Raw genomic sequence first — 72,089 nt, forward strand, 5'->3', positions numbered from 1 at the left:
CACCCATACATCCCTACATCCCTACACCCTACATCCCCCTACATCCCTACACCCCTACATCCCTACACCCCTACACCCCTACATCCCTACACCCCTACACCCCTACATCCCTACATCTCTACATCCCTACATCCCTACACCCCTACATCCCTACATCCCTACACCCCTACATCCCTACATCCCTACATCCCTACACCCCTACATCCCTCTACACCCCAGTCCCTATATCCCTACATCCCTACACCCCTACATCCCTACATCCCTACATCCCTACACCCCTACATCTCTACACCCCATCCCTACACCCCTACACCCCTACATCCCTACACCCCTACATCCCTACATCCCTACACCCTACATCTCTACACCCCAGTCCCTACATCCCTACATCCCTACATCCCTACACCCCTGCCCCCCTACTACATCCCTACACCCCTACACCCCCCTACATCCCTACACCCCTACACCCCTACATCCCTACACCCCTACATCCCTACATCCCTACATCCCTACACCCCCATCCCTACATCCCTACATCCCCTACACCCCTACATCCCTACATCCCTACACCCCTACATCCCTACATCTCTACACCCCAGTCCCTACATCCCTACATCCCTACACCCCTACACCCCTACATCCCTACACCCCTACACCCCTACATCCCTACACCCCTACATCCCTACATCCCTACACCCCTACATCCCTGCATCCCTACATCCCTACACCCCTACACCCCTACACCCCTACATCCCTACATCCCTACACCCCTACACCCCTACATCCCTACATCCCTACACCCCTACACCCCTACATCCCTACATCTCTACACCCCTACATCCCTACATCCCAGTCCCTACACCCCTACATCCCAGTCCCTACATCCCTAAATCCCTACACCCCTACATCCCTACATCTCTACATCCCAGTCCCTACATCCCTACATCTCTACATCCCAGTCCCTACATCCCTACATCCCTACACCCCTACATCCCTACATCTCTACATCCCTACACCCCTACATCCCTACATCCCTACACCCCTACATCCCTACATCCCAGTCCCTACACCCCTACATCCCAGTCCCTACATCCCTACATCCCTACACCCCTACATCCCTACATCCCAGTCCCTACACCCCTACATCCCTACATCCCAGTCCCTACACCCCTACACCCCTACATCCCAGTCCCTACATCCCTACACCCCTACACCCCTACATCCCAGTCCCTACACCCCTACATCCCTACATCCCTACACCCCTACATCCCTACATCCCTACACCCCTACACCCCTACATCCCAGTCCCTATACCCCTACATCCCCCCCTACACCCCTACATCCCCTACACCCCTACATCCCTACATCCCTACATCCCCCTACATCCCTACATCCCTACATCCCTACATCCCCTCCATCCCTACATCCCTACATCCCTACACCCTACATCCCTACACCCCTACATCCCTACATCCCTACACCCCTACATCCCACCCCTACATCCCTACATCCCTACACCCCTACATCCCTCCATCCCCTACATCCCTACACCCCTACATCCCTACACCCCTACACCCCTACATCCCTCCTGCCCCTACACCCTACATCCCAGTCCCTACACCCCTACATCCCTAGTCCCTACACCCCTACATCCCTACACCCCTACATCCCTACATCCCTACACCCCTACCCCTACACCCCTACATCCCTACATCCCTACACCCCTACATCCCTACCCTGCACCCCTACATCCCTAGTCCCTACATCCCTACACCCCTACATCCCACATCCCTACACCCCTACACCCCTACATCCCTACATCCCTACACCCTACACCCCTACATCCCCCTAGTCCCTACACCCCTACACCCCTACATCCCAGTCCCTACATCCCCTACATCCCTACACCCCTACATCCCTACATCCCTACACCCTACACCCCTACATCCCAGTCCCTACCCCCCCTACATCCCTACATCCCAGTCCCTACACCCCTACACCCACATCCCTACACCCCTACATCCCAGTCCCTACACCCCTACATCCCAGTCCCTACACCCCTACACCCCTACATCCCTACATCCCAGTCCCTACATCCCTACACCCTACAGTCCCTACATCCCACATCCCTACATCCCTACATCCCTACATCCCAGTCCCTACACCCCTACACCCCTACATCCCTACATCCCTACATCCCTACACCCCTACACCCTACACCCCTACATCCCAGTCCCTACATCCCTACACCCCTACACCCCAGTCACCCCCCCTACACCCCTACATCCCAGTCCCTACATCCCTACATCCCTCCACCATACACCCTACATCCCAGTCCCTACATCCCTCCCCTACCCCAGTCCCTACATCCCTACACCCTACATCCCTACATCCCTACATCCCTACATCCCCTACACCCCTACACCCCAGTCCCTACATCCCTACACCCCTACATCCCATCCTACACCCCTACATCCCCAGTCCCTACATCCCCCTACACCCCTACACCCCTACATCCCTACACTACATCCCTACACCCCTACACCCCAGTCCCTACATCCCTACACCCCTACACCCCAGTCCCTACATCCCTACACCCCTACACCCAGTCCCTACACCCCCCCTACATCCCTACATCCCAGTCCACCCCCTACATCCCTACACCCTACATCCCAGTCCCCTACATCCCTACATCCCTACATCCCTACATCCCTACATCCCTACATCCCTACATCCCTACATCCCTTCCTGCATCCCTACACCCCTACATCCCTACATCCCTACACCCTACATCCCTACATCCCCTCCATCCCCATCCCTACACCCCTACACCCCTACACCCCCTACATCCCAGTCCCCCCTACACCCCATCCATCCCTACACCCTACATCCCTACACCCCTACACCCCTACATCCCTACACCCTACATCCCTACATCCCTACACCCCTACATCCCCAGTCCCTACACCCCTACACCCCTACACCCCAGTCCCTACACCCTACATCCCCCTACACCCCTACATCCCTCCCTACATCCCCTACACCCCAGTCCCTACACCCCTACATCCCCATCCCTACACCCCTACACCCCAGTCCCTACATCCCTACACCCCTCCCTACACCCCTACATCCCTACATCCCACCCCTACACCCAGTCCCTACACCCCTACACCCCTACATCCCTACACCCCTACCCCCATCCCTACATCCCCCTACACCCCAGTCCCTACATCCCTACACCCCAGTCCCTACATCCCTACACCCTACACCCCAGTCCCTACATCCCTACACCCCTACACCCCAGTCCCTACATCCCTACATCCCTACCCTACCCCTACACCCCTACACCCCAGTCCCTACATCCCTACATCCCTACATCCCTACATCCCTACATCCCTACACCCCATCCCTACATCCCTACATCCCTACATCCCTACATCCCTACACCCCTACACCCCAGTCCCTACATCCCTACACCCCTACACCCCTACATCCCTACATCCCTACACCCCTACAGCCCAGTCCCTACATCCCTACACCCCTACACCCCTCCCTACATCCCTACATCCCTACATCCCCATCCCTACATCCCTACATCCCTACACCCCTACATCCCTACCCCCCTACATCCCTACATCTCTACATCCCTACATCCCTACACCCCATCCTACATCCCTACATCCCTACACCCTACATCCCCTACACCCCTACATCCCTACATCCCTACACCCCTACATCCCTACATCCCTACATCCCTACATCCCTACATCTCTACATCCCTACATCTCTACATCCCTACATCCCTACATCCCTACCCTACATCCCTACATCTCTACATCTCTACATCCCTACATCTCTACATCCCTAGTCCCTACATCCCTACATCTCTACATCCCTACATCCCTACATCTCTACACCCCTACATCCCTACATCCCCTACATCCCTACATCTCTACTCCCTATCTCTACATCCCTACATCTCTACACCCCTACACCCCTACACCCCTACATCCCTACACCCCTTGAAGCCTTTTCCCCAGAACTGAAGATTCAAATCACGTTCTGCACATGTGTTTCTTTATCTCTACTTTACCCACACATTTTTGTGGTCACCTTCCCTTCAAAATCAAAACAAGCAATTTTTTTCTCACATGCTTCGTAAAAAAAAAACAGGTGAAGACTAAACAGTGAAATTCTTACTTATGGGCCCTTCCCAACAATGCAGAGAGACAGAAAATATAGAAATAATAGAAAAATAAACACATAATAATAAAAGTAATAATAAATACACAGAGTAATGATAACTTGGCTTTTACATGGGGTACCAGTACCAGTTATTGTGCTGAGGTACGAGGTAATTGAGGTAGATATGTACAACTAGGAATAAAGTGACACATAATAAACAGTAGTAGCAGCGTATGTGAGGAGTCAAAAAAGTTAGTGCAGAAAAGGGCAATAGTTTAGGTAGGTTATTGGTTAACTATTTAACTAATTATAGTATTTAGCAGTATTATGGCTTGGGGGTAGAAGCTTTTCAGGGTCATGTTGGTTCTAGACTTGGTGTAAAGGGTACCGCTTGCCGTGCGTTAGCAGAGAGAACCGTCTGTCTTGGGTGGCTTGAGTCGTTCACAATTTTTTATAGTATATGGTATAGAGGTCCTGGATGGCATGGAGCTCGGCCCCAGTTATGTACTTGGCCGTATGCACTACCCTCTGTAGCACCTTGCGATCAGATGCCAAGCAGTTTCCATATCAAGCAGTGATGCAGCCAGTCAAGATGCTCTCAATGGTGCAGCTGTAGAACTTTTTGAGGATCTGAGGGCCCATGACAAATCTTTTTAGCCTCCCGAGGGGGAAGAGGAGTTGTTGTGCCCTCTTCAAGACTGTGTTGGTGTGTGTGGAATGAGTTAAATCCTTAGTCATGTGGACACAGAGGAACATGAGGAACCCACTCTACTTCAGCCCTGTCGATGTGAATGGGGGCGTGCTCAGCCCTCCATTTCCTGTTGTCCACGATCTGCTCCTTTATCTTACTGACGTCGAGGGAGAGGTTGGTGTACTGGTACAACACCAGCAGGGTCCTTAGCTTAGTGATGAGCTTGGAGGGGAAAATGGTGTTAAATGCTAAGTTGTAGTCATTGAACTGCATTCTCACATAGGTGTTCCTCTTGTCCAGATGGGAAAGGGCAGGTGTGGAGTGCAATAGTGATTGTGTCTTCTGTGGATCTGTTGGGGCGGTATGCGAATTGGAGTGGGCCCAGGGTGTCTGGGATGATGGTGTGAGCCATGACTTTCAAAGCATTTCATGGCTACAGATGTGAGTGCTACAGGCAGATAGTCATTTAGACAGGTTACCTTGCCAATTATTGGGCACAGGGACCGTGGTGGTCTGCTTGCAACAAGTAGGTATTACAGACTGAGTCAGGAAGAGGTTGAAAATGTCAGTGTAGACACTTGACAGCCGGCCAGCACATGCTCTGAGTACGTGCCATGGTAATCTGTCTGGCCCTGCGGCCTTGTGAATGTTAACCTGTGAAAATTTCTTAGTCACATAGACTACGGAGAGCGGGATCACACAGTCATCTGTGGTCTTAAATTGCAAGACAAACAACAACTAAAAATGACATTGAGCATCACCGACCATCCAGTCCATCACACAACACTGCATGACAACACTGCATGACGTACCACACCAAACAAGATATCCTCCGCCTTCTGAAGACTGCATCAATAATAATACTACTTATAATAATTACAATTATAATAATACTATTTATAATAATACAAATAATAATTAAAATTATTATACTACTATTTATAATAATGCCAATAATAATACTACTACTACTAATAATAATAATACCAATAGTAATACCACTACTAATAATAACAATACTAATTATAATAATACCAATAATAATACTAATAATACTAATCATAATAATACTACCAATTATAATAATACCAATAATAATACTGCTGCTAATAATACTACTACTAATTATAATAAAACCAATAATAATACTACTACTACTAATAATAATACTAATTACAATAATACCAATAATAATACTAATACAAATAATAATTATAATAACACCAATAATGATACTACTACTAATAATACTAATTATAATAATACCAATAATAATACTGATAATAATACTAATAATAATTATAATAATACCAATAATAATACCACTACTACTAATAATAATTATAATAATTATAATAATACCAATAATAATACTACTACTACTAATAATAATAATAATACTAATTATAACAATGCTTCAACAGTAAATTACATCAAGAGCGTGAACAGACAAGCATCAAAAATCTCCAGGGACTCCAACCATGTCCTCCACTCAGAATACATAGTCCTGCCCTCAGAAAAGACGCTCAGAGAACCACTATGCAAAGTAAACCGATACAGGAACTCATTCATCCTCCAGTCAATCAAACTATTGAACCATGTGGGTCAGATCAGGAAAAAGACCCAGACACTAGACACTGCTGCATGGTTTCAATCCTCCCTGTGGTGATTCCTGATATGTGATGTTCTTTAATCACGTGTATAGTGCCTTTCAGAAAGGATTCATACCCTTGATTTTTTCCACATTTTGTTGTTACAGCCTGAATTCAAAATGGATTATATTGATTGTTTTTTTCTCACCCATCTACACACAATAAACCGTAAAGACAAAGTGAAAACATGTTTTAAGAAATTGTTGCAAATTTATTGAAAGTGAAATAAAGAAATACATGTTACAGCTGTGAGTCTTTCTGGATAAGTCTAAGAGCTTTGCACACCTAAAATTCCTCAAGCTCTGTCAAGTTGTTTGTTGATCATTGCTAGACAGCCATTTTCAAGTCTTGCCATAGATTTTTAAGCCAATTTAGGTCAAAACTGTATCAAGGCCACTCAGGAACATTCAATGTCGTCTTAGCAAGCAACTCCAGTGTAGATTTGGCCTTGTGTTTTAGGTTATTGTCATGCTGAAAGGTGCATTTGTTTCCCAGTATCTGTTGGAAAGAAGACTGAACCAGGTTTTCCTCTAGGAAAAAAAAGAAAAAAAGTTTATTTTGATCCTAAAAAACTCCCTTGCCACTGACAAGCACATCCATAAGATGATGCAGCCACCACCATGTTTGAAAATATGAAGAGTGGTACTTGTGATGTTTTTTTTGTATTTGGCAAACTCCAAGTGGGCTGTCATGTGCCTTTTACTCAGGAGTGGCTTCCGTCTGGCCACTCTACCGTAAAGGCCTGATTGGTGGAGTGCTGCAGAGATTGTTGTCTTTCTGGAAGTTTCTCCCATCTCCCCAATGGAACTCTGGAGCTCTGTCAGAGTATCCATCGGGTTCTTGATCAACTCCCCGGCCAAAGCCCTCTCCCCCGATTGCTCAGTTTGGCCAGGCGGCCAGCTCTAGGAAGAGTCTTGGTAGTTCCAAACTTCTTCCATTAAAGAATGATGGAGGCCACTGTGTTTTGGGGTACTTTCAATGCTGCAGAAATGTTTTGCTACCCTTCCCCAGATCTGTGCCTCGACATAATTCTGTCTCGGAGCTCTACAGACAATCCCTTCAAACTCATGGCTTGGTTTTTGCTCTGACGTGCAATGTCAACTGTGGGACCTTATATAGACAGGTGTGTGCCTTTCCAAATCATTTCAATCAATTGAATTTACCACAGGTGGACTCCAATCAAGTTGTAGAAACATCTCAAGGATGATCAATGGAAACAGAATGCACCTGAGCTCAATTTCGAGTTGCATAGCAAGGGGTCTGAATACTTACATAAATAATGTATTTAAGTTTATTTTTTATTTGTATACATTTGCAAATATTTCTAAAAACCTGTTTCTACTTTGTTATTATGTGGTATTGTCTGTAGATTGATGAGGGGGGAAATGATTTAATCCATTTTAGAATACGGCTGTAATGCAACAAAATGTGGGAGAAGTCAAGTGGTCTAAATACCTTCCAAATGCACTGTATATATACAGTGCCTTGCGAAAGTATTTGGCCCCCTTGAACTTTGCGACCTTTTGCCACATTTCAGGCTTCAAACATAAAGATATAAAACTGTATTTTTTTGTGAAGAATCAACAACAAGTGGGACACAATCATGAAGTGGAACGACATTTATTGGATATTTCAAACTTTTTTAACAAATCAAAAACTGAAAAATTGGGCATGCAAAATTATTCAGCCCCTTTACTTTCAGTGCAGCAAACTCTCTCCAGAAGTTCAGTGAGGATCTCTGAATGATCCAATGTTGACCTAAATGACTAATGATGATAAATACAATCCACCTGTGTGTAATCAAGTCTCCATATAAATGCATCTGCACTGTGATAGTCTCAGAGGTCCGTTAAAAGCGCAGAGAGCATCATGAAGAACAAGGAACACACCAGGCAGGTTCGAGATACTGTTGTGAAGAAGTTTAAAGCCGGATTTGGATACAAAAAGATTTCCCAAGCTTTAAACATCCCAAGGAGCACTGTGCAAGCGATAATATTGAAATGGAAGGCGTATCAGACCACTGCAAATCTACCAAGACCTGGCCGTCCCTCTAAACTTTCAGCTCATACAAGGAGAAGACTGATCAGAGATGCAGCCAAGAGGCCCATGATCACTCTGGATGAACTGCAGAGATCTACAGCTGAGGTGGGAGACTCTGTCCATAGGACAACAATCAGTCGTATATTGCACAAATCTGGCCTTTATGGAAGAGTGGCAAGAAGAAAGCCATTTCTTAAAGATATCCATAAAAAGTGTTGTTTAAAGTTTGCCACAAGCCACCTGGGAGACACACCAAACATGTGGAAGAAGGTGCTCTGGTCAGATGAAACCAAAATTGAACTTTTTGGCAACAATGCAAAACGTTATGTTTGGCGTAAAAGCAACACAGCTCATCACCCTGAACACACCATGCCCACTGTCAAACATGGTGGTGGCAGCATCATGGTTTGGGCCTGCTTTTCTTCAGCAGGGACAGGGAAGATGGTTAAAATTGATGGGAAGATGGATGGAGCCAAATACAGGACCATTCTGGAAGAAAACCTGATGGAGTCTGCAAAAGACCTGAGACTGGGACGGAGATTTGTCTTCCAACAAGACAATGATCCAAAACATAAAGCAAAATCAACAATGGAATGGTTCAAAAATAAACATATCCAGGTGTTAGAATGGCCAAGTCAAAGTCCAGACCTGAATCCAATCGAGAATCTGTGGAAAGAACTGAAAACTGCTGTTCACAAATGCTCTCCATCCAACCTCACTGAGCTCGAGCTGTTTCGCAAGGAGGAATGGGAAAAAATGTCAGTCTCTCGATGTGCAAAACTGATAGAGACATACCCCAAGCGACTTACAGCTGTAATCGCAGCAAAAGGTGGCGCTACAAAGTATTAACTTAAGGGGGCTGAATAATTTTGCATGCCCAATTTTTCAGTTTTTGATTTGTTAAAAAAGTTTGAAATATCCAATAAATGTCGTTCCACTTCATGATTGTGTCCCACTTGTTGTTGATTCTTCACAAAAAAATACAGTTTTATATCTTTATGTTTGAAGCCTGAAATGTGGCAAAAGGTCGCAAAGTTCAAGGGGGCCGAATACTTTCGCAAGGCACTGTATATATATGTATGTATGTGTGTATGTACAGTTGAAGTCGGAAGTTTACATACACTTAGGTTGGAGTCATTAAAACTCGTTTTTCAACCACTCCCCAAATTTCTTGGATCTAAAAAAAAAAGGATCTGCATCAGTCTTGCTGGGGTGTGGAGAACAGAGATGTTAATAAACTATAGTTTTTGCAAGTCGGTTAGGACATCTACGTTGTGCATGACACAAGTAATTTTTCCAACAATTGTTTACAGACAGATTATTTCATTTACAATTCACTGTATTACAATTCCAGTGGGTCAGAAGTTTACATACACTAAGTTGACTGTGCCTTTAAACAGCTTGGAATATTCCAGAACATTATATCATGGCTTTAGAAGCTTCTGATAGGCTAATTGACATAATTTGAGTCAATTGGAGTTGTACCTGTGGAGCTATTTCAAGGCCGACCTTCAAACTCAGTGACTCTTTGCTTGATATCATGGGAAAATCAAAAGAAATCAGCCAAGAGCAATTTCCAAACACCTGAAGGTACCACGTTCATCTGTACAAACAATAGTATGCAAGTATAAACACCATGGGACCACGCAGCCATCATACCGCTCAGGAAGGAGACGCGTTCTGTCTCCTAGAGATTAACGTACTTTGGTGCAAAAAGTGCAAATCAATCCCAGAACAACAGCAAAGGGTCTTGTGAAGATGCTGGAAGAAACCGATACAAAAGTATTTATATCCACAGTAAAATGAGTCCTATATCGACATAACCTGAAAGGCCACTCAGCAAGGAAGAAGCCACTGCTTCAAAATCGCCATAAAAAAGCCAGACTATGGTTTGCAACTGCACATGGAGAAATGTCCTCTGGTCTGATGAAACAAAAATAGAACTGTTTGGTCATAATGGCCATCGTTATGTTTGGAGGAAAAAGGGGGAGGCTTGCTAGCCGAAGAACACCATCCCAACCGTAAAGCACGGGGGTGGCAGCATCATGTTGTGGGGATGCTTTGCTGCAGGAGCAACTGATGCACTTCACAAAATAAATGGTATCATGAAGAAGTTAAATTATGTGGATATATTGAAGCAACATCTCAAGACATCAGTCAGGAAGTTAAAGCTTGGTCGCAAATGGGTCTTCCAAATGGACAATGACCCCAAGCATACTTCCAAAGTTGTGGCAAAATGGCTTGGTATTGGAGTGGCCATCACAAAGCCCTGACCTCAATCCCATAGAAAATATCTGTGGGCAGAACTGAAAAAGCATGTGCGAGCAAGGAGGCCTACAAACCTGACTCAGTTACACCAGCTCTGTCAGGAGGAATGGGTCAAAATTCACCCAACTTATTATGTGAAGCTTGTGGAAGGCTACCTGAAACATTTGACCCAAGTTAAACAATTTAAAGGCAATGCTGCCAAATGCTAATTGCGTGTATGTAAACTTCTGACCCACTGGGAATGTGATGAAAGAAATAAAATCTGAATTAAATAATGATCTACTATTATTCTGACATTTCACATTCTTAAAATAAAGTGGTAATCCTAACATACCTAAAACAGGGCATTTTTACTAGGATTAAATATCAGGAATTGTGATAAATGTTGTTTAAATGTATTTGGCTAAAGTGTATGTAAACTTCCAATTCAACTGTACTTGTGTGACTTGTTAAGCACAGTTTCACTTATTTAGGCTTGCCATAACATAGGGGTTGAATACTTATTGACTCAAGACATTTCAGCTTTTCATTTTTAATTAATTTGTCAAAATTACTCAAAATAATTATACTTTGACATTAATGTGTATTGTGTGTATGTGGAAAAAGCCAAGGGGTATGAATATTTTCTGAAGCCACTGTATGTGTTGTTTTTTTGTTTTTTACATTTCCTGTTGTTGCTTTTATGTCATGTATAGAGTTGAATGATATCACCTGACATAAAGGTGAGAGACGCAAGAAAGATCGGTGTTGATGTGTCTTTAAAAAAGGAGGAGGAAGACAGATGATCATGTTGATCATGTTGATTGCTGTAAAAAATAATTACTAAAATGTTACTAAAATGTTAGGACTATGAAATAGACCTTGTTAACAATCAAGTGTTCGCAAAACTGAAAGTCAAACCTCTGCTTTGTACAGGGTTTATATTTGTCCCTCTGCACCTGCATTGAAACATGGGGTTGGCCACAACAACGTCACATGACAGTTCTGATATCATACTGTATATCTGTAGAGGAAGGAGTGAGGTATAGTCACGTATAGCCTCGGTGTATAGCCTCGGTGTGTGTAGAATATTATTGCCTTGGTGTGTGTAGAATATCGGAGATAAAAAATGACTGAAAGAATGGCTGAGGACGAGAGTGAGTATTGAACAGCAACTGTACAGTATAAATATTTACATTTTGCAATATTATCCGTGTTAAACTGATTCAATGTTGTCATGCTTCCAAATGTATTGAATTGAGTAGTTTAAATTTGATATCTTATATTGAACATTAAACAGAGCCTGAAGTCAAGCCAGGACCTGTTCAACGCATCTGATTATTGCATGTATTGCATGTGACATGTATTTAACATTTTAGTAAGATTTTATTCATGTTTTTTTTTTTTTTTTACAATACAAAACATACACATACAAACGACAACGTACAGACGCACACAAACATCAACTACATCACCTGCTCACATCCCCGTATCCAGCGCCCGTATCAGATTCCAGAACATGGCCTCAAACTGTGCCAACAGAAAATATTTCCCCTTGCCAACGCACTTTCAACGTTTAGATAACAAAGCATTGACCATTGTGTTAACGATGGAAGATTAGTTGATTTTCAGTTTTTAAGTATACGTTGTTGTTTTTTTCAAAATGATTGACGAGAAAAGTATCGTCCAATACATCGGGTATTTCACTGCAACCTCATACGCTATGTCTGGAAATATGCAGACAGACACATTAAAATTATATTTGCATTGTAATACTTATTCAGTCGTTGTTCGTTTTACACTTAAGACACCGTTATGCTGTAGAACTTGTGAATTTTGTCTCTTGTATAATACGTTCTATACATTCGTTTTATAGTGGATTAAGCAACATTTTCGTTTGCTGTAATCTCGTTCGTTATTTTCAGCATTCCCTCCAATTTGTGCCAATATCAGATATTTTTATGTCTTGGTAGTTGTACAGTTTACTTATCATATGAACATCCCTTTCTGGCTCAAATAGGATTCCCTCAAGATTGCTCTGATGTCCAAAAGACAATTTTCACATAAAGTATATCTTGATATTACACTTTTAAATTGCATGTATTTTAAAATATCTACATTGGTCAATCCAAAATGGCTTCTTAATTCTGTTTTGGAAATAAATGTATTTCCTTTTACCAAGTAATTTATGGTATCCATTCCTTTAATTTCCACGCGGGCCAAGTTATCTATGAATTCTGAATAGCTATCCAAGGGCTGTTCCATAGAGTTGTGTTTTCAGGGAGTGATATTGGTACTTGTAGAATACGTTTCATTTTATCCCATATTGTTTTAGCGTTATTAACTATGAAGTTGGTCATGTTCTTAGGTTTATCCTTTGAAAACAGATGCATGAAAATATGTACCCGTTGTTCCTCTTTAGTGCGTTTAACGATATGTTGCAAGTAAAAGCCCTGGGTGGCGAGATGATACAATTCCAAACCTGCAAAATTAAAACCACCATTTCCCTTTTTTTATTCTATGAGTTTTATTTGCCCATATAACCTCTGTTATGACTGAGTATACTTTTTAAAGAATATCCCAGGTGGGGTAATTGGTATTACAGAGAATACATGTAAAAACATTGGGAGCCATGCCATTCTGACGAGGTTTATTCTACTTGTAAGATATACTTGATGTGAAAATTGTTCCATAGAATTAGATCTGCTTTCATATTGTTCAGTAATAGGATAACGTTACCTTTATATATATGTGTTGTTTGTTGTCACTTAATTAAGCATCCTAAGTATTTTATATTTTTTTGTGGTCCACTTAAAATGATTGCTGGATATAATGAGTTATTCTTGTTTTTTCCTATTGCCAATCATAAAAAAAATGTCTCACTGTGTATTATTTTATCTTACACCATTCAGTTGTTCCCTTGGTAACCCAAGACAAGACCTCCTCTACTGGTGAGTTAATTAATCTCCAAAAATACCACCCCAGATTATAAGGACTTTGATATTTCCCATTTCCATCAACTGAGCCGATTCAGATCTATACTCAATCTACATCGCATTCGGAAAGTATTCAGACGCCTGGACTTCTTCCACATTTTGTTACGTTGGTCTGATCCTAAAATCAATTATCAATCTGCACACAATACCCCATAATGACAAAGTGAAAACAGGTTTAGATTTATTTTGCAAATTTATTAAAATTAAAAACTTAAATAACTAATTTACATAAGTATTCAGACCCTTTGCTATGAGACGCAAAAATGAGCTCAGTTGCATCCTGTTTCCATTGATCATCCTTGAGATGTTTCTACAACTTGGAATCCACCTGTGGTAAATGCAATTGATTGGACATGATTTGGAAAAGCACACACCTGTCTGTATAAGGTCCCACAGTTGACAGTCTATGTCAGAGCAAAAACCAAGCCATAAGGTCGAAGGAATTATGCATTATTGATGGTCCCAAAGAACACAGTGGCCTCAGTGGAAGTTTGGAACCACCAAGACTCTTCCTAGAGCTGGCTGCCCGGCCAAACTGAGCAATCAGGGGAGAAGGACCTTGGTCAGGGAGGTGACCAAGAACCTGATGGTCACTCTGACAGAGGTTCAGAGTTCCTCTGTGGAGATGGGAGAATCTTCCAGAAAGAAGCACAACCATCTTTGCAGCGCTCCACCAATCAGGCCTCTATGGCAGAGTGGCCAGATGGAAGCCACTCCTCAGTAAAAGGCACATGACGGCCCACTTGGAGTTTGCCAAAAGGCACCTAAAGGACTCTTAGACCATAAGAAACAAGATTCTCTGGTCTGATGAAACCAAGATTGAACTTTCTGGCCTGAATGCCAAGCGTCACGTGTAGAGGAAACCTGGCACCATCACCACGGTGAAGCATATCTTTCTTTTCTTTTGTGTTATTGACTGTATGTTTGTTTATGTGTAACTCTGTGTTGTTGTTTATGTCGCACTGCTTTGCTTTATCTTGGCCAGGTCGCAGTTGTAAATGAGAACTTGTTCTCAACTGGCCTACCTGGTTAAATAAAAAATACATAAATATTGGTGGCAGCATCATGCTGTGGGGTTGTTTTTCAACGGCAGGGACTGCGAGACCAGTCAGGATCAAGGGAATGATGAATGGAGCAAAGTACAGATAGAATCTTGATGAAAACCTACTCCAGACCTCTAGGGACCTCAGACTGGGGCGAAGGTTCACCTTCCAACAGGACAATGACCCTAAGCACTCCCCCAAGACAACGCAGGAATGGCTTCGGGAAAAGTATCTTAATATCCTTGAGTGGCCCAGCCAGAGCCTTGAAACCGATTGAAGATCTGTGTAGGGACCTGAAAATAGCTGTGCAGCAACACACCCCATCCAACCTGACAGAGCTTGAGATGATCTGCAGAGAAGAATGGGAGAAACTCCCCAAATACAGGTGTGCCAAGCTTGTAGCGCCATTCCCAAGAAGACTCTAGGCTTTAATCGCTAGCAAAGGTGCTTCAACAAAGTACTGCGTAAAGGGTCTGAATACTTATGTAAATGTGATATTTCAGTTTTTTTATTTGAAAATACATTGGCAAAAAAACAAAACAAAAAAAACAGTTTTTGCTTTGTCATTACGGTGTGTAGATTGATGTAGATTGATGAGGGAAAAAAAAGTAATTAAAATGCTGTAACATAACAAAATGTGGAAAAGGTCAAGGGGTCTGAATACTTTCCCGAATGCACTGTACCTCTCTAAGGAAGAATAAAACAACAGAACATCTTGTAGTGAACAGTCCTGTCTTTTTAGATTTGTTTAGGATTGTTCTGGTGGGTAAGACTGGAGCAGGGAAGAGTGCAACCGGAAACACCATCCTGGGGAAAAAGGTGTTTGAAGTGAATGCCTCTCTTAATTCTGTGACAGACAAGTGTTACAAAACAATTGGAGAGGTTTGTGGGATGCGGGTGCATATTGTTGACACTCCTGGCATCTTCGACACAGTGAAGACAGATGAAGAAGTGAAAAAGACAGTAGGGGAGTGTGTCAACTTGTCTGTTCCGGGACCCCACGCATTCCTGCTGGTGATCAGGCTGGGGGGGAGGTTCACAGAGGAGGAGAGGAACACCGTAAAGTGGATCCAGGAGAACTTTGGAGAGGACGCTTCATTGCACACCCTCTTGCTGTTCACCTGTAAAGATCAGCTGAATGGTCAAGAAGTAGTCAACGTTCTGAGAAAGTCCAAGGATGTACAGAAACTTCTCAACACCTGCGGGGGCAGGTATCACTCGTTCAATAACAACGATAAAGACCCCACTCAGGTTACAGAGCTTCTGGAGAAGATCAAAGACATGGTGGAGAACAATGGCGGAAATTACTACACCAATGACATGTATGAGAAGGCTCAGAAAAAGATCAAAGAGGAGGAGGAGAAGAGGAAAGCGGAGGAAGAAAAGCAGAGGCAGGAGCAGGAAAGAATCATAGAGCAAAGAATAAGACAGGAGGGAGTAGAGAAGGGGAGGAGAAAGAAGATGTTCTTTGTGATATTTCTTGGTGCTACTCTGTTATTCATAGGAGGGGTGTATTTAGTAGCTACTGTAGGGGGAACCGTGGGAAATGCTATTGGAATAACATTAATTATTGTAGGAGTAGCAGGTGTCATAATAGCAGGTGTCATAATAGCTATGATTTTCAAGACACAAAGAAGTGGAGCTGGCACACTTGCCTCAGTGTAAAATTGGGCCTGTTCCAGACACATCTGAAACCTGGCACCTATGAACCTAATGAGAGCCAGGCGGAGCTGTGCCCTTGCAGCTTTGGTTTTTCCAATTTTTTTTATTATAATGAATTTCTTTGGTCCACATACATTTTTCCAACAACATAAGTAATCAACTGCAAAATCAGACAACCCCATTGTGGAATAGTTTACCTATTCAATTGGTCAACTTGTCGCATTCTATGTGAGAAAATAATATTTATCTTGAGGCGCTTTCAAATTGAGAGTGCCACAAGGAAAGAAACTTGCATGCCCCAGTCATTGCACAACATTCAGCTTTGATGACTACTGTTAAAAAGAGGAGGATCACAGCTTTCTAGTGCATCTACATTTTATTTCTGAACTCCAGAAAATGTGCGGACTGCACCCTATTAAAACCAGAGTTTTTAGCAACAGCTGGGATGATCTGTTTTAGAGCTCGCCAATGGCGTTGAATGCATAGGGGAGTCCGATGCTATATGTAACTTGAATGAGTGCCAGTGGAATGTTTTTTTTTCGGGGACATTCAATTCATCAATACATTGCTAAGTAGCAATAAGTTAAGGTTTATACTTTGTGATCTAGCTAATGATATAGCCACTAAATCATCAGCTACAGGTAAAACTTGTTATTGATAAATAGCACACCTGCTTGCTAATATGAACCAATATGTTATTAGATCATTTCTGGAGGGGGTATTTATATTTTAGATGGTGACAGCATAATTGCATTTTTATTCATTTTGGAGTAGAATACTTTTGAAAAGTCCCCAGAACGGACCTTCGTTCTAAAAAACGTTTTTTAGGTCCCTCTGCGACCTTGCCACCATTGCTACAAAAAAAATCCAGGGAAACACTTACCAATGTTTTAGTTGTTACAGCTTTGGAAACTTACTTTTGTTTACCACTTTGTTCAATTATTCTTTAGTCCTTTAACAGTGCCTTCATTTTCATAAAATAATAATGAAAATATTTTGGGTGTAGAAGCTTAAATAGCAATGAAGTTACCAAATAAACATCCCTGTGTGTACATGTTTATTGAACCTTTATTCAACTAGGCAAGTCAGTTAATGAACAAATTCTTATTTACAATGACGGCCAAACCCGGACGACGCTGGCCCAATTGTGCGCCGCCCTTTGGGACTCCGATTCACGGACGGATGTGGTATAGTCTGGATTCCAACCAGAGACTGTAGTGACACCTGTTGCGCTGAGATGCAGTGCCTTAGACCGCTGCGCCACTCATGTTAGTAAAAACAGGAATTCATAATTGTTTTTGTTAACAAAAGGGAATTATGAAATGTTTGTGACTTTAGCTGAATTTCCAGTGGAATATGTTTTATATATGTTTTATATATCTAGTTGCACATTGATTAAAACAAATAAAAAGTGAAAGTGAAACTGTCTCTGTTGTCTCCTGTCTAAAAATCCTGCTACTTAGCTTTCAGGGGTCAGGATAGGTCCCTGTACAGGTCAAAATGTCAACATCGGTGACAGTTCTATTCTGTCCCCAGGTGTCTGTCGCCAGGTATCTGTCCCCAGGTATCTGTCCCCAGGTGTAGCCTTGATATAACTGTAGCCAGGATGAAGTATTCACCATGGAAGGTTCAAGGACAGATGTGGGTAGCTTAGCTCTCACTGCCATGACAGGAGGCTATAATGTTGTGAGGAAGAAAAACAACTAGAAACCCCATCTGAGCATCATTGTATTGTCTGTCGAAGCATAATGAAGGAGAAAAAAAGGATGCTGATTGTTTTTCAAAACTTTACAATTCACAACTTTACAATTTTTCTAAATGGCGTAGAGGCATTTTTATGGACTGTCGTTAAACGTACCTATGGCAGAACAACAATGTTCTAATGCTTTAATCACATTTTCAGAATGTCTTGCTTTTGTACCTGGGCTGTATATCTTAAACCACCTTTTGCAAAACTTTAAAATACAATTGTCATCAATAAATACAAAATGTACTGTAAAGCGTTCTCTTCATAGAATACCAACACGTTTTCATCATAAGAAAAAAAGATTGCAAATGTGTTCACTGTTTCCGGCAGTCAGTAAATACTACTGCACAAAATGATTCATGTCTTTTTCCGTAGTAGGTCTGAAACAGATACAATACAGAGAAAGACCTAGCAAAGGGGACTGTCTAATTTCTAGGAATTGTTTTACAACATTGCAGACAATGCAGAGAATGAAGTCATTATCTCCAACATGGCAGAGCTTTGGTTTGGGTTGAGGCCTAGACATTCATACCAGTTGTGTTCCACCACTGTATTACCTTTTCTTATCTGTTATGTGGATTGTGTTTCTGCTTCAGTGGAACACAAACCTATGAGCAGACAAGCCTCTCAACTGAATACATGCAGTTGGATTGTGATGAAAACAGTGAATGAATCCTGCACACAATATGCTTATCAGGAATAAAATTTGATGTGTATCAAATTGTTTGCTGAAATATGCATAAAAGAAGAGTAATCACCCATAATTCTGCACCTTTCGATAGTTGTATTTCCATTTTTTCAGTATTGATGAATGTACTTAAGTTTTGAGAAGGCCGCTTCATTGTCCACAACAATAAAATTAGGGAGGGGACTGTGGACCGGTCTCCATCCGTTAGTACATTCATACGTTAGTCACACGCAATATTTCAAACAGTACTGGCCCAATTTTGACAAAACTTATGTGAATGATACGTCGTCACATAGATATCCAGCATTTATAAAATTGACCAGATGGTGGCGCTATAACAAGAGGTTGAAAATACAAACTTTGAAAAGTCACACCCCTCACCCCGTTTTTGCCGGATTTTCCGGCATTTATAATTTTGTTTAAAACACTTAAAATGCTACTCTTCTGGCACCGTATGGCCGATCTGCACAAAACTTGATATGTGGTGGATTTTCCGGCATTTTGAATTTTGTTTAAAACACTTAAAACCTCTTGGAACTACCCATCCCGGATCCGGTCAAAAAAAATTACTAGAAAATATTCATATTCATGAAATCACAAGTGAAATATAGTGAAACACAGCTTAGCCTTTTGTTAATCACCCTGTCATCTCAGATTTTGAAATGATGCTTTACAGCCAAAGCAAGACAAGCATTTGTGTAAGTTTATTGTTAGCCTAGCATAGCATTATGTCCAGCTAGCAGCAGGAAGCTTGGTCACGAAAATCAGAAAAGCAATCAAATTAACCGTTTACCTTTGATGATCTTCGGATGTTTTCACTGACGAGACTCCCAGTTAGACAGCAAATGTTCCTTTTGTTCCATAAAGATAATTTTTATACCCAAAATACCCCCGTTTGTTGGTCACGTTTTGTTGCGAAATCCACCGGAAATAGCGGTCACGACAAAGCCACATTTTTTTCTCCAAATTATGTCCATAATATCGACAGAAACATGGCAAACATTTTTCAGAATCAATCCTCAAGGTGTTTTTCAAATATCTATTCGATAATATATCAACCAGGACAATTGGCTTTTCAGTAGGAGCGAGAGGAAAAATGACTACCTCTGTCTTTTACGCAAGAATCACTCAGAGCCCTCAGCTGGCCACTTACGCAATATAGTCGTTTATGCTCATTCTTCAACATAAAGGCCTGAAACGACGTCAAAATGCTATAGACACCTTAGGGAATACGTAGAAAAAGGAGTCTCGTTGATATCCCTTTCAATGACCAATAGGGGTGCATAGGAACACAACGGTTTCAAAATAAGAGGCACTTCCTGATTGGATTTTCCTCAGGGTTTCACCTGCAATATCAGTTCTGTTATACTCACAGACAATATTTTGACAGTTTTGGGAACTTTAGAGTGTTTTCTATCCTAAACTGTCAATTATATGCATATTCTAGCATATTCTGGTCCTGAGAAATAGGCGGTTTACTTTGGGAACGTTATTTTTCCAAAAATAAAAATAGTGCCCCCTAGTTTCAAAAGGTTAAAATGCTACTCATCTGGCACCGTATGGCCGATCTGCACAAAACTTGATATGTGGCATCTATGGACATACAGTGAGGGAAAAAAGTATTTGATCCCCTGCTGATTTTTTACATTTGCCCACTGACAAAGAAATTATCAGTCTATAATTTTAATTGTAGGTTTATTTGAACAGTGAGAGACAGAATAACAACAAAAATTTAAAAAAACAAGTCAAAAATATTATAAATTGATTTGCATTTTAATGAGGGAAATAAGTATTTGACCCCTCTGCAAAACATGACTTAGTACTTGGTGGCAAAATCCTTGTTGGCAATCACAGAGGTCAGACGTTTCTTGTATTTGGCCACCAGGTTTGCACACATCTCAGGAGGGATTTTGTCCCACTCCTCTTTGCAGATATTCTCCAAGTCATTAAGGTTTCGAGGCTGACATTTGGCAACTCAAACCTTCAGCTCCCTCCACAGATTTTCTATGGGATTAAGGTCTGGAGACTGGCTATGCCACTCCAGGACCTTAATGTGCTTCTTCTTGAGCCACTCCTTTGTTGCCTTGGCCGTGTGTTTTGGGTCATTGTCATGCTGGAATACCCATCTACGACCCATTTTCAATGCCCTGGCTGAGGGAAGGAGGTTCTCACCCAAGGTTTGACGGTACATGGCCCCGTCCGTCCCTTTGATGTGGTGAAGTTGTCCTGTCCCCTTAGCAGAAAAACACCCCCAAAGCATAATGTTTCCACCTCCATGTTTGACAGTGGGAATGGTATTCTTGGGGTCATAGGCAGCACTCCTCCTCCTCCAAACACGGCTAGTTGAGTTGATGCCAAAGATCTCCATTTTAGTCTCATCTGACCACAACACTTTCACCCAGTTGTCCTCTGAATCATTCAGATGTTCATTGGCAAACTTCAAACTTTCTTGAGCAGGGGGACCTTGCGGGCGCTGCAGGATTTCATTCCTTCACGGTGTAGTGTGTTATCAATTGTTTTCTTGGTGGCTATTGTCATGACGTTAGCCTGGGGGTAGGTTTATGACAGTCATAAATACCTCTTCCCCCTTTTTCCTCTCTCTACCCTACTGATGTTTCATTTGCAAACCTGGGAACATCAGAAGGTGGGGGAAAATGAACTGTATTCTGGTAATCCGACCAATTGAACATATGCGGTGGTACATAATGATATGATGTCAGTTCGGTTGTCATCTGAGGATTTCTCATCAATGATAAGATGACATAAACTCTACAGTGGAAAGTCTACACATCTGAGTTATCGGATTCACATGGAATTGTTGTTCAATTTAAATGTTTGAATATGAAATGATTCAGGATGAAATGTGATTTTAGCTTCTAAAATATGAGATTTGGGTTTTCATAAGGTTAGGGCTCTTCTCAATCAGTGTCCCCTGTGAAGAGACATGGGTTATAAAACTTTTCAAACACGTCCTCCTCTCCCTTCCTATATAAAGCCTTGACAACAATATAACCTCCTGTTCCGAGGATGTGAGGACAACGGTCCGATGTCAGAATGGTTCAGATAATAACTACAGAACAAAGCCAACGTCAGCGTGAGCTTTGGTTGCGAATGGTATGAACTTTGAACTCTTATTCACTACAGAAGTGATACCTCCTAGCCGTTGAGTTTGCAACAGCAGCTGCAAACAAGGGTGAGGAAGGAACAGACAGAGTATCCCGTCTATCACACAATGACGTTACTACAACGTATCCAATTGACCACCAGAGACATTCTTCAAAGGACAAAGGACTCGGTTTGGCAACACGGCCTTCCATCTACCACCAACCTACTGAAGCGCAGCTCAGAGTAAATATTTATTGCATTTTCCTTTTCCAAATGGCCGGTAATTTAGAATGCATAAGATACTGTATTTACGATAGCACAGCTTCTTCCTTTGTTACTCAGTCTTCCCGCTCTTTCACTCAAACCCAGCCCCTTTTCTTTTGTGTAACAAGCTGTCATCTGTTTTGCCCGCTAGGGACGTTTTCCTTTATGACGTAATTTTTAATCAAACTATAACTAATTATGTGTATGTGTAATTCTGTGTGATTAGTTAGGTATTTAGTAAATAAATAATTAAACTCAATATTGTATTGCTGATTCAACTTGTTACCCAGGGTTCGTGAAGATAAACAAGAATTTACAACTTTCAGATGAGACTGAATTAAGGTGACGATTAATATTGACTGCTATTGATGTAAAATATTACTAGGTCTTTAAGAGTTTATTCGGAAGATAACAGCTCTATAAATTTCATTTCGTGGTGCCCCGACTCTCTAGTTAATTACATTTACATGATTAGCTCAATCAGGTAATATTAATTACGGATAAATTATTTTATAGAATAGCATGTAATATCACTTAATCCGGCATAGCCAGAGACACGACACTATGGTCCCAGCTGCCTTGAGATCATTGACAAGATCCTCCCGTGTAGTTCTGGGCTGATTCCTCACCGTTCTCATGATCATTGCAACTCCACGAGGTGAGATCTTGCATGGAGCCCCAGGTCGAGGGAGATTGACAGTTATTTTGTGTTTCTTCCATTTGCGAATAATCGCCCCAACTGTTGTCACCTTCTCACCAAGCTGCTTGGCGATGGTCTTGTAGCCCATTCCAGCCTTGTGTAGGTCTACAATCTTGTCCCCGACATCCTTAGAGAGCTCTTTGGTCTTGGCCATGGTGGAGAGTTTGGAATCTGATTCATTGATTGATTGATTGCTTCTGTGGACAGGTGTCTTTTATACAGGTAACGAGCTGATTAGGAGCACTCCCTTTAAGAGTGTGCTCCTAATCTCAGCTCGTTACCTGTATAAAAGACACCTGGGAGCCAGAAATCTTTCTGATTGAGAGGGGGTCAAATACTTATTTCCCTCATTAAAATGCAAATCAATTTATAACATTTTTGACATGTGTTTTTCTGGATTTTGTTGTTGTTGTTCTGTCTCTCATTTTTCAAATAAACCTACCATTAAAATTATAGACGGATCATTTCTTTGTCAGTGGGCAAACGTACAAAATCAGCAGGGGATCAAATACTTTCCCCCCTCACTGTAGGTCTTTCAATGCAATATTTTGCAGACTATTAACCAATAAACATTCATGTGGGCGTGGTCTGGCACATAAATCAGTCAGATTTTGGTATTGTAACAATTTGGTACACATGTTGCAAACACTGTCAAGCCTCAACATGTGCAAGAACAATCATATCGACCAAATGGTGGCGCTATAACAGGCACATGTTTATATCTCTTGATCTATTTGACTCCGAAAAGAAAAAATGGCACACTTGCTCAGGGATGAGTCTAGCTAACCCACGTAATATATCAGACACTACTGGCCTGATTTTGATTCAACTTGGGTGAATGGGTCTTGCAGTAGAGATCCGCCATTTACAAAATTACACTGATTGGCCCAAGGGGGGCGCTGCATCATTCGTGGGGGACAATTTACATTGTTTCGTTCAATGCTTGTACGCACTTGAGAAAAACGAACAATGAATGTTCACACTACAAAAGTGAAACTAAACTACTCTGGTACAGGTTCTGGGCTAAACATGTGGTTGGACATTGCCACATCCTGTAGAAGCTCAGCATACCTCCAATTCAATAAGCACACACTGCTTATACAGATATGTGAGTGAGGTACACTTGTATACTCATCGTTATTGTTATAGTGTTTCAAAATATCTGTGAAAAGTGTGAGCAAAGAAATCTTGAGTGCACAGACTAGAAGAAAGGTTGCATTTGAGTGTTGCAGTGGTTTTATTCAGTAGTCCCTTTAATGCATCTGAGAATGAAATATTAAATAAGTTATAGAAAAAGTAAACTTGTTAAATTATGAATTCTTCTTTTTGACTCAAGGAACATAAGAACACATTAATAAAAAAAAATGTTCTCTGAACAAAAGCCAAGGTAGATTCCAGCTTTTATTTCTGTTTCCCCAGAAATACTCGGAAACATTCATCCCTCACACAACATAGATACAATTCAAATGAACAAATTAACGCATTCTTCTTTTTCCCGGTCAGTGAGAGAACATTTGCAGTGAAACAGAGCCATGGCCGGATTTTAAACCATGCAGAAGACGAAGAAACACATGCACACACACGCTATAGCATTACACTACTGCATGAGAGAAACTCTCTGAAAGGCACTGTTGGGATGGATTGACTAGAGAGAAACATGGAATGCAAGGAATCTTTCAGAGATATAATCTTAAAATGAGAAGCCCATCATCAAGTCTTAACCCGTAGTGCTTACTCGCGGTATCATTCTGGAGTGCAAATGATTGAATGCAAATGGCATTCAATCATCATAGACTACATTCAAACCCCCATTGGTTACACACATTACTCTTTGGCAAGCAACATCACAGGGTTTCCCATTCTCTTACAAATTTCAGGTTTAGGGATGATTCGTGGATCGTTTTGGTCCAACACGGCTCTTTATGTGGCACGTACATCTTGTTCGAGTTTGGTCTTATGCCACACCAAAAAATAAAATATGAGACGTTCCCTCTTCCAAGGCCACCCGTTGCTTAGACTGGGAACTCTTCCACATACAAATATAAAAACAGGTCAAGTCTTCAGGACAAAGACACATTAAAAAGTCAGTGCTTGGGGACAAACCAACAGTGAAAACACTTTCTGTAAATGTCATCTTGCAATGTTATTTTTTTTCTCTCTTCAGTGCATTCCAGAAACAGCCCTTAGCTCCACCTCCTACCTCCTCTGCACTTCAGTAGATCTGAAAGATAGGTCAGGTATAACCAATATGACATACATACCACTGCCCCTCGAGGGGAATTTGCCCCATATTGCTGACACCTTTCCAGTCTTCTCAGATCAACAGAAGTTTCTCAGGAGGTTATGGGTTTTGGGGGTTGTTTCTGGACGGGGTCTTCACTCCAGACTTTCTGGTGGAAGTTGACCGGCCACACTTCGTGAGGTGACTTCCTGTCAACCTCCTCCAATGGGGATGGCTGAGTGCAGCATGTGATAGGAGGGCATCGCTGAGGGGAAGGGGAGAGGCTTCACCACTGGGGCTGAGCAGGCCTCTGCTTGGTGGTGTCGTACGACCGGATCAAGTCAGACTGTGACACCGCTCCGTTTTCCTCCTGAGAGAAGGCATAGCCGTCTAAGGGAAAACAAGCACATGATACTTATATATAAAAATCTCAGACGCCATTACAAAATCTCACGCTGACTACCTAGTGAGAGTTTCGAAATAAGGATGTATAACCCCACCCATCTCAAAGGGCTTGTTCAGCCGACAGCCTACTGACTGGTCTACAATAAATAACTACTCATTATTATTTGTAGATCAGTAAGTCTGTCACAATTTACCCACAATTCACCACAGGTGCAGTCAACTCGAACACACACAAATCCTGTAGCAAACTTTGTTCCCTTCCCCTCTATAAAAACCAGGCTACACGTGAAGCACTACTGCACATAGTACATTATCACACACTACATTATCAGAAATCCAGGACAGTTAGAACAACAACCCACAGCTAAATTAGACATATAGATCTAATAACTCAATATTAGGTGAAGGTAAATGTCTAACACAGGATGTGATGGATGAGTCAGACTGGGGAGGGATCCAGCAGCTACCTACACAGTGCCTTCAGAAAGTATTCAGACACCTTGACTTTTTCCACATTTTGTTACAGCCTTATTCTAAAATTGATTAAATTAAATTGTTTTCCTCATCAATCTACACACAATAATGAAAAAGCAAAAAGTTTTTTAGAAAGACCTTATTTACATAAGTATTCAGACCCTTTGCTATGAGACTTGAAATTGAGCTCAGGTTCATCCTGTTTCCATTGATCATCCTTGAGATATTTCTACAACTTGATTGCAGTCCACCTGTGGTAAATGTAATTGATATGACATGATTTGGAAAGTCACACACCTGTCTATACATTGAGTGGCTACTGCCAACACACTGTCAATGACACTGACTCTACTCCAGCCACTTTAATCATGGGAATTGATGGGAAATGATGTAAATATATTACTAGCCACTTTAAACAATGCTACCTTATATAATGTTACTTACCCTACATTATTCATCTCATATGCATACGTTGATACTGTACTCTATATCATCGACTGCATCCTTATGTAATACATGTATCACTAGCCACTTTAACTATGCCACTTGGTTTACATACTTATCTCATATGTATATACTGTACTCGATATCATCTACTGTATCTTGCCTATGCTGCTCTGTACCACTCATTCATATATCCTTATGTACATATTCTTTATCCCCTTACACTGTGTATAAGACAGTAGTTTTTTTTTGAATTGTTAGTTAGATTACTTGTTCGTTATTACTGCATTGTCGGAACTAGAAGCACAAGCATTTCGCTACACTCGCATTAACATCTGCTAACCATGTGTATGTGACAAATAAAATTTGATTTGATTTGATTTATATAAGGTCCCACAGTTGACAGTGCCTGTCAGACCATAAACCAAGCCATGAGGTTGAAGGAATTGTCAGTAGAGCTCCGAGACAGGATTTTGTCAAGCAACAGATCTGGGGAAGGGTACCAAAAAACATCTGCAGCGTTGAAGGTCCCCAAGAACACAGTGGCCTCCATCATTCTTAAATGGAAGAAGTTTGGAACCACCAAGACTCTTACTAGAGCTGGCTGCCCAGCCAAACTGAGCAATCGGGGGAGAAGGGCCTTGGTCAGGGATTAAGAACCCGATGGTCACTCTGACAGAGCTCCAGAGTTCCTCTGTGTAGATGGGTGAACCTTCCAGAAGGACAACGACCTATGCAGCACCCCACCAATCAAACCTTTACAGTAGACGGAAGACACTCCTCAGTAAAAAGGTACATGACAGCCCGCTTGGAATTTGACAAAAGGCACCTAAAGGACTCTCAGACCATCAGAAACAAGATTTTCTGGTCTGATGAAACTAAGATTTAACTCTTTGGCCTGAACGCCAAGCGTCACGTCTGTAGGAAACCTGGCACCATCCCTACAGTGAAGTATGGTGAACGCCGCATAATGATGTGGGGTGGTCTTTCAGCGGTAGCGACTGGGAGACTAGTCAGGATCGAGGGAAAGATGAACGGAGCAAAGTACAGAGAGAACCTTGATGAAAACCTGTTCTAGAGTGCTCAGGACCTCAGTCTGGGTCAAAGGTTCTCACCTTCCAACAGGACAACGCAGTGGTAGCTTTGGGACAAGTCTCTGAATTTTCTTTGAATGGCCCAGCCAGTCCCCGGACTTGAACCCAATCTAACATCTCTGGAGAGACCTGAAAATATCCAATCAAACTTGAAAGAGCTTGAGAGGATCTGCAGAGAAGAAATGGGAGAAACTCCCCAAATACAGGTGTGCCAAGCTTGTAGCGTTATACCCAAGAAGACTGGAGGCTGTAATCGCTGCCAAAGGTGCTTCAACAAAGTACTGAGTAAAGGGTCTGAATACTTATGTAAATGTGATATTTCAGTTTTTATTTTTAATAGATTAGCAAACATTTCTAAAAACCTGTTTTTGCTTTGTCAATATGGGGTAGTGTGTGTAATGAGGGGAAAAAAACAACAATTTAAATACATTTTAGAATAAGGCTGTAACGTAACAAATGGGGAAAAAGTCAAGGGGTCTGAATACTTTCTGAATGCACTGTACACTACATGACCAAAGGTATGTGGACACCTGCTTGTCGAACATTCCAAAATCATGTGCATGAATAAGGAGTTGGTCCCCCCTTTGCTGCTATAACAGCATCCACTCTTCTAGACTTTGGAACATTGCTGCAGGGACTTGCTTCCATTCAGCCACAAGAGCATTAGTGAGGTCGAGCGATTAGGCCTAGCTCGCAGTTGCCATTTCAATTAATCCCAAAAGTGTTCAGATGGGGTTGAGGTCAGGGCTCTGTGCAGGCCAGTTCTTCCACACCGATCTCAACAAAGCATTTCTGTATGGACCTCGCTTTGTGCATGGGGACATTGTCATACTGAAACAGGAAAGAGCCTTCCCGAAACTGTTGCCACAAAGTTGTAAGCACATAATCATATAGAATGTCATTGTATGCTCTAGCGTTAAGATTTCCCTTCACTGGAACTAAGGGGCCTTGCCTGAACCTTGAAAAACAGCCCCAGACCATTATTCCTCCTCCATCAAACTTTACAGTTGGTACTATGCATTAGGGTAGGTAGCGTTCTCTTGGCATCCACCAAACCCAGATTTGTCCGTCAGACTGCCAGATGGTAAATCGTGATTTATCACTCCAGAGAACTGCCCCAGAGTCCAATGGCGGAGAGCTTTACACCATTCTAGCCGACACTTGGCATTACGCATGATGATCTCAGGCTGTGTGTGGCTGCTTGGCCATGGAAACCCATTTCATGAAGCTCCCGACGAACAGTTCTTGTGCTGAAATTGCATCAAGAGGCAGTTTGGAACTCGGTAGTGAATGTTGCAACCGAGACGATTTTTACGCGCTACGCGCTTCAGCACCCGCTGTTCCCGTTCTGTGAGCTTGTGTGGCCTAACACTTCGCGTCTGAGCCGTTTCTACTTCACAAATACAGCAGGGTAGAAATTTTACAAACTGACTTGTTGGAAAGGTGGTATCCTATGACGGTGCCATGTTGAAAGTCACTGACCTCTTCAGTATGTCCATTCTACTGCCAATGTTTGTCTATGGAGATTGCATGGCGGTGTGCTCGATTTTATACATCTGTCAGCAATGGGTGTGGCTGAAATACCCGAATCCACTAATTTGAAGGGATGTCCACATACTTTTGTATATACAGTGCCTTGCAAAAGTATTCACCCGCCTTGGCATTTCCCCCCCCCAAAAGATTTGCATTACAACCTGCAATTTAAATGGATTTTTATTTGGATTTCATGTAATGGACATACACAAAATAGTCCAAAGTGGTGAAGTGAAAAAAAATTAACTTGTTTCAAAGAATACAAAAACATTAAAATGGAAAAGTGGTACAGAAAAAAATAAGCAAAGATGTTTGGCCTGTGGGAGACTCCTCACACATATGGAAGAAGGTACTCTGGTCAGATGAGACTAAAATTGAGCTTCTTGGCCATCAAGCAAAACGCTATGTCTGGTGCAAACCCAACAACTCACATCACCCCGAGAACTCCATCCCCACAGTGAAGCATGCTGGTGGCAGCATCAACCTGTGGGGATGTTTTTACATCGGCATGGACTGGGAAACTGGTCAGATTTGAAGGAATGATGGATGGTGCTATATACAGGGAAAGTCTTGAGGGAAACCTGTTTCAGTCTTCCAGAGATTTGAGATTGGGACGGAGGTTCACCTTCCAGCAGGACAATGACCCTAAGCATACTGCTAAAGCAACACTTGAGTGGTTTAAGGGGAAACATTTAAAATGTCTTGGAATGGCCTAGTCAAAGCCCAGACCTCAATCCAATTGAGAATCTGTGGTATGACTTAAAGATTGCTGTACATCAGCGGAACCCATCCAACTTGAAGGAGCTGGAGCAGTTTTGCCTTGAAGAATTGGCAAAACGCCCAGTGGCTAGATGTGCCAAGCTTATAGAGACATACCCCAAGAGACTTGCAGCTGTAATTGCTGCAAAAGTTGGCTCTACAAAGTATTGACTTTGGAGGGGTAGTTATAGTTATGCACGCTCAAGTTTATTTTTTTTTGTCTGTTTCACAATAAAACATATTTTGTAACTCCAAAGTGGTAGGTATGTTGTGTAAATCAAATGATACAAACCCCCCCAAAATCTATTTTAATTCCAGGTTGTAAGGCAACAAAATAGGAAAAATGCCAAGGGGGTGAATACTTTCACAAGCCACTGTATAGTGTATATCCTAACACAATACATATCCTACACAATAGTTTCTTCTCATATTAAGAACAATTTCTATTCTTCTAGCCCACAGGTCCATCTATTCAAACTACAGGGACGATTCTAACCACTGTCAAAGCTCTATGACTCCAGGGAAGTTTACCTACTTTACACAGATCCAACCTTGTGAGGGGCTCACTAACCTTCACACCTCGAGTGACAACGACAATCTCACCCCCTCCATGCCTGCATGTGTATGGAGGCAGTGAGGGAGGGACAAATGGCATTGTGGGAAATGTAGTCAGTGTTGTCAAAGACGGTACAGTATGAAGTTAGACAAACGGATTCTCCAATAGAAATCCCCGAACACACTTGTAGGCGATGTCATGGCGACGTTGGCTAGGAAAGCTCATGCGTAGAAGCACGTCATCGAGTCTAACGGTCTTCTATCTATCCCATGTGCAGGCCATCAATATCAAAGGCACTCCTTCAACATATAGTTGTTTTTTGACTAAAAGAAAAACATGTCAGTTTGTCACTTTCACGAGGTTGGAGTAATAACATGTTCAACTACTTAAGACATTGGCTCCAATCTTGGTTGTGCCTATAGGATGAATTTTACACTTCTCTGATTGACTTCTCAAACCCCGGCCTGGTCTGTTTGGTCTGTTTCGCAAGCGGACGTTTTGTGATGTTGTGCCTTCTGGGTTTAGACACTGTAATAGATGGTGATCTTTTACTGTACTACAGAAGGAAGAGGACAAGTGTGAAGCCCCACATTCTGTAAGGTGTGTGACTTACGTAGCATGTTCTGAGGGACGGACTCTGTGCTGTATGCCGACGATATGCTGTTCTTCAGGAGCTGAGCTCTCTCTGACAAGCTACACACACACACAGAGAGAGAAGAGTACATCAGACAAACAAAAAGCATGCACACATTGACTCTGTACCGGTACCCCCTGTATATAGCCTCCACATTGACTCTGTACCGGTATCCCCTGTATATAGCCTCCACATTGACTCTGTCCCGGTATCCCCTGTATATAGCCTCCACATTGACTCTGTCCCGGTACCCCCTGTATATAGCCTCCACATTGACTCTGTCCCGGTACCCCCTGTATATAGCCTCCACATTGACTCTGTCCCGGTACCCCCTGTATATAGCCTCCACATTGACTCTGTACCGGTACCCCTGTATATAGCCTCCACATTGACTCTGTACCGGTACCCCTGTATATAGCCTCCACATTGACTCTGTTCCGGTACCCCCTGTATATAGCCTCCACATTGACTCTGTACCGGTACCCCTGTATATAGCCTCCACATTGACTCTGTACCGGTACCCCTGTATATAGCCTCCACATTGACTCTGTACCGGTACCCCTGTATATAGCCTCCACATTGACTCTGTACCGGTACCCCCTGTATATAGCCTCCACATTGACTCTGTACCGGTACCCCCTGTATATAGCCTCCACATTGACTCTGTACCGGTACCCCCTGTATATAGCCCCGCTATTGGTATATTATGCTGCTCTTTAATTATGTTATTATCTTATCTGTTACTTTTTTTTTCTTCTTAAAACTGCATTGTTGGTTAAGGGCTTGTAAGTAAGCATTTCACTGTAAGGTCTACACCTGTTGAATTCAGTATTTCACTGTAAGGTCTACACTTGTTGTATTTGGCACATGTGACATTTTTTGAATTTTATTTTCTCAATACAGTTAGATGGTATAAAAATACCTTTTCCCATGAACAACTACTCCAGGGTCCTGAGCCTTAGCCTCCAGCTCCTGCACCTCATCAACCAGGTTCTTCCAGAAAGACCTCTTTACCCTGAGCGAGAGAGAGCGAGAGAGAAGAGAGAGATGTAAATTATATTATAGAATGAAAGGGCTGTGTAAAGAGTAGTTGTTCCTCTGAAGCTAGTACTGTACGTATTAAGGTCTGGACTCACACTCTGAACGCCACGTCAAACAGCAGTGAGGTGACGGGGATGAAGAGGAGACTCATCCAGAACACTCCTGAGGTGAACAGCATCTCTGCCTGCAACACACACACACACACATAAAACTTTCGACACGTGAATAGTAAGTTTGCTTCTGTGTTGCTTATTGTGCAACATATTTGTCCAACAAATGCATATTGTTGAACATAGAGTGATCCGTACTTTACCTGACCAGACATGTCTGGTGCAATAGCTATAACTGGCCACAAGGTGGAGTAGAGCCAGAAGAACAACACCCACAGGAACACACTGCCCCAGATGGCTATGTGACTGAACTACAGAGGGAGCAACAGAGCAGGTCAGGAAAAACATCACACTTTGCAATTGTTTCTCATCGTCATATTCTGAATGACAGAAATGGGAAGCCTACTGAACCCACCAGTGTCCATGATGAAGTCTCCAGTCCAGCTTTGAGACAAACGGTTATCACCACAAACTGGAGGACGGAGAAGAGAGAAAACAAGTCACTTTACCAGGCAACATTTCATGAGGATATAGAAAATCAGAGGTGTCGTGTCTCTATCGAAGTCTTGCTACTGTGTGTATACTAAATTCAGAAACAATTTTACCAAAGTGTTTTCAGATATTTCATTGAGAGCTGGGAAGGCTATCCAAAAACAAACCAGACCTTTCTTTTGGGCATGCAGTCAACCTACCGTGTAAACCATATTTCCTAAGAGAAGATAGTCTGGAGTCTTCCCGTTCCAAGACACAGTATCTGGAATAAAAGAAACCAAACATGCAGGACTGTTTAATACTAGAACGGACCGAGACAGCTAGACAGACGGAACAGAAACACACAGCGTACCGTGTTGGAAGATCAGCAGGGGTAGCCAGAAGAGGATGACAGAATGGAGGAGGCCGTTGAGACAGTGAGCCCAGAACACCTGCAGTGGGACAGGGGGAAACAAATGAACCAAGAGGGCCTAGTTCCAACTTCCAAATGGACCTTAAGTCCCTACTGCTATAAACATTTTGATTGTGCAGGCATTATTCGTTTATCTTTGAAAATTTGGTAAAATGCCCAAATGTTGAAATGTGAAAAAAAAAAAAAAGATTATGCAAATGTTACACGCCCAAATGCGTGCTGCTCACGATTGATAAATGAGAAAGGCCCCTCGTCTCCTTTTCACAAGGCAATAATGACCGGGGTTAATGGGTGGAGGTTGTACCTTGGTGTTGAAACCCAGTGCGTTCTGGGAGGTCTTGTAGAGTTCTGGGTATTTTAGCATGTTTTCTTTCTTGCAGCAGCGCTCAAATATACCCAGGGCCAGAGGAGGCATCGCTGTGAAGATCTATCACACACAAAGACTAAAAAGTGATAGTCGTATTTTGCCAGGGGGTAAATCAAGGAGAACTCCATGTAAGGGTTGAATAAGGAGTGTACACACACTTACCACATTGTAAAGACCAATGCACCAACGTTCAAATAGAATCTGACCAGAGAACCCGTTCACGATCGCAAACCAGATCTAAAAAAACAAGATGAATGAGTGACTGAGGTTCTCTATTACACACTGACATCCATGTTGATCTCAAAGGGTTGCAGAATTATGGGAACTTTCACAAAATCCCAATGAGACATTAGAAAAAAAAAACTGGTTAGAGGATTTCCTGCTTATTCCTTCCTAATTCTGGGAATCTTCCAACCGGGACTTCTGGAAACTCTGGACCTTTAGTGAAATTTACCTGAATTGTGCGGTTCTACTGAAGCAGCCCTACTGAAGCAGCCCTACTGAAGCAGCCCTACCTCTATGATGTACAACACTATGTTCTTGTAGAAACAGTACAGGATGCATTTGGACACTCGGTTGTAGTTCCACGCCCCATGGACTAGAAGAAGATTCCTCAGGTACTTAAACTAAAAAGACAGGGAACGAAACAGAGAGAGACAAAGATAGAGACATAGACAGAATAGCGAGACAGACGGAGTGAGACAGAGACCAGATGCCACATATTAGGGTTAGGTGATATCCACAATATCATATCATCCAATGCCATAAATTATATTATTTCCCCCTAAAAACCAGTCCTCAACTACATCCAGAAGTAATGATGTGTTAAGGTGATAGAGGGGTTACCTGGGCGATAGAGTAGTCGGAGGAGTTGGCGGCCTGCAGGCCCTCATTGCCAGAGATGCCCACGCCAACGTGAGCCGTCTGGATCATGCCCACGTCGTTGGCACCGTCACCGACGGCCAGGGTGATCACCTTCACCTGCCTCTTGACCAGGTCCACCACCTCCGACTTCTGCAGTGGAGACACCCTGGGCACACACGTGATATTGAATCATCACTGAATATTTAATTTTTAATTTTACCTTTATTTTACTAGGCAAGTCAGTTAAGAACAAATTCTTATTTTCAATGACGGCCTAGGAACAGTGGGTTAACTGCCTGTTCAGGGGCAGAACGACAGATTTGTACCTTGTCAGCTCGGAGATTCGAACTTCCAACCTTTCGGTTACTAATCCAATGCTCTAACCACTAGGCTACCCTGCTGCCCCAGGGTAGCCTAGTGGCCCCAATATGATTGTTTATAGCAGGGCTCTCCAACCCTGTTCCTGGAGAGCTACAGTCCTGTAGGTTTTCACTCCAACCCTGTTCCTGGAGAGATACCGTCCTGTAGGTTAACTCCAACCCTGTGCATGGAGAGCTACAGTCCTGTAGATTTTCAATCCAACCCTAAACTAGTGCACCTGATTCTAATAATTAGCTGAATCAGGTTAGTTCCAACTGGAGTTGGAGTGAACAGGAGTGTTGGAGTGAATACAACGACAGGAGGGCTTCTCTCCATCTTTAGCAACAGTCTGAATGGAGGGATCCTATGCTGTGATTGGCTACCTGCAGCAGATGACGGCCTTGCAGGATAGGGCCAGATCCAGGAAGTACTGGCGCACCTCGAAGCTGAGGGCGTACTTCAGCGTCTCGCCATCCATCACCAAGGCAACGTCGTTCTCCCTGTGGAGCGCCTCTCCCAGCATGCCACAGTGAAGACTCAAAGCTGCTCGCGTCCCCTAGGACATAGTAAGTTATTGAATGAATGCCATTTAGCAGATGCCTTTATTTTTTTATAGCTTTTTTTTTCTCCCCTTTTTCTCCCCAATTTCGTGGTATCCAATTGGTAGTAGTTACTGTCTTGTCTCATCGCTGCAACTCCCATACGGACTCGGGAGAAGCGAAGGTCGAGAGCCATGCGTCCTCCGAAACACAACCCAACCTAGCCACACTGCTTCTTGACACAATGCACATCCAACCTGGAAGCCAGCCGCACCAATGTGTCGGAGGAAACACCATATACCTGGCGACCTGGTCAGCGTGCACTGCGCCAGGACCGCCACAGGAGTCGCTAGTGCGCAACAAGACAAGGATTTCCCTGCCGGCCAAACCCTCCCTAACCCGGACGACGCTGGGCCAATTGAGCGCCGCCCCATGGGCCTCCCAGTCACGGTCAGCTGCGACAGAGCCTGGGCTCGAACCCAGAATCTCTGGTGGCACAGCTAGCACTGTGATGCAGATGCCTTTATACAAAGCAACTTAGACAAACATAGATTTTTTTTGTCCATGTGGTTCCTCTGGGAATGGAATTCTCGGCCGTGGTGTTGCTAGCGTCATAATAGTACATTTATGAACGACATGCTCAGAACAGAAAAGGCGTCATATCCAGTTCTTGTGTTTTGTTTTCTGTTGTTGACAACAGAAGGGCGAGATTGGGATTGACACTTACTTCTAGTGTCTCCTCGTTCACGACCAACAGCCCCATGTTCTTCCTCAGCAGCCTACACGAGTGACCTTGAGAGGCAGAGGGTAAGAAGGATTTAATTTGACGGTACTGATTTATAGTGGACCTAAGTGGGTCTGAGCACTTTTAGTGTGTATTGGCAGGTGGAGTTGTGTGTGTGTGTGTGTGCCTCCTCACCTATATTGATGGCAGTCTCCTGCTTGTCTCCGGTGAGGATCCAGATCTTGATACCAGCTCTGAGCAGAGTCTCTATGGTTTCGGGGACTTTGTCTTGTAGCTTGTCCTCTATGGCCGTGGCACCAAGCAACTGCAGGTTCTGGGGAAAAAAAAATACAAGTGAAATACATTTCAAATACTTGAAGTGCACTTGATATAGCTTACCTGGTCCAATGGAACCGGTGGAGCAGTGGCAAAAAGTACACATTCTTCCCACCCTGCTTTCAGTCAAGCTTAAATCAAACACGTAAAGATATGGAGGCAACCTACACCAATGCCACATCGTAGCTACATCATGAAAACTCTTGAAAGAATGCATTTTGTATCATCTTACGGGAAACTCTGTCACTTTATGGTAGTATTTTCTGACAGACAGAAGGCACAGGGTCCTTTAGAAGAAAAAAAAACAGTTGTAGGTCTACGGTGTGTCTTTATTTTATTGTAAAGACGGGTTCTTCTATTGGTTACCCTCTCGATGAGCTCATAACTCTCCTCCATTTTCAGAGCTCGGTTGGTAAGGGAGGTGGCGGCTCTCTGGTACAACTCAGCCCACTGCTCGTATGACTCATCTGAGATGTTGGTCACAGCATAACACAACGTCCTTAATCCTGACAAAACACACACAGAGCGAGAGACATGATACAATGCTCCTGTACAGTACAGATCTGAGAGAATTGGATAAGTATAAGAAACATAGTGATAAATTCAGCCCAGCCAATCAGAGGGCAAGGTGGAGCTATTACCATATAGGTTAAACCTATCAGATCATTACGAAAACATGAAATAACAACACTATACTTGCATGTGAAGAGGTTCTTTGGCTAGCTAGTCCTACTCTATAACAATGCCATTGGAATGCGTGAGAACAGTGGAACTGTGGCTCACCCTCTGTGGCAAACTGCTCCAGGTGGTTGAGAGTGATGTCTTTGTACTTGGAGCTGTCCGCCAGTCTCTCGTAGATGACAGAGTCCTGTCAGAAAACACACCCAGATTGTTGCAACAAACGTGGCTAATTCTTTGAATGTGCAAGATATCATAACTGTTTTTATTTATTTATTTATTTTAGCCACAAATGGACATTGCACTGCTGCAAACTCATTTTATTTTTTGTATATTTCAAACATTTAACTTTGAGCTAATTTACAACATGCATTTAATTTACACTGAACTTTTCCAAAAGGTCCTCATTAATAGTTTGTAATAGAATAAGAAAACAAGTGTGACTATCATGAGAAAGAAGAATATGGCAAAGACCAAAACAATTATTTCCTTCAAATGCATTGTATCTGCAAGCAACAAAATATATAATTTACACTCAGTGACCAGTTTATTATGTACCGGGTCAGACACACCTTTGTCTCCAGAACAGCCTGAATTCTTTGTTCAGATACGCTGTGGAGTTGAACCGTTGCTCCCGAGCCATTACACCACAACCACCAGCCTGTACCGTTGACACCAGGCAGGATGGAGCCATGGACTCATGATGCTGACGCTAAATCCCGACTCTGCCATCAGCATGACAACAGGAACAGAGATTCATCAGACCAGTTTTTCCACTCGGCAATTGTCCAGTGAGGGTGATCGCGTGCCCACTGCAGCCCTGTTTCTAGCTGATAGAAGTGGAACCCAGTGTGGTCGTCTGCTGCATTTAGCCCATCGATGACGAGGACCGGCGAGTTGTGCGTTTCGAGATGCCGTTCTGCACACCACTGTTGTACTGCGCCGTTATTTGCCTGTTTGTGGGACGCCTGTTAGCTTGCATGACTCTTGTCCTTCTCCTTCCACCTCTCATCAACGAGCTGTTTTCACCCACAGGACTGCCGCTGACTGGATGTTTTTTGTTTGTCCATTCTCAGTAAACCCTTAGACACTGTCGTGTGTGAAAAGCCCAGAAGGCCGGACGTTTCTGAGATACTGGAACCAGCATGCCTGACACCGACAATCATTCCACACTCAATGTGGCTTAGAATGGGAAAACGAGTGACCTAACGTTCAATCAAACCGTAACTGAATGCCTCAATGCCTGCTTTATATAGCAAGCCACGACTCAATGTCTGTAGGAGCGAATCATTTGTGAACAGGGTTGTGTACCTAATAAACTGGCCTCGGAGTGTATATCAAGAGCAATTTGTTCCAGAAGCAAAAAAACATTAAAAAGGCTTTTACTAATATAATCCATTTTAGCAGCTGAGAAAAGTATGTTGTAATAAAAAATCCCAACGTTAGAACATAAACTACTATAGACATAAATAGGTAGGCTACATAATCCAATATACTGTATTCATCAACATAGATAATGAGAATTTCAAGAGAAGAGAATTCAAATTCAATATTCAATAAAAGGTTCAAATAAAATGTCCAGATAGGTCGTTACGATAGCAGGGGTAGATAAATGTTAGGACTAGCTTTGGTTTGTTGCAGTGACTCTCTGTGCCAAGGCCCTGCAGTCCTGGTCCTGTCGTGATCCTCTTTAGTCCTGGTCCTGTGGTGATCCTCTTCAGTCCTGGTCCTGTGGTGATCCTCTTCAGTCCTGGTCCTGTGGTGATCCTCTTCAGTCCTGGTTCTGTGGTAATCTTCTTCAGTCCGGGATCTGTGGTGATCCTCTTCAGTCCTGGTCCTGTGGTGATCCTCTTCAGTCCTGGTCCTGTGATGATCCTCTTCAGTCCTGGTCCTGTAGTGATCCTCTTCAGTCCTGGTCCTGTAGTGATCCTCTTCAGTCCTGGTCCTGTGTGATCCTCTTCAGTCCTGGTCCTGTGGTGATCCTCTTCAGTCCTGGTCCTGTGGTGATCCTCTTCAGTCCTGGTCCTGTGGTAATCCTCTTCAGTCCTGGTCCTGTGATGATCCTCTTCAGTCCTGGTCCTGTGGTAATCCACTTCAGTCCGGGTTCTGTGGTGATCCTCTTCAGTCCTGGTCCTGTGGTAATCCTCTTCAGTCCTGGTCCTGTGATGATCCTCTTCAGTCCTGGGGTAATCCTCTTCAGTCCTGGTCCTGTGATGATCCTCTTCAGTCCTGGTCCTGTGGTGATCCTCTTCAGTCCGGGTTCTGTGATGATCCTCTTCAGTCCTGGGGTAATCCTCTTCAGTCCTGGTCCTGTGGTGATCCTCTTCAGTCCTGGTCCTGTGGTGATCCTCTTCAGTCCTGGTCCTGTGGTGATCCTCTTCAGTCCTGGTCCTGTGATGATCCTCTTCAGTCCTGGGGTAATCCTCTTCAGTCCTGGTCCTGTGATGATCCTCTTCAGTCCTGGTCCTGTGGTGATCCTCTTCAGTCCTGGTCCTGTGGTGATCCTCTTCAGTCCTGGTTCTGTGGTAATCTTCTTCAGTCCGGGATCTGTGGTGATCCTCTCCTCTGCATGTTCGCATACAGTGGGGGTTGGGTGTCTCTCTGAGGAGACGTGTACGTGTCAATGACGTAGTCCCTCACACTTGCCAGTGTGTCGTACTGAATGGACCTGGACATTATGTTCACAGCTGTGTACATGTCATTGTTGGGGTCAGGGTGAACACTACGTGTGACTTATGGTATCAACTCCAAGTCCCACGGTAACTCCACACGACCTGCATACCGTCGATCCGGGTTTCAGACCCTTCACCCATTGATTACACCAGACTTTTTCTGTGACTCAGCTCCAACTGGGATTAGCTGAGAGGACCGGGCAGATCCACCGATGACCCCTTCAAGGCACAGAAACTCCTCACATCGTTTTGTAACCAGAACACCTGTCACAGACAAGAGGACGACCACAAGTCCTGACATTGTTGCATCTCCGACGGCGCCGTAGGCTGAAGTGGTGAGGTCTTGTAAGTCTTACTGACAGTGCAGCGGGAGCCGCCAGTATTTGACTGTAAGTGTTCAAAGAACCAGGGTAAGGGCAGAAGCTGCTATAGGGCTGGCTTCCCTTTTTAGAAACAGGGTTATTTGGCGTTCTTTGGCTAACTCTTCCCACCCCCGAAAACACACAAGAGACACCCACATCAAACCACACCCCGAAACCAAGTAACGTTTGAATTCAGTCATGGCAGCTAGCATTTCTTAATGAACCAAATCTAAAATGAGGCCAAATCAGGAAGTACAATCGCCCTTCAAAGAACGTAACTCTGCAGTTGCATTATGTTCATTTGAGGAACACATAAAAAAATATAAAATGTGTGTAGTCTTGGTCCTCCATACTAACCGCTCCTTTGCAGTAAAGTCGGATCCGCCCGGACGGTGTACGCATGATGACCGACATCCTTTTGCGATCGCTAAAGAAAGAGTCAAGATCAGGGTTTTCAAATGAGAACCAAGAGACAAATACAGTCCAACAATAGACAGGACACATCTACAACGACTCATCAAATATGCATACAAAAACTACCTTGTAAATTCGAGGACATTCAGCAACTCAAACCTTTGCTCTGTTCCCAGCTGTAAACAAAGACAAACAATGGCATGTGTTCCTATACAGTAATATGTAGCATAAATAGCAGCTAGAAATCCAAACTATTAATCTAAATATATGGCTCTGATTCAAACAAACATGATTTAACTCTAATTCTGCATCACATAATAAATGGGTTCCACTTACAGCGTGTATGATGACTGAGTCTGGGGTTCGTCCAGAGAACACAAAGCCCAGGCTGCTGGCTGCTCTCACCAGGGCCCCTTCATCTAGACAGGGGAAAGGAACATCGTAATAAAGTAAACTTGAGATTGTTGGGGATTTTCAAATTCAGGAGTGAAGCTGTAGAATCATTCTAGAATCAAAGATTACACTGTACAACATCATAAAGGCAATATAGTACAATGGTGTAATATAGTACAAGGGGTGTAATATAGTACAAGGGGTGTAATATAGTACAAGGGGTGTAATATAGTACAAGAGGTGTAATATAGTAGAAGGGGTGTAATATAGTACAAGGGGTGTAATATAGTAGACGAGGTGTAATATAGTACAAGGGTGTAATATAGTAGAAGAGGTGTAATATAGTACAAGGGGTGTAATATAGTACACAAGGTGTAATATAGTACAAGTAATATAGGGTGTAATATAGTAGACGAGGTGTAATATAGTACAAGGGTGTAATATAGTAGACGAGGTGTAATATAGTACAAGGGTAATATAGTAGAAGAGGTGTAATATAGTAGACGAGGTGTAATATAGTAGAATATAGTAGGTGTAATATAGTAAATAGTAAAAGAGGTGTAATATAGTAGAAGGGGTGTAATATAGTACAAGGGGTGTAATATAGTACAAGAGGTGTAATATAGTACAAGGGGTGTAATATAGTAGACGAGGTGTAATATAGTACAAGGGGTGTAATATAGTAGACGAGGTGTAATATAGTAAATATAGTAGACGAGGTGTAATATAGTAGAAGGGGTGTAATATAGTACAAGGGGTGTAATATAGTACAAGGGGTGTAATATAGTAGACGAGGTGTAATATAGTACAAGGGGTGTAATATAGTAGACGAGGTGTAATATAGTAGAATATAGAGGTGTAATATAGTAAAGAGGTGTAATATAGTAGAAGGGGTGTAATATAGTACAAGGGTGTAATATAGTACAAGGGGTGTAATATAGTACAAGGGGTGTAATATAGTAGACGAGGTGTAATATAGTACAAGGGGTGTAATATAGTACAAGGGGTGTAATATAGTAGACGAGGTGTAATATAGTACAAGGGGTGTAATATAGTAGACGAGGTGTAATATAGTACAAGGGGTGTAATATAGTAGACGAGGTGTAATATAGTACAAGGGGTGTAATATAGTAGACGAGGTGTAATATAGTACAAGGGGTGTAATATAGTAGACGAGGTGTAATATAGTAGACGAGGTGTAATATAGTAAAAGAGGTGTAATATAGTAGAAGGGGTGTAATATAGTACAAGGGGTGTAATATAGTACAAGAGGTGTAATATAGTACAAGGGGTGTAATATAGTAGACGAGGTGTAATATAGTACAAGGGGTGTAATATAGTAGACGAGGTGTAATATAGTAAAAGAGGTGTAATATAGTAGAAGGGGTGTAATATAGTACAAGGGGTGTAATATAGTACAAGGGGTGTAATATAGTAGACGAGGTGTAATATAGTACAAGGGGTGTAATATAGTAGACGAGGTGTAATATAGTAGACGAGGTGTAATATAGTAGAATATAGTAGACGAGGTGTAATATAGTAGAAGGGTGTAATATAGTACAAGTAATATAGTAGAAGGGGTGTAATAAGGGGGTGTAATATAGTACAAGGGGTGTAATATAGTACAAGGGGTGTAATATAGTAGACGAGGTGTAATATAGTAGACGAGGTGTAATATAGTAAAAGAGGTGTAATATAGTAGAAGGGGTGTAATATAGTACAAGGGGTGTAATATAGTACAAGGGGTGTAATATAGTACAAGGGGTGTAATATAGTACAAGGGGTGTAATATAGTACAAGGGGTGTAATATAGTAGACGAGGTGTAATATAGTAGACGAGGTGTAATATAGTAGACGAGGTGTAATATAGTAGACGAGGTGTAATATAGTAGAAGGGGTGTAATATAGTAGAAGGGGTGTAATATAGTAGAAGGGGTGTAATATAGTAGACAAGGTGTAATATAGTAAAGGGTGTAATATAGTACAAGGGTGTAATATAGTACAAGGGTGTAATATAGTACAAGGGGTGTAATATAGTACAAGGGGTGTAATATATAGTACAAGGGGTGTAATATAGTACAAGGGGTGTAATATAGTAGACGAGGTGTAATATAGTACAAGGGGTGTAATATAGTAGACGAGGTGTAATATAGTAGAAAGTAATATAGTAAAAGGGTAGTAGACGAGGTGTAATATAGTAGACGAGGTGTAATATAGTAGACGAGGTGTAATATAGTAAAAATATAGAGGTGTAATATAGTAGAAGGGGTGTAATATAGTACAAGGGGTGTAATATAGTACAAGGGGTGTAATATAGTACAAGGGTGTAATATAGTAGACGAGGTGTAATATAGTAAAAGAGGTGTAATATAGTAGAAGGGGTGTAATATAGTACAAGGGTGTAATATAGTAAAAGAGGTGTAATATAGTAGAAGGGTGTAATATAGTACAAGGGTGTAATATAGTACAAGGGTGTAATATAGTAGAATATAGTAGGTGTAATATAGTAGACGAGGTGTAATATAGTAGACGAGGTGTAATATAGTAGAAGAGGTGTAATATAGTAGACGAGGTGTAATATAGTAAAAGAGGTGTAATATAGTAGAAGGGGTGTAATATAGTACAAGGGGTGTAATATAGTACAAGGGGTGTAATATAGTACAAGGGGTGTAATATAGTAGACGAGGTGTAATATAGTACAAGGGGTGTAATATAGTAGACGAGGTGTAATATAGTAGACGAGGTGTAATATAGTAAAAGAGGTGTAATATAGTACAAGGGGTGTAATATAGTACAAGGGGTGTAATATAGTACAAGGGGTGTAATATAGTAGACGAGGTGTAATATAGTAGACGAGGTGTAATATAGTAAAAGAGGTGTAATATAGTAGAAGGGGTGTAATATAGTACAAGGGGTGTAATATAGTACAAGGGGTGTAATATAGTACAAGGGGTGTAATATAGTACAAGGGGTGTAATATAGTACAAGGGGTGTAATATAGTACAAGGGGTGTAATATAGTACAAGGGGTGTAATATAGTAGACGAGGTGTAATATAGTAGACGAGGTGTAATATAGTAGAAGAGGTGTAATATAGTAAAAGAGGTGTAATATAGTAAAAGAGGTGTAATATAGTAAAAGAGGTGTAATATAGTAGAAGGGGTGTAATATAGTAGAAGGGGTGTAATATAGTAGACGAGGTGTAATATAGTAAAAGAGGTGTAATATAGTACAAGGGGTGTAATATAGTACAAGGGGTGTAATATAGTACAAGGGGTGTAATATAGTACAAGGGGTGTAATATAGTACAAGGGGTGTAATATAGTACAAGGGGTGTAATATAGTACAAGGGGTGTAATATAGTACAAGGGGTGTAATATAGTAGAAGGGGTGTAATATAGTAGACGAGGTGTAATATAGTAGACGAGGTGTAATATAGTAGACGAGGTGTAATATAGTGTAATATAGTAAAGGGTGTAATATAGTACAAGGGTGTGTAATATAGTACAAGGGGTGTAATATAGTACAAGGGGTGTAATATAGTACAAGGGGTGTAATATAGTACAAGGGGTGTAATATAGTACAAGGGGTGTAATATAGTACAAGGGGTGTAATATAGTACAAGGGTGTAATATAGTACACAGGGTGTAATATAGTAGACGGGGTGTAATATAGTAGACGGGGTGTAATATAGTAGACGGGGTGTAATATAGTAGACGGGGTGTAATATAGTAGACGGGGTGTAATATAGTAGACAGGGTGTAATATAGTAGACGGGGTGTAATATAGTAGACGAGGTGTAATATAGTAGACGAGGTGTAATATAGTAGACGAGGTGTAATATAGTAGACGAGGTGTAATATAGTAGACGAGGTGTAATATAGTAGACGAGGTGTAATATAGTAGACGAGGTGTAATATAGTAGACAAGGTGTAATATAGTACAAGGGGTGTAATATAGTACAAGGGGTGTAATATAGTACAAGGGGTGTATATAGTAGTGCTTTGGCAAAGTGGGTGGGGTTATATCCTGACTGTTTGGACCTGTCTGGGGGTATCGTCGGACAGGGCCAGAGTGTCTCCCAACCCCTCCTGTCTCAGCCTCCAGTATTTATGCTGCAATAGTTTATATGTCGGGGGGCTACGGTCAGTCTGTAATATCTGGAGTGTCTCTCCTGTCTTATCCGGTGTCCTGTGTGAATTTAAGTATGCTCCCTCTAATTCTCTCTCTTTCTCTTCTTCTTCTCCCTCTCTTCTCTCAGAGGACCTGAGGACTACCTGGCCTGATGACTCCTTGCTGTCCCCAGTCTCAACTGTTCTGCCTGTGGCTATGGAACCCTGACCTGTTCACTGAACGTGCTCCCGGATCTGCTGTTTTGGACTCTCTCTCCCGCACCTGCTGTCTCTAACTCTGAATGATCGGTTATGAAAAGCCAACTGACATTTTCTCCTGAGGTGCTGACCCGTTGCACCATCTACAACCACAGTGATTTTGATTATCTGACCTACCTGGTGATCTATGAACGTTTGAACATCTTGGCCATGTTCTGCTATAATCTCCACCCGGAACAGCCAGATAAGAGGACTGGCCACCCCTTAGCCTTTCTAGGGTGTTTTTTCCTAGCCACCGTGCTTCTACATCTGCAGTGCTTGCCGTTTGGGGTTTTAGGCTGGGTTTCTGTACAGCACTTTGTGACATTGACTGATGTAAAAAGGGCTTCATAAATACATTTGATTGATTGACAATATAGTAGAAGAGGTGTTATATAGTAGAGGTAGAAGAGGTGTTATATAGTAGAGGTAGAAGAGGTGTTATATAGTAGAGGTAGAAGAGGTGTTATATAGTAGAGGTAGAAGAGGTGTTATATAGTAGAAGTAGAAGAGGTGTTATATAGTAGAGGTAGAAGAGGTGTTATATAGTAGAGGTAGAAGAGGTGTTATATAGTAGAGGTAGAAGAGGTGTTATATAGTAGAGGTAGAAGAGGTGTTATATAGTAGAGGTAGAAGAGTTGTTATATAGTAGAGGTAGAAGAGGTGTTATATAGTAGAGGTAGAAGAGGTGTTATATAGTAGAGGTAGAAGAGGTGTTATATAGTAGAGGTAGAAGAGGTGTTATATAGTAGAGGTAGAAGAGGTGTTATATAGTAGAGGTAGAAGAGGTGTTATATAGTAGAGGTAGAAGAGGTGTTATATAGTAAAAGGGGTGTAATCCAATGCATTTGAGAGCTACCTGGGGAAGAGGCCTGATAGACTATAGTGTCCTCAGTCTTCTCAGGAACAGCAGTGTGGCACACAGCCATCATGGTCAGAAAGTCTTGGATAATAGTAGCTGTGGGCTGGGCGCACAAACACAATTAATACACAAAAAAAGAGATAAAAAAAATAAAAAACACATTGATACTGACAGCTAGTACATCGTCTAATGTTATGTACTCACGTGATCATTGTGGAGATTCTCCGGTAAGGTCGGATCGCCAAAGCCCTCTTCCTCAGGACTGTCTGTGTTGTGCCTTTCAGACAACAACAACAACAAAAAATAATATTATATACTGACATGTTTGGTTTATCTACAATTTTAAATCAAATCTAGAGTTGGCTTTCTATTCTGCAACAAAGCCTCCTTCACTCACACCGCCAAACTTACCCTTACCCTAGTAAACCTAGTAAAAATGTATTTACTTTTCTGCTTTTTTGCACACCAATATCTCTACCTGTACATGACCATCTGATCATTTATCACTCCAGTGTTAATCTGCAAAATTGTAATTATTCGCCTACCTCCTCATGCCTTTTGCACACAATGTATATAGACTCCCTTTTTTTTCTACTGTGTTATTGACTTGTTAATTGTTTACTCCATGTGTAACTCTGTGTTGTCTGTTCACACTGCTATGCTTTATCTTGGCCAGGTCGCAGTTGCAAATGGGAACTTGTTCTCAACTAGCCTACCTGGTTAAATAAAAGGTGAAATAAATAAAAAATATATGTTTACAATTGAGATGAGAATAAAGATCTGTCCTACACCACATAACTGTGTGGACAAGCACTACAATAAAAGACAACGAGATACAGTTGAAGTCAGAAGTTTACATACACTTAGGTTGGAGTGATTAAAACTTGTTTTTCATCCACTCCACACATTTCTTGTTAACAAACAAGTTTTGGAAAAATCGGTTAGGACATCTACTTTGTGTATGACACATCATTATTCCAACAATTGTTTACAGACAGATTATTTCACTTATAATTCACTGTATCACAATTCTAGTGGGTCAGAAGTTTACATACACTAAGTTGACTGTGCCTATAAACAGCTTGGAAAATTCCAGAAAAAGATGTCATGGCTTTAGAAGCTTCTGATAAGCTAATTGACATCATTTGAGTCAATTGGAGGTGTACCTGTGGATGTATTTCAAGGCCTACCTTCAAACTCAGTGCCTCTTTGCTTGACATCATAGGAAAATCAAAAGAAACAGCCATGACCTCAGAAAATAAACTGTAGACCTCCACAAGTCTGCTTCATCCTTGGGAGCAATTTCCAAAAGCCTGAAGGTACCACGTTCATCTGTACAAACAATAGTACGTAAGTATAAACACCATGGGACCACGCAGCCGTCATACCTCTCAGGAAGGAGACGCATTCTGTCTCCTAGAGATGAACGTAACTTGGTGCGAAAAGTGCAAATCAATCCCAGGACCACAGCAAAGGACCTTGTGAAGATATTGGAGGAAACAGGGACAAAAGTATCTATATCCACAGTAAAACAGGTCCTATATCGACATAACCTGAAAGGCCGCTCAGCAAGGAAGAAGCAACTGCTCCAAAACCGCCATAAAAAAGCCAGGCTACGGTTTGCAACTGCACATGGGGACAAAGATCATACTTTTTGGAGAAATGTCCTCTGGTCTGATGAAACAAAAATAACTGTTTGGTCATAATGACCATCGTTATGTTTGGAGGAAAAAGGGGGAGGCTTGCAAGCCGAAGAACACCATCCCAACCGTGAAGCACGTCGGTGGAGTTTGAACACCCTATACCAGTCTGCTGTTCCCACATGCTTCAAGAGGGCCACCATTGTTCCTGTTCCCAAGAAAGCTAAGGTAACTGAGCTAAACGACTACCGCCCCGTAGCACTCACTTCCGTCATCATGAAGTGCTTTGAGAGACTAGTCAAGGACCATATCCCCTCCACCCTACCTGACACCCTAGACCCACTCCAATTTGCTTACCGCCCAAATAGGTCCACAGACGATGCAATCTCAACCACACTGCACACTGCCCTAACCCATCTGGACAAGAGGAATACCTATGTGAGAATGCTGTTCATCGACTACAGCTCGGCATTCAACACCATAGTACCCTCCAAGCTCGTCATCAAGCTCGAGACCCTAGGTCTCGACCCCGCCCTGTGCAACTGGGTACTGGACTTCCTGACGGGCCGCCCCCAGGTGGTGAGGGTAGGCAACAACATCTCCACCCCGCTGATCCTCAACACTGGGGCCCCACAAGGGTGCGTTCTGAGCCCTCTCCTGTACTCCCTGTTCACCACGACTGCGTGGCCACGCACGCCTCCAACTCAATCATCAAGTTTGCGCACGACACAACAGTGTTAGGCTTGATTACCAACAACGACGAGACGGCCTACAGGGAGGAGGTGAGGGCCCTCGGAGTGTGGTGTCAGGAAAATAACCTCACACTCAACGTCAACAAAACTAAGGAGATGATTGTGGACTTCAGGAAACAGCAGAGGGAACACCCCCCTATCCACATCGATGGAACAGTAGTGGAGAGGGTAGCAAGTTAAGTTCCTCGGCATACACATCACAGACAAACTGAATTGGTCCACTCACACAGACAGCATCGTGAAGAAGGCGCAGCAGCGCCTCTTCAATCTCAGGAGGCTGAAGAAATTCGGCTTGTCACCAAAAGCACTCACAAACTTCTACAGATGCACAATCGAGAGCATCCTGGCGGGCTGTATCACCGCCTGGTACGGCAACTGCTCCGCCCACAACCGTAAGGCTCTCCAGAGGGTAGTGAGGTCTGCACAACGCATCACCGGGGGCAAACTACCTGCCCTCCAGGACACCTACACCACCCGATGTTACAGGAAGGCCATAAAGATCATCAAGGACATCAACCACCCGAGCCACTGTCTGTTCACCCCGCTATCATCCAGAAGGCGAGGTCAGTACAGGTGCATCAAAGCTGGGACCGAGAGACTGAAAAACAGCTTCTATCTAAAAGGCCATCAGACTGTTAAACAGCCACCACTAACATTGAGTGGCTGCTGCCAACACACTGACACAACTCCAGCCACTTTAATAATGGGAATTGATGGGAAATGTAAATATATCACTAGCCACTTTAAACAATGCTACCTTATATAATGTTACTTACCCTACATTATTCATCTCATATGCATACGTACATACTGTACTCTATATCGTTGACTGCATCCTTATGTAATACATGTATCACTAGCCACTTTAACTATGCCACTTTGTTTACATACTCATCTCATATGTATATACTGTACTCGATACCATCAACTGTATCTTGCCTATGCTGCTCTGTACCATCACTCATTCATATATCCTTATGTACATATTCTTTATCCCCTTACACTGTGTATAAGACAGTAGTTTTGGAATTGTTAGTTCGATTACTTGTTGGTTATTACTGCATTGTCGGAACTAGAAGCCCAAGCATTTCGCTACACTCGCGTTAACATCTGCTAACCATGTGTATGTGACAAATAAAATTTGATTTGATTTGATTTTGGCAGCATCATGTTGTGGGGGTGCTTTGCTGCAGGACGGACTGGTGCACTGCACAAAATAGATGGCAAAGGTAAAGGTAAAGGTAAAGAAGGTAAAGTACGTGGATATATTGAAGCAACATCTCAAGACATCAGTCAGGAAGTTAAAGCTTGGTCGCAAATGGGTCTTCCAAATGGACAATGACCCCAAGCATACTTCTAAAGTTGTGGCAAAATGGCTTAAGGACAACAAAGTCAAGGTATTGGAGTGGCCATCACAAAGCCCTGACCTCAATCCCATAGGACAATTGTGGGCAGAACTGAAAAAGTGTGTGCAAGCAAGGAGGCCTACAAACCTGACTCCGTTACACCAGCTCTGTCAGGAGGAATGGGCAAAAATTCACCCAACTTATTGTGGGAAGCTTGTGGAAGGCTACCAAAAACATTTGACCAAGTTAAAAATGTTCAAGGCAATATTACCAAATACTAATTGAGTGTATGTGATAAAAGAAATAAAAGCTGAAATAAATCACTCTCTGCTATTATTCTGACATTTCACACTCTTAAAATAAAGTGCTGATCCTAACTGACCTAAAACAGGTTATTTTTACTAGGTTTAAATGTCAGAAATGGTAAAAAGCTCAGTTTAAATGTATTTGGCTAAAGTGTATGTACACTTCTGACTTCAACTGTACCTATCCAGCAAAGTACATAGTATTATTCATGCTAATTCTATAAAATGGTTGGATTAACGCCTTCTCACCCGTAGGCGACACCTGCGATGGAACACTTTTTAAACTGCATCACGTTGCAGGTGAGGGTGCCTGTTTTGTCAGAGAAGATGTATTTGACCTGACCCAGTTCCTCGTTTAGGTTGGACGTCCGTGCCATGGCAGAGGTATCCGTAGGCTCATAATGCATATCCATGTCCTGAACACACAAACACAAACACATTCACATCCCCAATAGGCTTTGCAGCACAAACAAGATGTGGAGAAAGTCATTGCATAAATTGAATGTCCCAAATCTACCATAGTACGGACATCAATTTGTATGCTCACTCACGTGTACTAGATCAAAATCCATATTTGCCAAAACTTCTCACCAAGCTTTTGAAGTAGATACATTTACTCCTGTGACATTATTCCATTTAAACGTCTACTTAGAGTGTTCACTACCAGAATTAAATTGAAATTGACCGCCACTCTGAGATACCAAGTAAGAGCCTGCGTAGTGCAGTGATTTTCCCTCCCAGTTGATGAAGTAAGATGTTGTGTAGTGCAGTGATTTTCCCACCCAGTTGAAGAAGCAAGAGGCTGTGTAGTGCAGTGATTTTCCCACCCAGTTGAAGAAGCAAGAGGCTGTGTAGTGCAGTGATTTTCCCACCTAGTTGATGAAGTAAGAGGCTGTGTAGTGCAGTGATTTTCCCACCCAGTTGAAGAAGCAAGAGGCTGTGTAGTGCAGTGATTTTCCCACCTAGTTGATGAAGTAAGAGGCTGTGTAGTTGATTTTCCCACCCAGTTGAAGAAGCAAGAGGCTGTGTAGTGCAGTGATTTTCCCACCCAGTTGAAGAAGCAAGAGGCTGTGTAGTGCAGTGATTTTCCCACCCAGTTGAAGAAGCAAGAGGCTGTGTAGTGCAGTGATTTTCCCACCCAGTTGAAGAAGCAAGAGGCTGTGTAGTGCAGTGATTTTCCCACCCAGTTGAAGAAGCAAGAGGCTGTGTAGTGCAGTGATTTTCCCACCCAGTTGAAGAAGCAAGAGGCTGTGTAGTGCAGTGATTTTCCCACCCAGTTGAAGAAGCAAGAGGCTTATGTAGTGCAGTGATTTTCCCACCCAGTTGAAAAAGCAAGAGGCTGTGTAGTGCAGTGATTTTCCCACCCAGTTGAAAAAGCAAGAGGCTGTGTAGTGCAGTGATTTTCCCACCCAGTTGAAGAAGCAAGAGGCTGTGTAGTGCAGTGATTTTCCCACCCAGTTGATGAAGCAAGAGGCTGTGTAGTGCAGTGATTTTCCCACCCAGTTGATGAAGCAAGAGGCTGTGTAGTGCAGTGATTTTCCCACCCAGTTGATGAAGTACGCCTGGATGAACTTGATGACCTCCAGGGTGACCAGTAGACTGATGGGGATGAGGTTGTTGAAGAGGATGATGAAGGTGAGGAAGTTGAGGCCAAAGTTGGCAGCGCCACCATCTGGTAGGAAGGAGTTAGAGCAAGTTACACAGAGAAATGACCTTTAATCTAATTTGAATCCAGGTGCCACAACAAACCCTTTATTTAGACCTGGGACATGTTCACTAGGGATAAAATGGTGCGAAACAGAGTAAAAAAAAAAAAAAAAGGAGTTATAATCTGAACACTCGTTTTTTGGTTTTGCTACAGTATGCCTTTAAAACATGACTGGCTAGGTGGACACATTGTTTACCATGGGCCATGGAATTCACATATTAAATAATCTACAGTTCTTACTTCTAAATAAGCTCTATTTTAACAAGCTCTTACTTCTAAACAAGCTCTATTGTAATGAACAACGGGGTCTAAGTCACTAGTCTGGGGGATACCATTTCTACAAGCCTCAGAGAAAGATTGTTACCTGGAGATGCTAAGACTACAGTGGTAAAGAAATAAAAACAACATGTCATTACATTTACTGAGAGGGTAATGGTTCATGTAAATTATTATACATCAGACATTTGCTGGGTACTAAATTGGGATCATACACATGTTACAGTTGGTATTGGTATTATCCAATAATTGGTATTAATTCATTGGTATTATCCAATAATATATCAGTCTGATAGAAAGTGCCTCCATGATCATATCCATCCTACATCACGTTGTACTAATAGAATAGCGTTAAGTAGAATAGCGCAAAGTAGAATAGCGTTAAGTAGAATAGCGCAAAGTAGAATAGCGTTAAGTAGAATAGCGTTAAGTAGAATAGCGTTAAGTAGAATTTAACGTAAAGTAGAATAGCGCAAAGTAGAATAGCGCTAAGTAGAATAGCGCAAAGTAGAATAGCGCAAAGTAGAATAGCGCAAAGTAGAATAGCGCAAAGTAGAATAGCGCAAAGTAGAATAGCGCAAAGTAGAATAGCACAAAGTAGAATAGCACAAAGTAGAATAGCACAAAGTAGAATAGCACAAAGTAGAATAGCACAAAGTAGAATAGCACAAAGTAGAATAGCACAAAGTAGAATAACACAAAGTAGAATAACACAAAGTAGAATTTAACGTAAAGTAATAAAACATAACTTCACATAAAGTAACTTCACATAAAGTAACTTCACAAAGTAACTTCACAAAGTAACTTCACAAAGTAACTTCACAAAGTAACTTCACAAAGTAACTTCACAAAGTAACTTCACATAAAGTAAGGTGACTCACAGTTGAGGTCCATGTACCAGGCGAAGTCCCCGTACTGGGTCTTCCAGAGTGTCTGTCCGGCCGAGCAGACCAGGGAGATGGCCAGCAGGCAGCCGAACAGCGCCAGGATCAGGGTGTTGGTGATGTGCTCCACGCTGGACAGCTTGAGCGGAGGCCGCGTGCTGTTCTGCATCAGCTTGGTGTCGTGCCCTGTGTACACCACCATGCCGTTCACCCACTGGGTGTTCCGGAGCCGGGCTCCACGGAGAAGGATCTGCTCCGGACCTAAAGGGACGGGACTGGGGAGAACGAATTGGTGGATATCAGATTTATTGCAACCCTAGGAAGTAGTGATTCACACTAAGCTGTGTCAGAGGGTGGAAACTTCCTGAAAGGACTGTATGAAAGAATACTGAGACAGAACTTTTCCTTGGCACTGTGCTGTTGAATGCTCTATGGAGGTCTAGGCTGGGTTACTGTCACTGTAGAAAGGGCTAGGACCAATACAGATATATATATATATAATTGATTGATAGACAGGTAGATCTCTCTCACCTATGACCCTCTAATCGGATGACGCCTACAAAGTCGTAGAGGTGGCGATTGGGGCTTTCACACTCCATGCACCCGCTCAGCCGCGACAGACTATCAGCATCCTCGTCATGCGCTGTGACCTGAAGACCCTGGTTGGGGAAGGAAGAGGTGCAGGGGTTGAGTTGACGAGCTGACTCCTCCTATCTGGGCCACAATGTAACGTAATAAGTGGTATGTTTGGTGTGTCTGTGTATGCGTCTGTGTGTGTGTGGATGAATTAAGAACCTTCACCTGTCGTATCTTTAGGTTGGTCTCCCCGTCTAAATTCGAAGTCTCGATGTAGCACATAGCATGTGGCTCGCTGGTGAAAAGAAAGTGGCCGTCAAAACAATCTAGAATGCATCTAGAATGGTGTTCACACAAGTGATCTAACAATAGGGACAGAGATGGGTAAGAAAATAGATCCAGGGAGAGAACAACAATGCTACAGTAGCCATAGCAACAGGGAGACAGTAAAGCACTAAACTCCAAGATGAGTGTGCTCTGTGGTCTAATAACCAGGTTTGTTATCAGTACAATAACCTAGCTAGTCCGTTGATTTTAGACAGTAACGTAAAGAGGAAGAGATGCCTGGTACAAACAGAGATCGTGCCAACAAGGGGAGCAGTCCCGCTCCGCAGGATTCAAGTATGACACGGGGCATTTGGCATTTAGCATGTTCAAATAATTAAGTAGGATCCTTTCTTCCTCTTGTGTCCTTTACAACCACGTGGACTAGTAAAAAGGTGATAGGTGCAACACTGTACAAAGGGTTTGATTTCAGCCCCAATGCCAGTAGACTACAAGACCCCGACCTGGAAGCCAGCAGGACGAGGTCTGCCGGGAGGTGGTCCCCGTCACTGGCTCTGACTACGTCCCCGACCGTCACCTAAGTTACCCGCAAAAGAACGTTCCAGGAGCAACCAGGCAACGGTAGGGGGTGGGGACGGAAACATGGGCACACAGGCAGACAGACACAACACAGGGAACGGTCGATGTGGGGGGTGCGGACAGAGACATGGGCACACAGGCAGACAGACACAACACAGGGAACGGTCGGGGTGGGGGGGTGCGGACAGAGACATGGGCACACAGAGACACATTGACAGACAGAACACAGGGAATGTCAGGAAGGGGAGAGGAAGGGAAAGAAAGAGTGAGACTACTTCAAAACAAGATATCAGAACAACTAACACAGATAGTGTGACCTACTGAAGCTAGAAGGGAACAGAGGTTACTGAAGCCTAAAGCAGAGAGGCATAACCACAACAAACTACCAATCTACCGTCTGTGATTCTAGCACTACCTGGAGGACAGCACGATCGAGTCTGCAGGGATGTATTCTCTCCCATTTAATGTGACTACATCTCCCACCTCTACCTGCAAAGAACACTACAGCAGTTACTAGACATTATGTAGATAAACACACACTCAGCAAAAAACGAAACGTCCCCTTTTCAGGACCCTGTCGTTCAAAGATGATTCGTACAAATCCAAAACACTTGACATATCTTCATTGTAAAGGGTTTAAACACTGTTTCCCATGCTTGTTCAATGAACCATAAACAATTAATGAACATGCACCTGTGGAACGGTCGTTAAGACACTAACAGATTACAGACGGTATGCAATTAAGGTCACAGTTATGAAAACTTAGAACACTAAAGAGGCCTTTCTACTGACTCTGAAAAACACCAAAGGAAAGATGCCCAGGGTCCCTGCTCATCTGCGTGAACGTGCCTTAGGCATGCTGCAAGGAGGCATGAGGACTGCAGAGGTGGCCAGGGAAATAAATTGCAATGTCCATACTGTGAAACGCATAAGACAGCGCTACAGGGAGATGGGACAGGACAGCTGGGACAGACGGGACAGCTGATCGTCCTCGCAGTGGCAGACCACGTGTAACAACACCTGCACAGGATCGGTACATCCGAACATCACACCTGCGGGACAGGTACAGGATGGAAACAACATCTGAGTTATACCAGGAACGCACAATCCACCATCAGTGCTCAGACTGTCCGCAATAGGCTGAGAGAGGCTGGACTGAGGGCTTGTAGGCCTGTAGTAAGGCAGGTCCTCACCAAACATCACAGGCAACAATGTCGCCTATGGGCATAAACCCACCGTCGCTGGACCAGACAGGACTGGCATAAAGTGCTCTTCACTGACGAGTCGCGGTTTTGTCTCACCAGGGGTGATGGTCGGATTTGCGTTATCGTCAAAGGAATGAGCGTTACACCGAGGCCTGTACTCTGGGGCGGGATTGATTTGGAGGTAGAGGGTCCCTCATGGTCTGGGCCCGGAGTGTCACAGCATCATCGGACTGAGCTTGTTGTCATTGCAGGCCATGTCAACGCTGTGCATTACAGGGAAGACATCCTCCTCTCTCATGTGGTACCCTTCCTGCAGGCGCATCCTGACATGACCCTCCAGCATGACAACGCTGTGCGTTACAGGGAAGACATCCTCCTCCCTCATGTTGTACCCTTCCTGCAGGCTCATCCTGACATGACCCTCCAGCATGACAACGCTGTGTGTTACAGGGAAGACATCCTCCTCCCTCATGTTGTACCCTTCCTGCAGGCGCATCCTGACATGACCCTCCAGCATGACAATGCCACCAGCCATACTGCTCATTCTGTGCGTGATTTCCTGCATGACAGGAATGTCAGTGTTCTGCCATGGCCAACGAAGAGCCTGGATCTCAATCCCGTTGAGCACGTCTGAGACCTGTTGGATCAGAGGGTGAGGGCTAGGGCCACTCTCACCAGAAATGTCTGGGAACTTGCAGGTGCCTTGGTGGAAGAGTGGGGTAACATCTCACAGCAAGAATTGGCAAATCTGGTGCAGTCCATGAGGAGGCAATGCACTGCAGTACTTAATGCAGCTGGTGGCCACACCAGATACTGACTGTTACTTTGATTTTGACCCCCCCCTTTGTTCAGGGAGACATTATTCCATTTCTGCTAGACACATGTCTGTGGAACATGTTCAGTTCATGTCTCTGTTCTTAAATCTTGTTATGTTCACACAAATATTTACACATGTTACGTTTGCTGAAAATAAACGCAGTTGACAGTGAGAGGACGTTTCTTTTTTTCCCCTGAGTTTACATGTGTTTAAATCATTAGGTAGGTCTAAATCCTAAGTCTCTCCCCCTAATGAAGAATAAACTACGAGGCAATGTAAAATATGACAACTTAAAATGTGCACCCTATTCAGTGACAGATTGTTGCTCAACTTAACCATTGAATCACTAGACATCAAACAACAATTAGGGTTTAGCCCATCTGAAGGCAGAGTAAGGTAAGCACAAAATACCTGACTCTGGCCTGATATTGAGTGACATACCTTCTCCCAGTGAACAATCTCCCATGCTCCATTTCTCAGAACTGACAAAGAGAGAGAAGGCAGAAATAGGGAAACAGGAAGAGGAGGGGGACACAGAGAGAAAACTATGTTAGCAAATCCTGATACTAAAATCTGTCTAATAACCTACACCTGTTTGAAAAGCAGTAATAAGAGCAATCATTTCAACAGTTTCTTACCTTGGGCCTCCTTCCTGTTGACCACCCTATCTGCTTTGTGACGTTTCTGTTGGGAAGAACATTCAAAAGTGAAATTATCTCTGTCCAATGTTTTTTTGTATGTCAAGCATCCTTCATCCAAAGGACCTTTTTATGGAATCAGTTTCAAGAAAATCAAAAACCACACGGTCAGCGAGTACAAGAACGACTTTCACACATGCCCATGCACTTGGGCACGTTTTCAGAGAACACATAACGGATGTCCTCTCTATAGAAATAGAGATATATTTAATGTCATTCTAGTTCTATGGTCCTCACCAGATCCTCAACGATCTCCTTCAGGGCTGCCACCAACAGGATGAGGATCAAAGGAACCAGGGTAGTCCACCGTCCTGTGGGAGAAACATCCGGAATTTGCTACCAGGAGAATGGAGACAGACATAGTTAGTCTGTGTGTTAAAGTGATAGTTAACCCTTTTTTTATATTTTTTTGACAAAACCGATTTTCGATTAAGTCGTTTAATAAGGTAAAACCTAAAAAATAAAAAAAACTATCCATTTAACAACTACGATGTGTGTCTGATAGGTGAGAATTTCTGTCTGCTAAACAGTGCTGAAATGTGCAATATACACTGTGTAATTATTTAGACCCACCTGCAGTAGTGCAATGAACAGGAAGAATGAGTTAGCAGCCCTCCTGAACTGAGCGTATAGGAATCGAGGCAGGAAGGTAAGCGCATTGTATTTGGCTGTGCTGGAAAAGGCGAGAGAGAAACCCACAACAATATTCAGCAGCACGGTAGAGAAATTATCAGGTGTTTACTAAGAATTTACTGGGCAAAATGGTCATTACAAACTAACACAGGCCTACAAATTAGTTTACTTATAAAATGTAAACACTCGGGCTACCTGACGTGATTGGTGCAGAACTTAGTGAGTTGAGGCTGATTGATGAATATAAGTCTGGCATCCTCAAGGTCAGCTATAGAGGTCCTCGATGTAGCTTCCTCAATCTTCTCATATCCTATGGGATAACGGTAAGAAAGACATCTTGCCCCATCAGGCTTTACAACAACTGATAGGCTTTTAACATACCAGGTTTCTGTGTGCAATTACTTTCTCCTGCACATTCAACCATGTTGCAAGACCATCGCCGCCCTGTATGGCACTGGCCTATAGGCTAAATAGATTAGAGTGTCTAAGAAAAACAGTGCATCTTCTCGCACTCCTACAGAGTGTAAACTCATTTAGACACAATCAACGATGTATATAAGCCCTAGATTGCATTTTGCTATGTATTGGCCATTGAGAGGATTTGAACGCACGGTCGGCCATATTGGCCCTCCCTAGTAGGAGCAGTCTGCCATAGGAATAAATAGAATTATACTGTATTTCAATTAAAATTTTGAAGGACAAAAATCACATGTACAGTATTTAAATATTTTTGTTGTTGTAGCGGGGACAGTAACATTAGTAATCTCAGAAAAATATACATTAAGGAAAATGTTTTTTTTATTTAATTTTTTATGTTTAGCTCGTATAATATAAAGTATGCATTAAGGTGTTTGCAATAGAAAAAAATGTGGCAACAACGAATGTAGACATTAATGAATGCATTTTGGGGGAGTGCCAAGATGGAAGCACGGTGGCATCAAAACAGCACCCCCATTAGTCATCTAGTGTATATATATATAAATCATTGGGCCTAATCCTGACTATCTGCAGGAGCTACAGAAGCTTACACTACACACAAATCTTCCATTGACATCAATGCAAACCTGAATCATAATCATTTTAATTCAAATCTTTAGTCAGACCAACAACACTTTCACAGCATAGGCTGTGGAACATTCAAAACCTAGCTAGGCCTATTTAACAGTCAACAAAGAGCTTAATTCAGTGGTCATGCCCACATAAACATGGTGTGATCTCATGAGACACTAAGAGCGATTTTGCCCACACAGAATCCTCATACAGTACAGTATAACCATGACAAAGACAATTGATTCCACTGTTACTCATGCATTACTCTGTCACTGCACTGTCTTCAAGAGGAAATTGGGGGAGAAATCAAGGGCCTCTGTCATTAGCTGGTACAGCCCTTGCTTTCTTAGTGAATGCAAGATTTGGAGACAGCGGAGTGAATTGAATAGACGATCACGGTCATCAACATTTTTGTGCTTCAGTTCAGAAAATCATTAACAGGATACAATATCTTGAGAGAGTCCGTATAGACACATGCACTGATGACGGTCAGAACTGCATTTCCTCATCAGACTGGTTCAGTGACTAGCTACGTCTCTGACAAACACAAGGAAGAGCAGCAGGGTTTAGGGGCATGATCCTTCAGATTAATGCCTAATCAGTAGTGGAGGAGCCTTTGCCCTTCGACCCTTAAGGTGTGCGTTGGAAAAGCAGGACAGAAATAGGCTAGACATTAGACAGAAAGTGTAGTGCAAGTTGAAATGCTGTATATTGTTCAATTCTCTAGCAAACACCATGCATACTACTTTTCACAATGATGTGATATGAAAAACCATTTTCTATCAACCCAGCTAGCTAATTCACAATCATATCTAGCTAGAGAAACGGTAACTAACGTTAGCTAGTCAGTGAACATTATGTTAATTGAGATATATATATATATTTTTAGAACATATACTAAAACTAGCTAGCCAGTACCTAGGAGTAGTAGTGCATCAATTGAGTATAATGATAGACGAAGAACACCTACCCCCCAACCGTGAACGGAGGTCCGAGAGAGTTCTTTCGATAGGCATCTCACCACAGTGAAAAGCACCTGACAGTGACCACAACCAGCAGTGACAGGTCGCCAGATGGCTTGTTTACGGTAGCCAAGCTAGCAACGTTAACGTCAGCTACGCCAAAAACACTCCTTTCTGAACTACCACTACGAACGTAGGTAATGAAGCTAGTCGGAGTTCATTCGTTACAATATCAAGTCGACCTGAGCCGTTAAATCATTTTTTCCCCCCGTTCCCTTCATTTTGTAGATTTCAGTGAAAATGCATTATCATATCAGCATTTTATCAACAATAATCAACAACAACAAAAAGTACTTCCGTGTCACGGAATTCCCGCAAATGTTCAAAATAAAAGCCCCCCACGTAATAGTATAAAACTTTCAATAACCTGTGTTTATTCATGGTATATGCAAAATTATTGTATAAACATTTAACAATGATTAAAATGTATTCATATTTAAGTGACATTTGCAATGTTCCAAAGTCAAATAAATGTCCCCAATGCACATCACTGTATATGGAAAAAATATTGGCATGTAGAGCAAAAACCAGTCTACGTGCCACATTAAAGGTATTGTAGGGAATACTCAGTAGGGTCTGTGGAATGTAAATACAGTGTCATTTCATGGGGCACTGAATAATACGGAGTGAATAATTTACTCCACCCATTCCATTTGATACAATGCGATTCCATTTATATGGAATGCTTATGTCTTTCAGACGGGACGCTAAATGGGTGTTCTGACTCTCTGTGGTCACCAAAGATCCCATGGCAGTTATTGTAAGAGTAGGGGTACTAACCCCGGTGTCCTGGCTAAATTCCCAATATGGCTCTAATACCATCATGACCTCCTAATAATCCCCAGCTTCCAAGTGGCTCATCCATCCCCCTCCTCTCCCTTGTAACTATTCCCGAGGTCATTGCTGTAAATGAGAATGTGTTCTCAGTCAACTTAACTGGTAAAATAAAGCTACAATGAAAACAATTATAGAGCAAAAACTATTCTAGGTGCCAAAGTAAATGTGGGATTGAAATTACTCAGTAGGGTCTATAGAATATACATATGGTGTTATTTCATGAGGGACTGAGTTCTATATTCCCATCAACACATTTTACTCCACCCACTCATTTGGTCACAATACACTACACTGAGTGTACAGAACATTAGGAAAAACCTTCCTGGAATTGAGTTGCATCCCCTTTTGCCCTCAGAACAGTCTCAATTTGTCCGGGCATAGACTCTACAAGGTGTCGAAAATGTTCCATAGGGATGCTGACCCATGTTGACTCCAATGCTTCCCTTAGTTGTGTTATGTTGGCTGGATGGGTGTTGGACCTTTCTTGATACACACGGGGAAACAGCTGAGCGTGAAATACTCAGCAGCGTTGCAGTTCTTGACACACTCAAACTGTTGAGCCTGGCACCTACTACCATACCCTGTTCAAAGGCACTTAAATCTTTTGTCTTGCCCAATCACCCTCTGAATGGCATACACAATCCATGGCTCAATTGTCTCAATGCAAAAAAAAATCTTATTTTCACCTGTCTCCTAACCTTCATCTACACTTGAGCCTTGGTTTCTCAAATGACTGCCTCGCCTGGTTCACCAACTACTTCTCAGACAGAGTAGTTGTCCTGTCTGATCTAATTCTCCTGTCTTATCTGGTTCCTGTGTGATCTTTGGTATGCTCCCTCTAATTCTTCCATCTCTCTCTCGCCTCCCGGAGGACCTGAGCCCTAGGAGCATGCCTCAGGACTACCTGGCCTGACAACTCCTGGCTGTCCCTGTCCTCAATCCACCTGGTCTTGCTGCTGATCCAGTTTCTGCTGTTATGTCTGTGTAGCGTGGTACGTTCTGCGTTGTGTACTTTTTAATTAAGACACTGTCACAACTGGAGATCTGCTGGTTGAATTATTTTTTATTTGCCCTGCACACGAAGAGACAACACACAATATGTTAGCCCTTGGCGCAGTCATAGCTCTCAGGTACCTGCGCAAGCACATGGACACTCACTCAAACACTGTCCCAAGTACTCATAAGTTACAATAGATACCCTAGTTAGCGAGCTTGGTGAAACTTGTTAACATAAATCTTTATATTGTCCACATTGTAACAAACTTATGGTTGCATAATAGCACATTGTGTAACATTACCACGGTTTTATATTGAACAATTTCGGAGCCAAGGACAACATACCTTGCTATGCCGAAGGTCAGGCAAAAGAGAACAATAAGGGGGTACGGAAATACAGAACCCGCGATGGGCCAAACCAAAATATACAAAACTTTTACAATCACATGTATGTACAATATTGATATGAAAAAGTGTTTGTACACTAAAGAATAACATTAGCTATGCAGCTGTAATAAAAAAACACACTAAATTATTATTAACATCCCCTCTTGACCTGGCCTATTTGAATTGGTCCTTGTGTGCAACTTGGTGCATAATCTAGGGGAACAACATCACACTGCTACATCTGCAGCTACGGAACCCTGACCTGTTCACTGGTCATGCTACCTTGTTTCGAGCCTCTCTCTCCCCCTCTCTCACGCTTTCTCGCACTTTCTCTCTCTCTACCACACGTGCTGTGTCGACTTCTAAATGCTTGGCTATGAAAAGCCAACTGACATTTACTCCTGAGGTGCTGACCTGTTGCACCCTCTAGAACCAATGTGATTATTATTTGACCCTGCTGGTCATCTATGAATGTTTGAACATCTTGAAGAACAATCTGGCCTTAATGGCCATGTACTCTTATAATCTCCACCCGGTACAGCCAGAAAAGGACTGGCCACCCCTCAGAGCCTGGTTGCTCTCCAGGTTTCTGCCTTTCTAGGGAGTTTTTCCTTGCCAATGTGCTTCTACATCTGTATTGCTTGCTCTTTGGGGTTTTAGGCTGGGTTTCTGTATAAGCACTTTGTGAAAACTGCTGATGTAGAAATGGCTTTATGCATACATTTGATAGATACTATTATTTATCTTATATAAAGTAGTAATTCCCTTTAGTTTAGGTTTTTCCCTGATGCCGTTATAATTTTATAATTTAATTTCAGCATAATGAACTATGTTAAGGTGCAAAAATGATTTTTTAATCATACCGCATGCATAGCTTTTAATGCAGACTTTTATTTTGAAGGCAAAACCGGAAAACCAAAAGTCTTAATGCTGCTACATGGATGAATGTAGCTGCCATGACGCTAATATCACAGATATATGAGACAGATATTTCACTGGATGTATAAACGTGAGACATCCGGTTGAAGTTTATTTCCCTGCCAAATATGGTAGTGAGAGGAAGCCCAGTGTCTGGCAGTGGGAGAAGACTGAGCTAGATGGATTTTGGCCGAGATTCTGCTATTATTCTCATAAATAAAACATTTGATCTCCATACAGTTTTCTTTTTCCAAAACTAGAATCTATATCAAACAGAGTGCACTAAGTTTGGTAGACTTGACTTACCTAATTGCTTATAGAGATTACTTTGTTTAGGACGAGTGCACGAGACAGTGGCCGTTTTCCTAATGAATGTCATGCATATTCAGTAAGGCACAAATGGTCTTCATCCTCTTCTTGGCTGTACCTAGCTTGTCCCAAGTAGATATCTAGCTGGCTAGTTAATTCACACACACACAAAAAAACGAAAACAAAACTTACTAGGCTTAAATAGCTAGAAATCGATTTTCCCACTACTAGTACTCCCTCTGTCAATCAACTTTTTTTCACAATAAGAAACATTTGTCATCAATAAATACTTTGTTTATTGTAAAATGGAAAGGGAGAAAAATCCCTTTTCCAGTTTCCAACAGATGTTGAAAGGTATGTAATACATAATGAGAAGATGCAATTGGAGTAATTATTGCATGGTGAGACACACATCGTTGGCTGTGTAATCAGTAGTGGGCTGTATCCATGACAACCCATAGAATCAGTCACCAAAGCAATGATCACTGTTGGATAAAACATGCTAGCTACCAGTAATGAAACAAATCTATAGCTGGTTTTAACACAACTAGCATGAGGCAGCATGGCTAGCTAACATTAGTTTACCATTGTGCCCAGCCATATTACATCCAAGGCCATCCCAGGGTATGCTGCACAATCAATAGAAGCTATTTGTGACACTGGATCATTGCAAAGTAATTTATCGAGCTGTTGAACACCATTAAGTAACTCTTTAATTATGGTAGATATTGTATAGGTAAGTACTTATGTTCTGTTGCCCTATGATCAGATAAAGTAAGAATATCACAAAATATAGTCTACTATAATCATATGCATCTTCAGAAAATAGACAAAACTCAAAAGGTTGTACATTTATTAATTGCCTGTTAACATGGTGAAAAATATAGAACATATCACAAACATGAAAGTAGAGCATTTGATCACATTGTGCATGTATCCCCTCAATAGGATAATGGAACTAAAAAGAAAGATATACACCACGTGTAGCATAAGAGCAGAGCTCCAGCACATCTATCAGGTTTCAGAGGGCAGCAACTGAACATGTTTCATAGGATAAAGTGTGGGTCTTTATTGTGATGTTTCATAGGACAGGATAAAGTGTTTTTATTTTTTTTATTTGTATTTATTGATTTTCTGAAAAATACAATATACTTGCAGTGAGACCGCTTAACAACTACATCATACCAGTCATCCAACAGATTCCCATTCAGAGCGACACACAGAAGCATCTAGGGTCAATGCCCTGCTCAAGGGCACGTTGACAAATCTACCACCTGGCCAAAAAACGTGAACCCAAACCCTCCAAGATCCCTTCCCCACAGTTCCCCAATAGCTGTCCCACAACCATTTGAGAGAGTGTGTGTATATGCATGTGTACAAACACCTGCACGGCATCAGCCTCAGGCAAACCGGCTTTAGTTGTAAAAACACTGCCCCTCAGTGTCATTCAAACTGACTTTTTATTATGTTTTATTTTGACCTTTTAAAAATCTTTTTGACCATCATTCTATCTCCCACACAGCACTCCCACTTGTCTCCAATTCCACATCCCAACCCTCAGTTTCCCTCAGCCCATCCCATCTATCTATGCTGGCAACCCGCTTCAGGTTTCTACGCAACACATATCTTTCAACTATGCTGTGATGTTTAACATACAATTTCAGTCTATCTAATCGAAAATAATCCACAGATTGCGAGTTGAAGATAAATACTTTTACTAAGAGTATTAGTATTTTAGTATTTGACTGACCTGGTCTCTCCAGATCTCCTAACAGTACTACTTCTAGGGTCAATTTTAGATCAATGCTTTCATTTTCAGCCATTCCTGAACCTGAACCTGAGACCAGAAACAGGCTACCTAAGGGCAATACCAAAATAAATGGTCTATTGATTCTGTATCCTCACAACAATATCTGCAGAGCTTCGATGACTTTATGCCCCTAATATTCAACATTTTGTTGGTGGCAAGAATGCTATGTAATAATATTAGTCCAGAGAGTACAGAAAAGGTATCTAGATCTTCAATGAGACATTGCAGGGATCTAGCTTGTGGACTTAACCTTAATATAAAACTTGAGTCATCGGTATACATGGACACCTTTTTAAGCCTTGGATTTCTAATCCTCTAATGTTGTTATTGGATCTGATTTTAGTTGCTAGCATTTCAATGGCCATAACGAATAGATAAGGTGACCTCGGACACCCTTGTTTAACTCCTCTTGACAATTCAAAACTCTCTGAGAATTAGCCGTTATTTACTATTTTACACCTCGGGTTGCTATACATAATTTTTACCCCTTTTTATAAGAGAATTACCGAAATGGAAAAAAATCAAATGCCTTTAAATACCTATAAATACCATTCCTGGCTTTGTATATGTTTCATGATGTTGTATTATTTCTAGTAGTTGTCGTATATTGTCTCCAATGTACAAAACCTGTCTGATCAGGATGACCAATACCTGGTAAAACCTTTTTAATTCGGAGTGCTATGCATTTCACTAGTATTTTTTTTAACCTTAAATTAACTAGGCAAGTCAGTTAAAAACTTATTTGGGGTAGGGGCAGTATTGGGTAGCTTGGATGAAAAATGTGCCCAAATTAAGCTGCCTGCTACCTAGCTGGAAAAGCTAGAATGTGCATATAATTAGTACATTTGGATAGAAAACACTCTGAAGTTTCTAAAACTGTTTGAATGAGGTCTGTGAGTAAAACAGAACTCATATCGCAGGCAAAAACCTGAGAAAAAATCCAACCAGGAAGTGGGAAATCTGAGGTTTGTAGTTTTTCAACTCAACCCCCATTGAAGATACAGTGGGATATTAGTTATGTTTCACTTCCCAAGGCTTCCACTAGATGTCAACAGTATTTAGAACCTGTTTTGAGGATTCTACTCTAAAGGAGGGGCTCATGAGAGCTCTTTGAGTGAGTGGTCTGGCAGAGTGCCACAGCCTCGGTCTGGCAGAGTGCGACAGCCTCAGTCTGGCGCACTCACGTGAAAGGTAGCTACGTTCCACTTCATTTGTACAGACAAAGGAATTGTCCGGTTGGAACATTAATGAAGTTTTATTTTCAAAACATCCTAAAGATTGACTCCATACTTAGTTTGGCATGTTTCTACGGGCTGTAACGGAAATGTTTTAACTTTTCGTCCGACGTTCGGCGCGACCTGAACGCGTTTTTGGATTTGTTTACCAAACGCCCTAACAAAAGAAGATATTTGGACATAACTGATGGACATTATCGAACAAATCAAACATTTATGGTGGAACTGGGATTCCTGGGAGTGCATTCTGATGAAGATCATCAAAGGTAAGTGAATATTTAAAATGCTATTTCTGAGTAATGTTGACTACCCAATATGGCGGGTATCTTTTTGTCTGCTTTGTTGTCTAAAGGCTGTACCTAGATTATTGCATGGTTTGCTTTCTCCGTAAAGTTTTTTTGAAATCTGACACAGCGGTTGCATTAAGGAGAAGTTTATCTAAATTTCCATAGTCCTATCTTTATCAATGTTTATTATGAGTATTTCTGTAATTTGATGTGGCTTTCTGCACAATCACCGCATGTTTTAGAATTAGTGAACGTAACGCGCCAATATAAACTCAGATTCTTTATATAAATATGAACTTTATCAAACAAAACATACATGTATAGTGTAACATGAAGTCCTATGAGTGTCATCTGATGAAGATCATCAAAGGTTAGTGATTAATTTAATCTCTATTTGTGCTTTTTGTGAGTCCTCTATTTGGCTGGGAAAATGGCAGAATTTTTCTGTGAGTTGGTGGTGACCTGACATAATCGTTTGTGGTGCTTTCGCTGTAGAGAGTCTAATGTTGATCTAATGACTGATATGTCCTTTAATAGGGCAGGAGTGGGCGTTTTAATGTAGTCCTTCTCTTTAGTTCCTAATTCACCCTCTAAAATTTTTTGCTTTTCACACTTTTTCCGTCTCTTTGTAGCTGTGTATAACATAATCAGACCCCTGGCATACGCTTTACAGGTCTCCCAAAGGAGCGAGGGGTTATCTGTTGATTGAGAGTTAATAGAGAAAAATGCTTTAAACTCTGTAATAAAATATGATGTGAATGTATGGTCTTTAAGAATGGTTGTGTTCAACCTCCAATGTCTTGACCGATTGAATGCCCCGTTGAGTTTTATGTCCAGGATCACCTCAGCATGATCAGATATGACTATGCTTCCTATCCTAGCAGATAAAACAGACTGCAAAGACGTCCTGGGCATAAAAAAAAAATCTATTCTAGTCTGACATCCATGAGGTGCAGAGAAAAAAGTGAACTCTCTGTTGGAGGGATGAAAAGCTCTCCAGACATCCGCATACCCCAGATCATCACAAATAGCTTTAAGTGACTTAGCTTGAGGAGAGAGTGAAGCTATACCGCTGGGAAACTTATCAATAAGGGAGTTTAACAAGCAGTTAAAATCTCCTCCAACCACTGCAGTGTCCGAGTTTAATTCTGAGAAGTCTAGAAATACCTTAGTGAGGAAATCAGGGGCGTGAGCAGGGGGGAAGTAAATATTCATTATGGAAATGTTCTGCCCTTGTAAAGTACCATTAATTATAACAAACGACCAAATTTATATTTCACACAATTCAAGACCTTAAGTGGTAAGTTCTTTTTCACCAGAATTGCTACACCTCTACTTCTGGTTGTAAATGATGAGAAAAACACTTGACCAAACCCCCCTTGTTGTCATTTCAGGTGCTCCTTATCATCCAAATGAGTTTCTTGCAACAGGGCAATATCAATATTTTCTTTTTTCAAAAAAGACAGTACCTTCTTCCTTTTAATGGGGTTATGGCTCCCCCTAATGTTCCATGTACATACATGCAGTCCGTTACCTGCCATTGTATCTTGACCATTCAATATCCAGACTGGATCCTACTGTAAAAGTGGGGTGGTACCTTTTTCCATGTGTTGAACTCTCCTCCATCTCACCGAGCATAAACAAACGATATGAACCCTGAACTCGAACTATACTAAACCCAAAAATGAAACATGTAAAGATCCAAAAGGGGGTTTTCCCACTAGCTAACATGCAGGGGATTTCAACTCTCCAATGTAGACTCTTAAGTCCGCATTGCCGCTCAATAGCCTCATCCTTTATATATATGGAAAAGAAAATCAATAGAAGAAGATTGAGGCTCTTCCACCTAAAACCAAGCCTGGGCACCAATATGGATTCACACATATCTCAGCCTGAGCTATAGTGGCTATTACTTTAGCAAGAAAAATAATAAAGATACGAATATTACTGAGCCGGAGTACGTGAGGACTCACACCACTGTTTCATGATCAGATTCAACCAAAAATAAACAAAGTTATCCAATGCTGCGGAGGTGCAGCCCAAAGTTATTTACCCGAGAGAGTCAATAAACGCAGCAGCCTCTTCAGGTGTGTAGAGCTTTTTAGGTGGTCCGTTGACCGTAAATCCTTTTTGAAATCAGACACTGTGGCTGGATTAAAGAGAATTTTATGTTTAAAATGGTATAAAATATTTGTATGCTTGAGGAATTTTTATTATTAGATTTTTGTTGTTTTGAATTTGGTGCCCTGCACTTTCACTGGATGTATTTTTGTTAGCGTTCCTGTATTGGCGATTCAGGAAGAATTTTGTGCATTTTTCTCCATATTCCATCCAGTTTGCTTTATTTTTGTAATAGATTACATTAGATCGTTCTTGAATAAATTCCTCAAGTTCTTTTTGTTTTTCCTCTAACTTATTTTGTATCTCTGTAGTATTGTTTTTATTGCTATCTACCTGTACTATTAGTTCATGGATTTCCCTTGTTAGTCTTGTCTCTTTATCTCTTTGTCTCTTTTTTATTATTGATGAATATTGCATTGAATCACCCCTGAAGGTACATTTAAAGGTATCCCAAACAATGAGGGGATTTGCTGAACCTATATTATACTGGAAAAATTCAGTTATAAATTATTTTGTCTTAGTTAAAAATAAGTTGTCCTCCAGTAAACTTTGATTACATTTCCAGTATCCCCATCCACGTGGAAATTACATAAGACTTATGTGAAGGCCAATTAGATGATGATCCAATCGCATTCTGTCTCCTATTAAAACTTTTTTAACCTTTGATGCAAGAGAGAAAGAGACAAGAAAGTAGTCAAGATGACTAGCTTGATTAAGTCTTCTCCATGTATATCTCACTAGGTCAGGGGTTTTTAGTCTCCAAATATCCACTATTTCTAATGTGTCCATAAAATGTGTGATTTCCTTAAGGGCACGGTGATGATAGTTTGTAGAGTGATTACCTTTATGGTCCATTGAGGTACTTAACACTGTGTTATAGTCTCCTACCATAATGATTAGATCATCTGTTGCCTGTAAGTTCAATAAATGTCACAACTTCCGCCAAAAGCGGTCCCTCTCCTTGTTCGGGCAGCGGTCGACGTCACCGGCCTTCTAGCCATCGCCAATACACTTTTAATTTTACATTTGTTTTGTCTTTGTTTTACACACCTGGTTTCAATCCCCAAATTACTTGTTCATTATTTAACCCTCTGTTCCCCCATGTTTTTTTGGGAGTGATTGTTTGTATGTATACGGTTCGTTATTGTGGGCTAGTTTATTGTGTTGTATATATTTGATAGTCTTGAGTAAAGTACGTTCATTACTAATATCTGCTGTCCTGCGCCTGACTCCTCCACACCAGCTACACACAGGCCGATTACAGAATCACTCACCCACGAATGGATTCAGCAGGAGCAGACACCCACTCTCTGGCGATAGTGAAGCGCGTCCAGCAGCACGCAACCATGTTGCAATGCCTGGGCAACGCCATAGATCGTGTGCTGCAGACAATGGATTGTTGGGAGAGAGGAGGAGGATTTCCAGCGCCTCACCCAGCCCCACTATCGCCAACCCCACTGTCCACCCCTCCTTCACCTGGTTCCAGCGGGATTCGGCTCACGCTCCCTAGGGAGTATGATGGGACGGCTGCTGGATGCCAGGGGTTTCTATTCCAGTTTGGAACTATACCTGGCGACCGTCCACCCGGCTCCTCCTGTCCGCTCTCGTCTCCTACTTCTCAGGCAAAGCCAGTTACGCAGAGTTCACCCGTCGATTTTGGGCAGTTTTTGACCACCCGCCTGAGGGTCGAGCGGCGTGTGAACATCTGTTCCACCTGAGGCAGGGGACGAGGAGCGAGCAGGATCACTACCGGTGCAATCTGCGCGAGTACATCCATCGGGAGTTGGCTTGCCGAGATACCACCATCACGTTGGACCAGCTGGTGGATCTGTCCATCTGGCTGGACAACCTGCTGACTACCTGCTGTTCGCTGACGTCCTGATTGGGGCCTGTCAGTTCCATCCCCAGCACCTCCGCTCCGACGCCCATGGAGCTGGGAGGTGCTGCGCTTGCTACGACCAGAGGAGGGGCCATTCCCTGCACCATCTGTGGCCGCAGAGGGCACACTGCTGGTCGGCCGCAGAGGGCACACAACTCCTCAGGGAGTTGTGTCACCCCAGGTGAGTCGGCACCAGGCTCACCCAGAGCCCCCTGTTGCTCACAAGTTTGTGTTTATTACATTTCCTTAGTTTTCCCCCCATTCCCAGCATAAGGCGCTCATAGATTCAGGTGCTGCTGGGAATTTTATTGATCGTTCTTTTGCCCATAGTTTAGGGATCTCCTTGTTCCTGTGGATATGCCCTTCCCTGTGCACACCCTAGATAGTCGACCACAAGGGTCAGGGCTGATTAAGGAGGCCACCGCTCCACTAGACATGGTTACGCAGGAGGGTCACAAGGAGATAATCAGTCTCTTTCTTATTGATTCTCCTGCATTCCCCGTGGTGCTGGGCCTACCCTGGTTGGCCTGTCATGACCCCAATATTTCGTGGCAACAGAGGGCTCTCAACGGGTGGTCACGAAAGTGCTCAGGGAGGTGTGTGGGGGTTTCCATCGGTGCGACTATTGTGGAAAGACCAGGTCTCCACCGTGTGCATCCCCTCAGAATATGCGGATTTGGCTCTCGCCTTCTGTAAGAAGAAGGCGACTCAATTGCCACCCCATCGACGGGGGGATTGTGTGATAAATCTCCGGGTAGACACAGCACTTCCCAGGAGTCACATATATCCTCTGTCACAGGAGGAGACGGTGGCTATGGAAACATATGTCTCCGAATCCCTGGGGCAGGGATACATCCAGCCCTCCATTTCACCTGCCTCCTCGAGTTTCTTTTTTGTGAAGAAGAAGGATGGAGGTCTGCGCCCGTGTATTGACTATCAGGGTATCAATCAGGTCACTGTGAGGTACAGATACCCGCTGCCTCTCATCGCCAGTGCGAGTTAAGGCACTATGAGTACCTCGTCATGCCGTATGGGTTGATGAATGCTCCATCAGTCTTCCAGGCCTTTGTTGAAGAGATTTTCCGGGACCTGCACAGGCAGGGTGTAGTGGTGTATATCGACGATATTCTGATATACTCCGCTACATGCGCCGAGCATGTGTCCCTGGTGCGCAGGGCGCTTGGTAGACTGTTGGAGCATGACCTGTACGTCAAGGCTGAGAAATGCCTGTTCTTTCAACAGTCTGTCTCCTTCCTAGAGTACCACATTTCCACTTCAGGGGTGGAGATGGAGAGTGACCGCATTTCAGCCGTGCGTAATTGGCCAACTCCCACCACGGTAAAGGAAGTGTAGCGGTTTCTAGAGTTTGCCAACTACTACCGGAGGTTTATCCGGGTTT

At 42.5% G+C, this 72,089-nt stretch overlaps 2 protein-coding genes across 7 annotated transcripts; one reads left to right on the forward strand and one right to left on the reverse strand.

Annotated features, from left to right (window-relative positions):
* Positions 1-11,838: 11,838 nt before the first annotated feature.
* On the forward strand, positions 11,839-17,939 carry LOC112262120 (GTPase IMAP family member 7). Its single transcript, XM_024437837.2, has 3 exons — positions 11,839-11,972; positions 13,728-13,766; positions 15,597-17,939. The coding sequence occupies exons 1-3, from the start codon at positions 11,945-11,947 to the stop codon at positions 16,517-16,519; spliced, it is 990 nt and encodes a 329-aa protein (XP_024293605.1). The 5' UTR covers positions 11,839-11,944; the 3' UTR covers positions 16,520-17,939.
* Positions 17,940-24,403: 6,464 nt separating this feature from the next.
* LOC112262121 (phospholipid-transporting ATPase IA) lies at positions 24,404-60,188 on the reverse strand. 6 transcript variants are annotated; one of them, XM_024437840.2, is made up of 34 exons: positions 59,860-60,188; positions 58,035-58,149; positions 57,780-57,879; positions 57,444-57,542; positions 57,147-57,192; positions 56,950-56,990; positions 54,902-54,975; positions 53,848-53,917; positions 53,578-53,705; positions 53,044-53,321; positions 51,723-51,850; positions 50,428-50,594; positions 46,340-46,412; positions 46,133-46,238; positions 40,848-40,930; positions 40,638-40,687; positions 40,455-40,524; positions 37,169-37,253; positions 36,752-36,891; positions 36,245-36,383; positions 36,053-36,117; positions 35,170-35,342; positions 34,409-34,592; positions 34,078-34,188; positions 33,725-33,799; positions 33,500-33,622; positions 33,136-33,214; positions 32,984-33,045; positions 32,707-32,763; positions 32,495-32,602; positions 32,277-32,365; positions 32,063-32,155; positions 31,120-31,199; positions 24,404-25,631 (listed from the first exon to the last, which is right to left on the reverse strand). In XM_024437840.2, the coding sequence occupies exons 1-34, from the start codon at positions 59,903-59,905 to the stop codon at positions 25,528-25,530; spliced, it is 3,441 nt and encodes a 1,146-aa protein (XP_024293608.1). In that variant the 5' UTR covers positions 59,906-60,188; the 3' UTR covers positions 24,404-25,527. The 6 variants fall into 6 exon arrangements, with proteins under 6 accessions (XP_024293608.1, XP_024293606.1, XP_042186146.1 ...); XM_024437838.2 differs by lacking the exon at positions 54,902-54,975 and adding an exon at positions 54,411-54,484 and having other exon boundaries at positions 59,860-60,187; XM_042330212.1 differs by lacking the exons at positions 58,035-58,149; positions 59,860-60,188 and adding an exon at positions 54,411-54,484 and having other exon boundaries at positions 57,444-57,517.
* Between the last annotated feature and the right edge of the window lie 11,901 nt (positions 60,189-72,089).

The sequence above is a fragment of the Oncorhynchus tshawytscha genome, linkage group LG11 (assembly GCF_018296145.1).
Source record: "Oncorhynchus tshawytscha isolate Ot180627B linkage group LG11, Otsh_v2.0, whole genome shotgun sequence".
Taxonomy (NCBI): domain Eukaryota; kingdom Metazoa; phylum Chordata; class Actinopteri; order Salmoniformes; family Salmonidae; genus Oncorhynchus; species Oncorhynchus tshawytscha.

What these genes read in the sequence shown, in the direction of transcription:
- LOC112262121 (XM_024437840.2), bottom strand. Translation starts at nt 59,905, where the DNA reads ATGCCTATCGAAAGAACTCTCTCGGACCTCCGTTCACGGTTGGGGG. An exon ending in ACTCAGTCATCATACACGCT is followed by an intron (nt 40,688 to 40,847) that starts GTAAGTGGAACC and finishes CTTTGTTTACAG; the next exon opens with CTGGGAACAGAGCAAAGGTT. An exon ending in CGTCCCTCAGAACATGCTAC is followed by an intron (nt 25,632 to 31,119) that starts GTAAGTCACACA and finishes GTTTTCCCTTAG; the next exon opens with ACGGCTATGCCTTCTCTCAG.
- LOC112262120 (XM_024437837.2), top strand. Translation starts at nt 11,945, where the DNA reads ATGACTGAAAGAATGGCTGAGGACGAGA. An exon ending in AAGAATGGCTGAGGACGAGA is followed by an intron (nt 11,973 to 13,727) that starts GTGAGTATTGAA and finishes TACACCATTCAG; the next exon opens with TTGTTCCCTTGGTAACCCAA. An exon ending in AGACAAGACCTCCTCTACTG is followed by an intron (nt 13,767 to 15,596) that starts GTGAGTTAATTA and finishes CTGTCTTTTTAG; the next exon opens with ATTTGTTTAGGATTGTTCTG.